Genomic DNA, 72089 nt, shown 5'->3' with positions numbered 1-72089 from the left:
TGACGAGTTTCAAAAGTAGCTGGACACTGTTCAATCATCAGTGCGCATCCGCACTTCTGTCCGAATGATGGAGGGAAGGTCATTGATGAAGTAGTTTACAAAAGTTGTGCCTAAAACACTAGATTGCGGGTAAATGGTGCAGACCGTCCAGCAACTAATGGTGATTCTTATTTACAACGTCACTCATATCTTACGCAAGTTTGTAATAATTTATGTTTCAAAGACCGCTTGCAGAACATCTGGTCCGAATGCATCACAGAGGCAGAGGCATGGGAATATGTAGGCTAGTTACATGTAATTCCAGGGGCCTGCATTGTTCACCTGCTCGGAGATTGTTCTGAGGTCGTCCTAATTAGCCCCCACAACATATGGGGAACAGCAAATTTTCATGTACCTGTAAATTGCTGAAGTATTTTGTGACATTACCTGAATTAAATAGCTGCTAAAGCACTGAAGTTGCATTAAAGCGCATGTTTTATTCTTTCATGGGATGTGGGCGTCGCTGGTTAGCACAGTATTCATTTCCCATCCGTAATTTCCCTTCATAAGGTGCTGCATTCTTCAACAACTGCAGCCCGTGTAGGGTGGGTACTCCGAGAGTGCAGTTCGGAAGGGACTTGCAGGATTTGATCCAGCCACAGTGAAGGAATGGCGATATAGTTCCAAGGCGGGATGATGTGTGGCTTGGAGGGAAATTTGCAGAGGATGGTGCTCCGATGCATCTGTTGTCCTTGTCCTTATAGATGGTAGAGGACACGTGTTTGGAAGGAGCTTTCTAAGGAGCCTAGGTGATTTGTTGCAGTTTATCTTGTAGATGACAAATACACCTGCCACTGTCCATCAGTGGTGGAGGGAGTGAATGTTGAAGGTGGTGAATGTGATGCCATTCAAGCGGGCTGCTTAGCTCTGGCTACTGCATGCCACATACGCTGTTTAGCTCGTACGTAGTCCTGGCCTGCAGATTCATCAGCTTGCCACCTCATTTTGAGGTATGCCTGCTGATGCTCCTGACATGCTCTCCTGCACTCTTCCTTGAACCACGGCTGATTCCCGGGCATGATGGTAATGGTAGAGTTAGGAACATGCCGGGCCATGAGGTTACAAATTGTACTTGAGTACAGTTATGTTGCTGCTTACGGCCCAAAGCGCCTCATGGATGCCCAGCTTTGTGTTGCTAGATGTGTTCAGAATTTATCAAATTTAACATGGTGGTGGTGCCACACAACACGATGGCTTGTATACACAATGTGAAGACGGGACATCGTCTTCACAATGAATGCGTAGTGGCCACCCCTACCAATACTATCATTGGCAGATACATCTTTGACAAGCAGATTGGTGAAGATGAAGTATGTTTATTTTCCATGCCTTTGCTTCCCTCACCACCTGCTGCAGACCCAGTATAGCAGCTATGTCCTTTACTACTTGGCCAGCAATGGTACTACCGAGCCACGCTTGGTGATGGACATTCTGTCCCGTGCCACCCTTTGTACGTCCTTCAAGTGTCATTCAACAAAGAGAAATGTGGGGCGGGGTGGGGGGGAGGGGGGAGTAGAGGCGTGAGGGCAGAAAGTGGGTAATCAGCAGGAGACTTAAATGCTCATGTTTGACTTGATACACTCATGGGGATAGAGTAGTTACTAAGGGATCCCCAGAAACTCCCACCCGACTGTTTGTCACAGTGCCACCACCTCTACTGCGTCTGTCCCGTGGTGAGACAGGACATTCCCCTGGATGGTGCTTGTGGCGTCTCGGGCATTTGCATAGGGTACGCAACAGTGACTATGAACAGTGACAGTCTGCTGCTTGGCAAGTCTGTGCACAACTCTCCCAGATTGGTTAACGGGGAGGATTTTGCAGGTCGACAGAGACTGGGTTTTCTTTGTCGTTTCTGGTGCCGAGGTTGATGCCATTGGATTCCTTATTGACTTTGATGCATTTAGATACAACTGATTAACTTGCTGGGCCATTTAACAGTCAAAGACATTGTTGTGGGTCGGAGCCAAATGTAGGCCAGCAGATTCTCTTCGCTAAAGGGCATAAGCAAACAAGACAATCGATTCATTGGCATCATTAGATTAGCTTTTAATTCCAACTTTGTTAATTGAATTCAAATTCCACTGCTGTGGTGGGAAATTGTACCAACGTTCCCAAAGAAATACCCTCAGTTTTTTGGTAACCAGCCCAGTGAGAATAGCACTACGCCACCGCCTCCCCACAGCTAATCTGCACTGATATTACAAGAGGCATGCTGGAATTTCTGGTACAAATTGTTACTGCTTTGCAGATTATCCAGAAGGACACAGATAAGAGGACTTCGGAGATGGTAAGGAAGCGTCAGCATAACATAATGTTGCTTGGTTGCAACAGTATGTATAACCATGGGAAGCAGAGTTGGGAAATTACGTAGCTTCAAGAAGGGCGGAAAGATTGACTGTGCAGCAGAAAATGACTGTTCATTATTTGAACCAAAAGAACGTGTTGGAAGTAGCAAGTTGGTTATTCACAATTTGGCACCGAGGCCTTTGGCCGATAATTAGACATTCCCTGTTCAGAAAGCTGTATAACTAAGCGTAATGAGTTTCTAATGTTACTACTGATTTTAAAGTCATTCATAATCATATCGATACATTTACACTGCTTTAAAGCTAATAAAACTGTCTGTAGATCATTTTAAAGCTGCGAGTTATCTTAAAACTCATTCCCCGAAAGTGCATAGAAAGTTAAAACCAAGCCTTATGCGGGGTTCCACTGATCCTCTGCAGCCGCCTAACACTAGGAAATTCACGGACAAAGCCCAGACATGGGTGGCTTCACATTATTCTGCAGCTGCCGAATAATGAGTGCCATGGAGTTTAAGAAATAATATGTAGTATAAACTTTCCTTCGGCGGTAGTGTCAGATAGTCAGCATCATATTCGCCACTGGTTATAACTCATGCCCAATATCCAATTCTCATCACAACAATACGAGAGAATTAGATGCAGGGGACATGTTGGGCAACCAAAGCGATAATAACCCAAGCCGAACCTCTAAAGCTTGGTCTTCTATCTCTTGATCAGGTTTCCATTCAACGTGAATTGCACAGTGTTGGATTCAATTGCTGCAATCGTGTACAGTGGAACCATGTTGCATCCACTGCCCATTCTACACCTCTTCTAACGTTGAATCAAGTTACTTCATTGAGAAAGCTAATAAGGCAAGGTGTTTGTAGCATCAATAAACGTGAAAATTACCCTCAAGGCGCATGGCAAAATCTAAATTTCAAAACAATCAAAAAGCACATAATCTTTCCTGGTAAAGATAATTTCTGTTTCCATCCACTTCACCAGTTTCTCCACGAATTACGCAACTCTTGGACCATCATCCTTACTGTATGCTACTTGTTCAAATGTCTTACGATCAACTTTTAAAGTGTGCCACATTTTCCAAAGTCCATATGAATAAACAACAACGGTTTTAAAAATGACTGCTGGTCGAAACCACTGTATGCTTTACTCAAGTCGACAAAGCAACTATTCAGCGCTATTCTCTACTTCGTGACTCTTCAGCAATTCTATTTTGATGGTGCAACTTCCCTATTAATTTCAGCTGCGTGATGTATCTGTGATTATCATTTGCAATTGACCTCTACATCAGGCAAACATACGGGCCACAGGATGAACACCATAGAAGAGAAAAAAATGTAGCGGGTTACCAGTAAAACATAGCAGGAGAGAAAGTGATGCTTGGATGCATCGTGAAATAGGCAATCCGTAGCCTATGTTGTTGCCCCATTAAAGGGTCACTCTTTTTGCTATGGAGGGCCGTTAGTTTGACGACACAGATAAATTGTGCCATTAGCTTAATTGGTTTGTTCTTATTCAATGTCTAACGAGAAACTTTCCAGTTTAACTTACCATTGTGAGAATCATCTGTGAGATTGAAACAAAACAGATACAGGTAATTAACCTCTGAACCCGGATGTGGGAAGCTGTACTAAATGGGGTGGCTTAATAAACAGATTGACACCGGAATTTTGTGAAAGTGTGAATTTGATGAAGAGAGGGAAGCAGGTCCATAGACCTTGCCATGTGGTCCATGCTATAACTAGGTATGTATAACTTTCAAATAATTTGTTCAATGAAAATTTTAAACAAGTTAAATGAATTAGTTCAAAACAGACTGATGCAAACCTGGTGAAAACTCTCACCAATTAATTAATGAAGCACGTTGAGTTAGAAATTGCAGTGTATGCGTGTGCAGAATCTGTGGCATGTGGATGATTTTTGGAAAGCAGCGTGATACACAGCAAACACTTCTGCCGTGTCTTCAACTCGACCAACGTCGGCTAACCGCTGTTGAACAGTAGTCTAAGGTACAGAAATAGTGATACATCAAGGAGGGGAGACCATTATGACCGAGCAGGCTGTCACAGAGAGGTTGTTAATTTAACATTGTTTCGTTGTAAAGGAGAGAAGGATGTGACTACCAGTCAGACTAGCAAAGGGGACACGGGTGTAGTGGAGGAGGAGCGACAGCATTTGGCCGTTTACAAGGGTTCTTACAAACGTTATACCTTTATGAATGAGAACAGAGACTGCAGATATGTTGGGGAAATTAACCAGAGCACTGTGGAAGGGGCGGCCATTTGAACTAGGGGTGGGGATTATGGAGGGTAAAAAGTGTCTGGTAGTGGTAGCTGATAGTAGATTCAGGCAAATAAATGCTCTTCCTCTCAGGAGCGACGAGGGACCTTTAAGGCTGCATGGCCAGCCTGTGACCAGGTAGCAGACATGCTTTTTTCATGCATGAGAAGGAACGTCGAACAGGAGGGATTTGATTATGTCGTCATGCTTCACCGAGTAGCAACTGGAATGGGTTTATGCTGATGGGGTTTGAGGAACTAGGTTGCAAATTGGAGTAAAGTACTGCAAGGTTGATCATTTCTGGATTACTACTCAAACCATGTGCATATTGGCATTGGTACAAACGTATGAGAAAGCTAACTGCATGGCTGAAAGAATAGCTTGGGAAACTGAGGTTTTGATTAATGCTGCACTGGCAACTGTACTGGAGACAATGGAAGTGCTTCATTGAGCAGATCTCCAATGGGCCCAGTATCTTGGTGAAGCTAACATATAATGCAGCATAAAGGGTTTAGAACAAACAAATGGGGTGGAAATTTCAGGTAAAGATACATTTAGAAGTGTAAAGTGAAAATCATGTTTTTATAAGCAGGGTAATGATTTTGGTAAAAAATAAAAACGAAGAGCATTGTTTCTGAAATGGATAAAAAATATAGCAAAGTTAAGATGAGACTAGTCACCCAAGCCACATTAAGGAAAATAGTAAATAAAGGTCCTACATGCACGAGACATTTATAACACGACAGATGAAATAATGGCATAAATAGAGACGTGGTTGCAGTGTAACCAAATTTGGAAGCTAAATATGCCTGGGTATTCGGGATAGAAATTCGTCAGCCGTGGTGCTGTGAAATAGGTGAGAAAGAATTGACAATAGTCATATTCCACGACAGATATTCAGCTCCATTTCGTTCAAGGGAACTGAATATTGGACAAAAATATTCCGATGTCTCATCCCATAGCTCTCGTTTAGTGCAAGCCACAAGAGAACAATTAATCTCACAGCATCTGTCTGATCGAACCACCTAAGAATGCTGCATTTTTTCACGAACTCAGCTCTTATTCTTTTAAGTTCCAGAGAATATAGACTCATTATATTCAATCCCTCCTCAGAGGGTAGCCCTCTCATCTCACGAATCAATGTAATGAACCTTCATAGCATCCCCTCGAAGGCAAGTTCAAGTTGATTAGTTAAGAGAACCAAAACTGTACACAGTTGTGCGGTCTCACTAAAGCCCTATATAATTGCAACACAACTTCTTTATTCCTATAGTCCCAACATGGTCGCAACAAATGCTAACATTCCGAAGCCTTTGCAACTGATTCCGGGAAAAAATTATTACTTTTCTGCGATTCTTGTACATTGACACTCAAATTCCTCTGCACACCAATACTTATTAATTTGTTCACCATTTAAACAAACATTTTATTTTTCAATTCTTCCTACCAAAATTGATTGTTTGTCGGTTCCTGAAATTGCACGCCATTCGCCACATTTTATTTTTCCTAATAAGCTAGCAACTCTCTATCCCTTCATAGGCCGTTATCTCCTCCTCAAAGCTCACTTTCTCAGCGAACGTTGTATTGTGAGCAAACTTCATCAAGTTCGAATCGGCTTCCTTATCTATTTTAGCATGTTGAGGAAATAAAGCCGAATCGGTGTTGAAATTGGGCTGCATTGCTTTGTCTCCCATATTCTGAAATATTCGTCAGAAGGTGCAATGGTGCAGATGTATGGCATTTTGTTCTCGGTATGTTTTGTACAAGTTATCTGTCTGCAGATTTTGAGAGCACAATCCCTCTGTTACGTTCTTAAGAACCATCTGCTTATTAAAGTGGAGAAGTAAAGCTAGCACTACCCGCTGGAGTATTCAGTTCCGAACATATACTCAATCTTATAAATACCCCTTTCCCGCCATGTGGAGTTTCTGGTACTTTACATTGACCTTATCAGCGCAATACAGTTGAAATGGGGCAATCAGCTCAAGATATCGTCGAAATCCAAATGAAAGGTAAGTTAAGCATATATGCAGTTTCTTAACATTTACGACTGGTGAAAAACGCCACCCTGGAAAGGGGTCCAGCCCCATAAGTCGGTATTACCCCAGCTCAAAATATAACCTGGCTAGTTACCGCCAATAGTGAACGTTTGTAGCGATTTAACGAAGGTCTTGAAATTTATCCCGTGTCTTTAGGCGCATAGGCAGTAATATTGCATTTCAAAAGTTATTATTTTACCCTTCAAAAATATTTAACGAGCAAAGAAGCTGTTAGGCACACATTACTGTAATTGGGAAAATAGGTCAGCTGAGTTTTCGACATTGCAATCCTATTCAGCGATTAAAATCAGCTTTCTCACAGGTGAGGGGTTTGGCATGCTAAGTACAAAAAATGTTGTTTTTCGTGATAAACCCAGTTTTCCACTGAATTTATGAAATAGATTCACGTCATCACTGATAAGTACTGAAATTATTAAATGTAGAGGGAAAACATCATCAAATGCATTCTGATACTCAGCCCGATTGCGGTGGCGCATTCAAAATTTTATGCTTGTGAATATGCAAATGAGTGTGCACAAAACTTGGACAATTACTTCCCTTGAGGAAAACAACCCATTTGTGGTTTGTGCCCAAATTGTAGCGTCCAGATTGAAAGCAGCGCATAAGATGGACTTAAAATACAAAGTGTTAAATCTGGTAGGGAAGATTCCATCGCTGTCAATGCATTGCATTGCACTCAGAAAAGAAAATATGCTAATGTTGTGCATTTTATTTTCGTGTGACTTTCTTCTCCACCACAGTTACCTCAATGCAATTCTATATAACCCCTTACTTTGCCTCTTGTACTGTTTGACTAAACTTGTTTGCAAGGCATCTGTGAGACATCGTATTCACATAACAAAATAAGATGGGCGTGATTTTTATACCTGTATGAGGCAGTTGGAGGGGACAGTCCCATTTTGCGAGCGATATGCCACAACTATTTTCAAATACGGGGCCCACGATCCTATTTTGGTGTATAAATCCGCCTTGGGCAGTAGGATACGATATTTGATGACGAATTGACCACCTGTATAGAAACCCACCTATTTTATATTCAGCTGAGGTAAACTGAAACTTAAAGATGGCAAAGGTCCAGTGGAAACAATTAGTGAAGCCTTTTTTTAATGACGAAAGTCACACAGCCCTCTGCAGGATTTCATACCTCTTCTGAGACTAACAATAGATTTGAGCCCTGTTTACAATTCGATATTAAATCAGTTATCATACAAAACCTTCACGATTATAAAGCTGCTATCAATAGCTGGCTGGACAAGTATTAAGCTATTGCATGCTTAAATTATTGTAGAGTCAGTATAATCAACTGTCCCGTGGAATTGCATTTAAATGAGCACTCGCCCATCAGCACGGTTTTATTCCACAGACAGGAGGCAGTCGCTCACTCTCTGCTGTGTAGTATTTACATATACAAGACACACACTCACACCATGGAGGCTGTAATAATGCACGCAGCTCAAACGCTCACGTCCTGTGTGCTACTTATACATGCAAATTGGGCAATAACGAATTCTTACTTTGGGATAAACTAATATTAAACCAAGAAATTACTCGAACCAACTGATATTTTAATAATGCATTTGAATGAATCAATTACTCACTCAATTCTTCGCAAAGCCTCAGTTCTGGAAAAAAAATTACATTTTGTTTCACTCATACGACAGCTCCTTTGCCAACAGTTAATAACAATTCCCTGTATCAATCTATTATTTTTTTGCCAATAATATTAAATTATAAATTGATTCTGTGTCTGATGTCATATCTCAATATTCATCTCTGTCTGTATGTAATGGTTTGATCTGATTTGTTTCTTAACATTTGTTTTACTGATTTACCAATTAGGCACGCTACAGCCTGCCAGCCTGAACTTTGAGTTCAGTAATTTCAGAGAATGAGGGCACACACCTTTTTTATTGTTTTTTAAAATTATTTTTCTTGGGCCAGGACTGTTCATTATACTGTCAATTAACACCCTCTCTGCACTAACCCTTTGACTTTCAGCACACAATTAACATACCACTGGCCTTTTCTCCATGTCCTTCTGGTCAGTTATTCTCTGTGACGCTGTCCTATCAACATCTTTTTGTTATCTCTTGCCCCACCCCCGCTTTATTTGCTTAAAGCCCGTTACATTTTTAACCTTTGCCAGTTCTGATGAAAGGTCACTGACCTGAAATGTTAACTCTGCTTCTCTCTCCCCAGAAGCTGTCGGACCTGCTGAGTATTTTCAGCATTTCCTGTTTTTGTTTCAAATTTCCAGCATCTGCAGTATTTTGCACTTATTATAATACATATAAATTAATTGGTAAGCAACCCCATTCGATGTGAATCTTATGGTATCCGGTGCAATACACACTTTACACCAGATATGATTCTAATCTCTGAATTACTAATATAGGCCTGGACTGAAAACTGACATTCCAAAAGCTATTGTTTGGTAATTCGACCTGGAAGTTAGGTTGAAATCACCCCCTTTCTCTCTCTCTCTCTCTCTCTCTTTAATTGAAACGTTCTCCAGCTTCCCTGCTTTCCAATCAAAGTCCTCCTAGTGTGCATATCACTTACTCCCTATATTGTATTCGATTACCTTTAAACTTGACAGGCAACTGTGCCTCTATTGAGAAGGATAAGCGAAGTTAGAGCAAAAAGTACTCTGGACAATCCGATCAGTTAAATCAAAAGTCAGATCAATAGGCATGTGCTTTCCCGTTTTACATACACTGAAGAACCTCAAACATTTGTGATAATGAAGGATCTGTTTCTTTGTGCTTGTTCTTTAACCAGAAAGTATGATCTTTTACGTCTCACATTGACGTGTAGTTTGAGATGACTTTTTTAACAACGTTTAGTTTGGATGTTAGCAATCCATCCTTTGCGTTTTACACTGAAATCCTTCACACAGCTTGTCATTGTATTAACTATCAACTATTGCATCCAATTTGATAAAGGTACACAGTGTGACAAAAATATGAAATTGGCTCTTCTTCCCAATCTGCCCGTTCTGGTGATCTCCATGCTGCCAAGTAGACCTAACTCTCAGTGAGCAATGTACGTCATTGTTGTTACAAAGTGAGTCCTGACAACACGGCGACCCGCCGAGGTCATCAGTGAGCTTCAAGTGGCGCAGATATGCAAACGGTCTCTTTCCCTCAGAGAAGCTGCGCATGCCACCGTCTTACCAGGATGTATTGACCCATACACGGAAAAAGCTCATCGCGTAACACAAACGTGAGCTGCAGAATGTGGCCTTTGAGGCTGGAGCTCCATCCGCGCCACTCGCTTACACCCACGGCCCCCGCCCACAGCAGCTCACTCCATACCTCGCTACTGTTCATTCCCCCACTCCCCGCTTCCCGCCCACACCTCCACAAACCCCCCCCACCAACCCCCCATCACCACGTTTTCAGTCGCTCGCTCCCCCTCGAGCCGCTAGCTCTGGGTCGGCCGCTTCCCTCCTCTCGGCCAGCTCGCTCAGACATCGCCCCGGCACCCCTCACAACCCGCCTTACTGCTTCTGTCTGTGCATGGAGAACGATGAAATGTGGGAGCTAGGAGACGAGAGCACAGACCTGGCGTGACTTGGAGCTCCTGTGCTGCGGAGGGGCTGGAAGCAAGGAGCGGGGAGCAATGTTCTGAGGGGAAGGGGGTCAGTGGCGATGTCTGCAGCCAGTGGCTTAAGGGGGTTAGTGGCGAGGTGTGGAGCGAATGGCTAAGGGAAGGTAGCAGGGAGCCAGTGGCGACGAGACGGGTGCAGGATGAACCAAAAGGGAGAAGTGCAATGGTAGGAGTGAGCGGAGGATTTTTAGGGGTGGGATGAAGTTGGCGATGCCAACCATTCAGTGGATTTTCGGATAGAATTTGTCTTTATGTGAAAAATTGAGCAGCACCACATTTAATCCTTACAGCTGCCTGACCGTCGCAAACAGTGACGTTTCAATGGAAGAGGCAGTACGTGCGCATGTGCTAGTACTGCGTCACCTAGCAGTTGTGCTGTCAGCAAAAGCAGCCTTGTTATCACGAGAATTTTATTTTTTCCTGTCAGTTTGTACACCGCCCATAAAATTGTGAGCGGTGGTTGGAGGTTGTGAGAGAGGTGACTCTGAAATGGGCGACAGAAGCAAGTGCTGTCAGTGAGTTCAAATTAGCCCTAATGTAAAAAAGCAGGAATGTTGTTTTAAACTCACTCACTGTGTGGAAAGGCCACAGATCACCAAGAACGCTGAGTGCACATTCTGTGAAACATTATGCACGTTATTGTCCTTTAAGTTCAATGCAGAGCGAAATCTAATGTTATTTCCTAATCAGCCAGTTAGATTAAAAATGTTCACACTGTTTGGTCCAAAATGGGCTTTCTGATTTATGCCATCATAAATGGCCGTTTTCATAGCCATAATATTCTGCAAGAATAACACAATCTCCCAGAAGGCCATTTAATGGAAGAGCTCCTAAATAAAAATTACAGTTGACCTAAACGTTGAAGACACTGTCCAGTTTGAATATGAACGATCCCTCTTACCTGCATCAGTTAAAGCCTTCATAGAATTGTTTATTTCTGGAAAGTGGATGATTTGAAATATTACATTTTGGAATCAACATTGAAGATATAATTAGCTAAATGATACAATTCTGAAGGTGTGAGTGGTGACGGCTGCAGAGACAAAGGAAAGGCAAATATAGTTAGGGGTACAGGCTCTGTGGATTTAATCGTAGAAACATCGGCTACAAAAGCAAATGCATTATGATCAACCTTTCAGAGACATTCGTTAGGCCCTAGCTGGAGTACTGCATCTCAACTTTGGCATCACACTTGAGGAAGGATACCAATGATATACGGAAGATACTGAGGACGCGACCAGTAGCAAAAGGTTTCCGGTACCCTGAGAGACTTACTAAAGCTCAAATTGTTTCTTTCAGGGCAAAAACGGTTATGGCGAGGATTAATTCAGATTTTCAACATCATGTCGCGTTTTGGTAAAGTAAATAAGCAGAAACTGTTTCCAGTGCAGGAGGGATGAGAAGCAAAGAACACAGATTTATGGTAATTGACGAAAGAGCCAGAGATTGGAAAAATGATAATTCTGTTGATGCAGCAAGTTTATAAGATCTACAATGTTCTGCCTGAAGTGGAAGCGGAAGTAGATTCAGTAAAAATAATGAAAGAAACACATAGAATTGTAAAGTTATGATGTCACTGAAGTGGCAATTCGACTCATCGAATCGATGATGTCTCTCTGTAGGTCGCACCAATCAGTTCCATTCCTTCGATGCGTAGCCCTGTAACGTTATTCACTTCAAATGACTATCCATTTCCTTTTGATATAATTCGCCATTTCCAGTGCCATGATCTACTTAGGCAGCATGTTCGAGGCCATTGGCACTCAGTCCTGATAATAAATCTTCCTCACATCCCCCCATATCCCTTGCCAAAAGCATTAAAACTGTGTCCTACTGCTCTTGTAACTTCTGCTAATGGGAGCAGCTATTCTTTGCCTACTTCCTCAAAACTGTCATCATCTTTCATGCCTCTGACAAATCTCCTCTTAAATTACTTTCTTTCAAGGCGAACAACCACAACTTCCCCAACATACCATTTTACCTAAGCTCCCTCATCCATGGAACTGTTCTGTTAAGTCTCCTCTGCATTCTGTCAACACGCTCACATTCTTCTTAACTTGTGTTTATCAGAACTGCATGAAATACTCTAGTGTGGTATTTGCAGAGCTTTATAAAAGATCCTAGTATCCTCACTTGTTTGTATTCAGTTAAACTTCAGTAAGCAAATCTTATGGATTCTCGGGCGTCAAACACAGATTTATGAAGCCTTAGATTCCATATGCTTTGCTAACTAATCCGTCAATAATTCCTGCCACCTTCAATGATCCATGGGCATGAATTCCGAGCTCCTTCTGTCCCTGTACACGACTTAGAAATATACCATTACATCTATATTGCCTCTCCCTATCGATTCTGCCTACAAACATCACCTTACAATTAGTAGTAAATTCCATCTGGCACATGTCTGCCCATTCTGCTGGCCAATCAATATCCTGTTGCAGTTAATTGTTATCATTCTCAATATCTACCTCGCTCACTGTCCATCAAAAAGCACTAACCCTCTCCCTAACTCTTAGGGAATATCATGCTTTCCATCCTCTAGTCTGAAGAGCATCAATTTATGACAGCTCACTGTTTGCTGTCCTTCAAGTTTGTTTTATATTATTCAAAGCTGACCCCGACCCCCATTCCATAATGCTCAATATTGCATACCATTCATTTATATGCTACTTTGTAATTTTTAGAATGAAAGAGATGACAACCACTGCTTTCTGTTCATTGCACATCTCTTTTAATTCATCAAAATATTCAATTATCTTCGTCCAGCACAATCTGCTTTAAAAAAATCCGTGATGGCCCTCATTAATTAAATAAACCTATTGAAGTGCTTGTCACTTTTAATCTGATTATTGTTTCCAAAAATCTTCCCCACCACTGATGTTAAAAAGTCCGTCCTGCATTTTTTGTTTGGTGGAGTTGAATATACATTCACACTTTCTTGAACAAGGGTGTCACCTTTTCCACTTTCCTATCCTCTGGTACCACCTCTGTATCTAGTGAAGCTTGGAAGATTATGACAAGCTCTTCTGCTATCTCCACTCCCAATTAATTTAGCAATCTGGGTTGCAAGTAACCCGGATGAGGCGACTCATCTAGTATAAACATAGCCTGTCTTTCCGGGATGTTCTGCCTCTCAATTTACACAGAATCCACTCTCACTAACCTCTTTAATTCCCGTCTATTTCTCCCTATCCCCTTCTTTAGTACCTCTGATGCAACGTAATCGGTATGCATTAAACCCTTGTCTTCCACCTTTAAGCGTATAAAATGAATTATCTTGACAAGGGGAAATGTTGGAGGGCTTTTTTTGGAATTTTGGAAAGAGCATGGTATGGGAATAATTGGACAGCTACTTCAAAGAGCCGACTCGATGGACAGAGTGGGTTCCTTCTGTGTTTGTACTGTTTATGGTTTTCACTTTAAATCAGGATGACTATCAACGTTTTAAAACATGTTAGGATATCGGAAGTTTGTCCTGGACCAACTGTTTTATCCCTTTTAACTTAGAGTTTTAAAAAAATCCTCAACATTAGCACTGTTCATGATAGTCTGCACCGTTTTCCAGCACCTAATTCTCAATACAAAAACTACCATTTTCAAACCAAACGTATAAGAATTTGGTTAGAATATACATAGCTCTATTTATGCCCATTAATTACAAAAAGATAGAAACCTGCTGCAATTGTTTGCTGAGCAGCGGGTTCATGTTGAGGAGGGGACACCAAAAGGAGTGTACATCCTGCGTTAGATGTAATGTACTGGAAGTTCACCTTGGCCAAATGGGTATAATTGGATCATTATATACACACGCAAAAGTTAATCCCATTGACTGCAAGAAAGCTGAATATTGGGCTCAAGAATAATTTCTGCACCAGTTTATGTGATTGGCCGAGAGTCCACGTGTGGAACAGATGGTTATTTTAAAAAAGTGGCCAGTAGAATTAGTCTTGGTTACTACCTCCATCTCTTCAATCAAGTTGGAAATGGATATAAATGCTAATCGCCTGAAAGCATCATTGGACAAGAGGTCATTTGCACTCTCTGTTCATTGCTTGACATTGACTTGTATCCTTATATATGATAGAAGAGTATCAGCCCTTATCTACCTGACAATGAACATAACTCATACTTCAAATTAATTTTATTGCAACGTCATTAGGTGTGCACACTTTGCAAGTTTTAAAAGGTAACCAACTTTTTTCTTACTTGCTATTCCAGTGCCAAGGTGAACCATAAATTTATTATTGGATCTTACCCTTCCTGGACTATTCAAAATCATCCTTATGAATATCCATCACTGATATAGCTTCTTTTAAGATTATTTTTAACATTTTACATTATTTGCATTTACTACATTAGAGAAAAAAAATCTGTGGTAAAATAAGACTAGTGCCTTAGAACTGTAGTAATTTAATTAAACCATTTCCATTCGGATCCATAACTTCCCGACGCCATATAGTTCAGAAATAAATGGTTAAGGGAACAATGAAAGATATATATATATATATTTCAGGCAACTGTGATTATCATAACAATATCAAATAATTGTGCTGTTCAAAAACAAGCAGTCGCTTGCATAAAACGAACATGCACACATTAAATAATTATAATGAAATATTGGGGATTTAAGTGACGCCCCAAAACAATATAATTTACCCTTCCATTTCTTCTTCCGTTCTTGGACTAAAAGAGAAAATAAAATTTGACTGAATAGTCACATTGGCGCAAGGCTGAATGCAGGTTTCAATCCTTATACAATTCAGATCGTTGCAAATTCATAAAGCAGCAGACAATTTAGGCTGCAGACATTGTTCTGCTATTCAGGTGCATCATGACTTCAATTACATCAAAAGCATCTATTACTATTTATTAGTTCACCAGTAAGATCCTTGATAACAAACAAGCACAATAAATCTCATTTATCAAGCTTTTTGTCGATCTAAACGCAAAAGTTGCATTTGGGAGAAGGTTTCAGCTATCGACTAAACTTTTTTCTCATTAAGTACTTCTGCTGTCTCGAATGCTTTATGCTATGCCCTCCATGCCACCATTATTTTTTTCCTGTACTCCTTCAAAAAAACAAATACCTTCTTCGTATCTACCACCTTAAACATACACTTCCTCCACAACCGGAGCAAAGTGGCTACACTGTATACAATCTACACGGTGCACTGCAGCAACTCGCCAAGGTTCATTCGACAACAAACTCCAAGTCCGTGGCTTTGACCACTCATAAGACAAAGGCAGCAGCCGCATGGGAACATGCAACACATGCACGTTCCTCTCGAAGCCACACAGCATTTTGTCTTGGAACTGTATAGCTCTTCATTCACTGACGCTGTGTTAAAAAAAAAACCTGCAACTGTGTTCCCAACAGCAATATTGGTGCACCTACATCAGATGACCTTCAACGGTTGCAGAAGACGTCTCATTACCAGATTCGCAATGGCAATTTGGGGTAGTCAATAAATGCTAGCCTTGCCAGAGAGGCTCATACCCCATGTAAGATTAAACAAAGCTTAAATTGTTTTAAACGCATCATTTAGCACAGTCGCAAGCCTCGGTTATCTCAGGTGGCTAGATGGCTGGAATGTGCTGTTGAAAGATACCAACAGCGCTTGTTTGTTTCCCCGACTTCCTTTGGTAGGTGGTCGGTGTCTGCCTGCTCGCCTTGCCCTCTTCTTGTGGGCCAGTGACCCTTAAGCTATACATCACAGCTCTATCTCTCTCTCTCTCTGTCATGTGGGGTCATGGCTATGGTCTCTTGGTGCTATGGGCAGAGCATGCAGTTTTCTAGATTCTACTGCACACCAAATATTTGGTCCAGTGCCTAACTACTCCTCTCTAAAATGAACGCCCTGTCCATAGATTCATAGAAACTTGCAATAATGCAGTGCAAAAGGAGGCCATTCAATCTCTTCAGCCGATGCCTGCAATTAGGAAAAACAATCTAAGTGAATTCACGGTATAATTTCAATTAATGTATAACCGTTACTATTCAACCGACTTACATCATCCATTCCAGATGTACAACCCAGAACATAACTGGTTGTATAATGCATTATGTAACATCTTGTCGGCACTGCCTGTTGTGTAAGCTAAATTAAATCTGTGCTCTCTTGCTACTGTCCATTACAACAGTGGAAACAGTAACTCTCTAATCTATTAAAACTCGTGTTTTTATTATTTTCAGCACCCCTGTCTAAACTTCCTATAAACTAAACTGTGGTTTGTAATATTACAACTGCTTTACTCTATGAAGTCCTACTTCCCTGTTCCCATTCCAGTAAATTTCCTGTGTAGCTTTTCCAAAGCCTTGAGATCATTCCTCAATTGCAGAGCACAGTTGTATCTAATCAGTGATACAAACATACGAACATATGCATTAGATGCATAAAGTATTTGTGCAACCGCTTACCGCTTGCACTCTATGCTGTCTATTTATGAAAATAAGGATTCCACATCCTAAGATAACTTATGGAAAATTGTTACATTTGCTTTATGTTGTATCTCTTCATTGTTCCTATCAAAATGCGCTAACTTGTATCTGTCTATGTAATCCGTGTAGCCTGTTTGTATTTTTCGGATTGTTTCGTTAATTTGTGAGATTACTGTGCTCCGTAAACTGCGAAATTATTCCATTTCATATAAAAACTTGAAATGTGAATATGGAAGTGTCTGAAGCAGCAGATTTGGTGGAACCTTGTAAAAGCTACCTGGTAGTATTGTGCATTTTATGGAGAATCGGCGCTTGCCTCAGTGAAAAATATTGCAGTAAACACAGTCGTATTTTGTTCTGAGGCTCAGTAAACATATTTTTAAAATTCCATGATGTGACCAGTCTTTATTAGTTGTCATTCAGATTATGCTGATATAAGTATCAGAAACAAATTAAAACTCTGTGCAATTAGCTTTAATTTTCGAACAAAGCGGAATCAGGTATGTTGATATGACGAAAATTACACTTAATTACTCACTCGTCATGTTGTTATATTGCTTTAATTCTTTAAGGAAAGGACAGATAAATATTAATTTGTACAATCGCCATTATTTTGAAAAGACAGCAATGTAATGCATCAGACCAGAAAAGTAACTTAATACAGCAGGGTTGGTGAAACATAATAATTACCTTTATTCCTTCGTATCAATCTACCTTCTGAAAATGATAATTAATATTGAAAATGTATCTGTGAACGAGGCATGCACTGTGGAATGCAGAACAATACAGCAACAAAGGGAACATTCGGCATATCGTCGCTGTGTTTGCTCTTTGAAAGGCTAGTTAATTGTTTCCACTCCTGGACTCCCCATGGCCGTGTCATTAGCTCTTTAAATAAAATTGCGAATCTGCTTCCATTTACCTTAATTTCCTAATTATAATACCACTTGCATAACACAAAGTGCCCTAATCTCGGCTCTGCTTGCGTTACCCCTTACCTGAAATCTGTGTGGTCTTGTTGTAGATAGATCGATCGATAAATAGATAGATAGACAGACAGACAAACAGGCAGGTAGATCGACAGGTAGAGAGAGAAAGACAAACAGACACTTCAAAATAGAATATGGAACCCATAGTATTGATAACGAGTGTGGAAGCAACCATTTTCGTGATATGCATGTAGCAGGATTGCCCTGCGCAAGGAATATGTCCAGGGGCCTGCTGTGTCATTTATCTACAGGCTGCAGTCCGACATCTGCCTGTTCATGTCCCAGAAGGTTCTAGGTCAAAATGAAAGAACGAAAAGCACGACAACTGAGCAATATTTCCCTGAGGTAACTCTTGAAGTGTATCTGCCTGTCAGCCAGCCTGAAAAATCCAATTGCCTCTGCAAGAGGAGCTGGATAGGGTGGGTGGTAGCCGCGTATAGTTTAGAGTTGAAAGGAGGTCTGAGCGGTTGCTCTCAGAGTGGTGAGGTGCAAATGTCTCATCAGGAAAAGAAGGACAAGTAAATCTCGTTTCTGCCATCTTTCACTCATTGTGGAAGTAGGTAACTGTTGTATATTCATTTTGATGAACTAAATGTAGAGGTCACAATGTGCAGTTTGCAAGTGACGAGCTCATCCACTTGCCTCCAAATGACTATAGATATACATATAGAACGGGAATCAGATGCTGTCTGGAAAATAGATACCATCCCCACCACTGCTGCCCACAACCCCTTCCCTCAATAATGCAGCCCATCCAATTAAAAACAAGAATTTTATATATATATATGTAAGAATACAAGAAAATATTTCCTCACCTATCATTTGAAGAGAATTCAATAAAAAAATCACATCTGTTGAGCGAAAACATCATAATGAGTAAGATAGCCATGCCTTGTTGAATACGAATGAAGTTACCTGGAATTGTCTGTACTAAATTGGACAGAATGGACAACACAGAAACAAACGGGTTCATGCTGAATTTTGTGCTCCACACAACTCGCCTCCGACACCACCTCAATTACAACTAGCAGCATGTATGAAGAGCCAAACATACGAATTAGGAGCAAGAGTAGGCCGCTCGGCCCTTCAAGCCTGCTCCACCATTCCGGGCGACCCCTTATTTCTAAACAGTTCCAGATTCTCCCATAAGACAAATCATCCTTTACACGTCAACCTTTCAAGACCCCTCAGGATATCATATGTTTCAATCAAGTCGCCTCTTACTTATCAAAATTCCAGCGAATGCAAGCCGAGTCTGTGCCATCTTTCCTCAAAAGACAGTCCGTACTTTCAAGGTAATAGTCTAGTAAACCTTCTATGTACTGCCTCCAACGCATACACATCGTTCCTTGAATAAGGAAATCAGTACTGTGCAGAGAACTCCAGATGTGGTCTCATCAATGCCATATCTTGCTGATGCATAACCTCCCTACTTTTGTATTCCATTCCCCTAGCGTTAAACGATAACATTCCATTAGCTTTCCTAATTACATGCTGTTCCTGCATGCTAACATTTGGCGATTCATGCACTAGGACACCCAGATCCCTCTGAATTATAGTGCTGTGCAATCTCTCACCATTTTGGTAATAGCTTCTTTTTATATATGTTTTTTCTGCCTCGCTAGAATACCGGCCCAAGCACGGTTCTGGTGCAGACCGTCCCAACATTACAGCCGCCGCCTTCCCCAGTACTTCTTTTTTTTTCCCTTCCCAGCTTTCCCATTAAATCATCGATTATATTACCCTCAATTACTCCCTGTGGTTGAGAGCTTTACACTCTGACCACTACCTGGGTAAACAATCTTGTGAGAAATTACCTAACTAATTTTTCAGACTGTACCTTACATTATTCCCCTTAGTTCAGGTCTCCCCATAAGTCTCCAATCTAAACTACCAAAAACCTTCATTATCTTAACTTCCTCTATCAGGTCACCACCAAACTTATCTTTTCCAGAGAAAATGTTCCCAGTTTGCTTGGAATTTCCTCATAGTTATAACCTTTCAAATATGGTATTTTTCTCATAAATCCTATTCGCACCTCTATGTCGTTTTACTAATTCGTTTGGAATTCTACATGAAACTCTACATAACCAAGCGCCAAATAGATGATATTGTAGTTTGACATTTAAAGAAACATATTGCAGAAAAATCCAGAAATAATAACATTTTGGATTCCGCCTATTGAACATTCAAAACAAACAAAATAATTCCTACATATCGATGTGAAAGAAGCAAAAGAAGTAACTACCTCAATACCATTCAACCCGGAATTATTCCTTCGATCTTGCATGTATTTCTGAAGACATTATGCAATGCACAGTTTCTGTCATGACGTTAGGCTATCCCTGAAAATTTGTTTTGATGTGTTTAATTCGTGGAAACATGGGAACCTAGTGATGGAGTAGGCCAGCCCGTCGAGCCTTCTTTGCCATGCAATTAAGTCATGGATGCATATCTACCTCAATGCCATGTTCCCGCGCTATCACCATATCCTTTGCTATCATTAGCATTAGAATATCCGTCGATTTATATCTTGAACATGTTCAATGGTTGAGCTTCTGCAGCCCTCTGGTGTAGAGCATTTCAAAGAGTCACCACCCTCTATGTGAATAAATTCCTCCTCATCTCCGCCCTGAATGACCTACTCCTTGTTCTGAGACTATGTCAACCAGGGTAAACATCCGATCTACGTTCACCATGCCACACCCTGTTGGGCTGTTATAACTTTCAAGGAGATCGCCTCCCATTCTTCTAAACTCTCGAGAATACTGTTCGAGTATCATCAACCTCGCCTCATAGCAATCATTCCATCCGAGGGATTAGTCTTATGAACCTCCTATGCACTCTTTCTATGGCAAGTTCATCCTTCCTTCGAAGGATACTTTGGGTCCCAGTCCCGTGCAAGACTAGTTTAAAACCTCCCAAATCATATTATCAAACCTCCACGCAAGGATATTGGTCCCCCTCCAGTTTAGATGCAACCCGTCCTTCTTGTACAGGTCACCTCTGCACCAGAAGAGATCCCAATGATCCAAGTAGCTGAAGCCCTCCCGCCTACACCAGCTCTTCAGCAACGCATTCATTTGTCTAATCCTCCTATTCCTACCCTCACTAGCACAGTGTTTCGAGGAAGCATACTATTGGCATTCCCAATTGCTTGCAAAAACTGCCTGCTAGCTTTTAATTTATCAAGGATGAACTTGTTTCTTAAACTATGTCCATTAATCGCTTCAACCACTGAACAGAAGATGGCAAAAGCTACGCAAAAGAGGCATATATGCGTTTGCTGTCACATATCTAAATGTCCAGTTTTCAACAACAGCAGTAACATAACATGCATTGAAATCATAAAATGCCCAGATGTATTTCAATAGAACAGTATCAAAGAACATTTGGCACTGAGGCAGTAGGTGATCAAATGCTTAATTAATGGCACACGTTTTAATGATCGTCGACATAACTGAGAGTCAGAATGTTTGATGGATCGATTTTCAGATGGTAGGACGTAAGCAGCTGGAGACACAGCCGTCAATAGTTGAAAATCGAAAATTTGGGATTCCCAAAATGCTAGAATTGGAAAAAGTCAGAAATCTGGGAGGATGCAGTGCTGTGGGAGGTTGCATAAATACACAGTGGTGAGACCAGGAAGCGTTTGAAACAGTGCAGATATGGGAATTTGGAGATGGGTAATAGCCTGCACCCAAAACTATTATTTTTTATTCTGTTTATCTTGCGGGAGTGTAAACGTTTGTGATAAGTTGTACAAATCCCTACCCATCTGATATTCAGTTCTGTTGCAGAAATTTAAGGTTCCTGGATGATTTCACCTCGTTCAGTCGAATTTATTTATACATGTAAAATGGAAAAAAATACTTGTGTGCGTGTATTAACAGAGGCTAGAATAAATATCCAAAGTATATTATTCACATCTTCCACGTGCACGTCCCAGGAGATCTACTAGATTGCAGCAACAGATGGAAAGCTAAAATTTCAGCTCCTGAACAGAAAAAAAAGTTAACCAAAAGTCCGTGCAATAAATCTTGAAATAAAATAGTAATGATATATTGCCTACCGACTTCATACTGTTGTAAAGTTTTTGCTGTTCAAAACAATAACAGAACTAGTTATTATATTGGTAAGCCACTTTCCTATGAGAGCATCCCATCACTGGCTTTAATAATCACTCTCCCCAGCATCAATATGCACGAGAAGAAGTGCTCACTATATGCATAGTGCACTGAGCAGCACGCCGAGGCTTCTTTCGCAGATGCTAGCACACTGTACAACATAGAAGCACAGGTGAACGGGATCATCATTATCTCCAAGATGCACTATCTGACACACACCATACCAAACTGAACTTTTACTACCATTCCTTCACACCACAGCCTCCGAATCTTGGAAGTCCCTGGCAAACAGCGGCAGCAACTTCAAAGTATGAAAGCAACAACCGAAGCAGAACGCCCTCCATTTCCGCCTGATGGACAACCATAATGAGGAAACTAAAATCTGCCTTGCCACCAGCGCACTAATTCTGAGAACTAAGTAGACAATAAAAACAAAAACAAAAACCAAAAATGGCTCTGAACTTAATGGCCCTGCCTGAGACAACTGCTGCTTCTGACTGAATCTCAAGCAACCCGCCATCAACACCCTCCATGGATAACAATTACTCAAAGGGAAGAAGTAGGTCTTGGGCAGGAAAGCAAAACCAGGGGATTGAATCAGCCAGCTATTACACTCGGCACACAATGTGCAATTGCAATTGGGGAAATTTTAACGGTTAGTATAGGTGTCATAGAAAATCAAAAAAAATCTACTTATCAAGGAACGCTGAAGAGGCTGGAACATATTCACTGCAAATGCGAAGGCTGAATTCTGTCCAAGCTAACAACGAATACTTAGGCTCTTAACATACCTTTGTACACACACATGAGGAAGTAAGTTAAAAAAAATATTCAGATCAGGTGAGATTTAGGGGGAAGAAGGTTCTCCTGGCACACAAGCACCGACATAGAGTACTTGAAACAAATGGTCTGTTTCAGTGCAATAGAGTTCATTCAACATTGCGAAATAACGAGTAATATCAATTTGGCTAACGATTAAACACAGTCACACTTCTTGTGCTATTAACTGCATCAAATCCGGCCTTTAACAGGAGCTCGATGCATTTCCATCAATGTATCATCACAAACAAAAACAAGAAATGCTGGATTCACTCAGCAGGTCTGGCAGCATCTGTGGAAAGAGAAGCAGAGTTCACGTTTCGGGTCAGTGACCCTTCTTCGGAACTACATCACGTTCCTCTTTCATTACAATTTAAAAAAATAAACTGTTCTTGTAGGTGTCCAAGTTGGGCCGAGAACTTGGAGGCACCTGGCCACATCTTGGGACAGGCATGCACTGTTAGTTTTAAAAAGAAATCTCACCGGGTGTACTGGAATACAGCGCCATAACCGCCACCATTGATATCGATGGGTGGCCAATTTAATTGCAATGAATTCGTCAGTCTCTCTGTCCACCTTGCTTGCTGCTCTGGGCAGGAATTTCTCGGCGCTGAATGGAAAAACTATTTCCTCCATCTTCAGTGTCTTTTTCAGGCTTTTCAACAGCATTTCCTTTCTTTTTAAAATTTCAGGACCCAGGTCTCCCGCCCTGCTGTAACGTCGGCAGTGTAGGCGCCAATGAACCTCAGATGTGGTCCAAATAGTGCCTTGATGGGCAAGGACTCATTAGCCTTCCTTTAGCGCAAGAAATTATCTTAATGGCGAAGATTTACCAGACGCTTTAAATGGTCACGACGATGTTGATTAAGCTTCTTCTGAGCAATTAATTTAACCACTAATTCGGTTATACTCGTGAATAGCAAGGGATTCAATACCCTCAACACGGATATTTTAACGATCAAAGGGAATACATCATGCAGTCCAATGGGTGTTAGCCATGGATCTGCCACAATGTGTTTATAATGTGACAGGTATCCTAGATCTCTGAGTTCCATATGCATGGTTAACTACTATGAGACCAGGTAAAACGGTGTCTTCATTGGTCAGCAGTTGCAATTCAGTGTTCGGCCAACCTGCTCTCCCAACTCATGCTGAATTGCCGCATGCTCCAAAATGAGGTGATCAGGATTGTCGTGCTGTGAACACCAGCAATTATGCCAGAGATTCAAGCTGAAGAGCCACAAATTTAGCTTACGAGGATGTGGATCAGAGGGAGCACAAGAGGGTATAGGTAGATGACTTATATATGGCAAGGCACAAGCTCGATATTGGTCATACAATTATCGATTTGTCACCAGTCCCAGTTCTATATCTCCATAGCACAACATTATTCCTCCTTCAAATAATTATCTAATTACGGTGTGAAAGCTTCTATTGATTAGATTCCACCACTTGGTTAGACAGTCCCTTTCATAGCTTAACAACTCGTTGTCTAAAATAGTAATCCTTATCTACCCTCTGGTTGTTTTGTCAGATACTTTAAAGCTGTTTTCTTTGGTTTGCTACCTTTGGCAAAAGAAATCAGTTGCTTCTTATTTAGTCTATTAAACGCTTTCTTCTTCTTGCAGGGTTATTGTCATAGTTGAATCTGCCATCATCCTGTAAGTCGTTTCTTATGGAATTCTGGAATGGTTACAGCACAAACGGGGGGCACTCTTCCCATCGTGTCTCTGCCGGCTCTCTACAAGAGCAGTTCACCTAGCCCCACTCCATTACCGTTTCCCTATACCCAGCAAAATGGTTATATGTAAATTTTCTTTATACGCATAATATGCTTAATATCCTGAGCTACTGATGTCAATGGAACTGAATACTGGCGAGAAGTAATTCATGGTAGAAGCAACATGATACTATCAATTTTATGCTGCCGTCCAACTTAAATTTCTTCTGTCACATTTGCGTCTAGGAAGACAGGCTGGCATGCATTATGCGAGGAAAGTGAAATCTGCTTGCTGACCTGACTGAGTGTGTTGAAATTCTTCAGCGTTTTGATAGGGAAGACCACTTATGTGTTTCCACTTTTGATAAAGACCAAATCTAGGGAGCGTGGATGTGACATTGTCATCGTTTAATCCACTAATTAGACAATTCAGGAGAATTCTCTTTTTTCAGAGAATAAGTCACACGTCGAACTTACTACAGAAGGCGTAGCTGATCTGAATAGCATAAATTCAGTTATGTGGAACCTGAACAAATAGTTGAGAGAGAAAGTAACAGAAGGTTATACTGATCAAATTAAATGAAGAATGTGGTAAGGGATCGAATGGAAAGACAACCGCTGCATAGACTTATTGGGACAAATGCATTTTCTCTCTGAAACAAATCTCGTTTTAACATTCTTCACTTTTAAGGAAATGGATTATGATATAATTTGGTGCATTCATGTGAAATTTTCCATTTCGGCTGCACTTCTTGAGGCAATGCAATTGATAAAAAGTAACTGTACTCACACTGATTTATTTCGAATTGATACTTTTTAAACCAATGTCTTGCATCATGAAGATTTCAAAAAAATGACTTCAAATATTCAAATTGAAGGAACAGAAAAAGAAATAAAACAAATCGTCTACTGAGAAGGATATTAATGTGGAGTACAAAATAGAGTTACTTGCTTGACATTCCATTCTGCAACTCTTTCGTTGCATTCAAATACAGAGCAATGTCATTGGACTTTGTCAGCGTTTTCCAGCACACATCTAACGTTCAACCCCAAGGCAGGATAAGATCGCTGCATGAAAATTAACATAAATATTAAATATTTTTCCTTCTATCACCATTGTATTGGCATAGCACAAACACAATTGAATTGTTCACTAATTATAACAATCGATATCTGCGAATTAACTTACAACACACCTAGAAAGGAAGCTCGAGAAAGCGCAGTGGTGGGAAACCGTGTGGAACCATAGTTTCAATGCCATTCCACTTCACTGCATGCTGCAGAACTAAGAGGCTGAATTTATTACGTTTCAGAATTATAAGGTCTAGTTCTAAATTGGTTTAGCTGCTTTTCAACTATGCGGTTCGTTTTTCTTGCCAGTGTCCGATATTGGAGAACTAACGAGAGAGGGATGTTAAACAAGGTAATCAGAAGGAAACACGTTACTGGTTTTTGAAGTTTCCTCAGGAAATTGCACCAGATATGTCGTTACCCTCTGCACAAAGCAGGATAAAAGGCAACCACACATTTTTTGGTTGATTTTGCATGTCGAATTCTACCTTCCACGAAACTAAAGGCAAGATCAAATCATTTGAAAGCCGCATAAGTGATTATGCTTGGATGTACTTCATTCTTTTTAATCTTGTGCTCAGCTTTTCACTCGATAATTCTGAAACTCGCTAACTTTTCTCTTTGCTTTGCGTTCGGTTTGTTGTAAAAGCTGGTTTGTTATTATTTGCTCACTGGTTGAGTAAAATGCAGTTGTTGTGGTGTGATGACAGGTAGCGCAATTGTGTACCCATCAAGTGCAAGCAGAACACGCGTCAACCACATATCACATTTGGATATCAGTGTGGCAGGCGACGTGGGGTCATACTTCTCTTCCCCATGGACAGCAGACCTCAGAGCTATTACGGATACATGGTTGCTAATTTTGGGAGGTACATCCTCCAGAATACTTAAATGTTAGAAGAAATACGCAGAGGGCAAAACGAGCACAATCCCAGATAACGAGGGATCTGATAAAGACAGTGGACTGAAATGATCTTAGATCAGAAGATCAAGTAGTAAAATCAGTTTTGGGTAAGGTGGAAACATCAAGGCGCAGAACGCATTTTAAGAGCTGTTCCTGGATCCATGAATCAATGTGCGAATCAGGAATTTGCAGATTTATGTAACTAGGATGATACAGGAATCGGGGGGTGGGGGTAGGGGTGGGGGGGGGGACGGGGACGGGAGATTCAAGTTTGCCGTAATAGCAGCATAAATTCGTGGAATATATGCACGTTAGTTTTCCAGATCATTAAACTGAAGAATAAACTGGGAAGCCGGATATTTTGGATCTAGTATTGTGCAATGAGAAAAGATTAATTCACAACTTCGTCTTGGCGGGGCCTCTAGGTAAGAGTTACCAAAATATAATAAAACTTTGCAACGAGATTGAAAGTGATTTAGATAAATCTGGAGCGGTGGCCATAAATCTAAGTAAAACACATCATGTAGCTATTGGGGACGAGTTGATGAACGTATGTTGAGAAACTACATGTGGTGACCAGAAAGATGTGGCGAGTTACACTCCTCCTGACTCGCCAATGCCTGTCCTCCAACTATTAATCACAAGCCAGGAGTGCGATGGAATACTCTTCAATTGCCTTCTTGGCTGCAGATTTAGCAACAGCCAAGACCGTAGAGCTTCCACCGCAAAGCAGCACGCTTGCTCAGCACCCCTTCCACCGCCTTTAACATTCACTCCCTCCACAACGAGCGCACAGTTGCAACAGTCGGTATCATTTACAGGATGCAGTGCAGCAACTCACCAAGACTGTTTCGACAGCACCCTCCAAACTGGTGAATTCTATCACATGAAATGACAAGGGCAGTAGATGCATGGGAACATCTCCATCGGGAAGTTCTCCTCCAAGCCACACCGTTGTCTTGGAATGCTAATGTGGTTCATTCATTGTAACTGTGTAAAATAGCTGAAACTCTCTTCCTAACAGCACCTGGACATCATGGGCTGCAGCTCACCACAATCGTTCGAGGATAATTATGGATAGGCAACAAATGCACGCCTTGTCAAATGTTCTCAAAACCCATGTAAGAATAACAGATCTGGCTGCATGCATATGGGGAACAAGTATGTCCTGTGTTTTTGGATTTTCATAAAACATTTGATAAGGTGCTGCTCAAGAAGCTATTATATAAAATTAGGAGCCATGGTATTGAGGATAACATATTAGCATGGATTGGGGATTTCATTATAGAAAGAAACATGGAGTCAGAATAAAAGGGATATTTTTGCATTGGCAGAGTCTAACTAGCAGGGTACCAGGAGGATCATAACTTTGCCCTCGGCTATTTACAATTTCTATTCATGACAAAATGAGGGACTGAGTACAACGTATCAAAAAACTGTTGATGATACAAAGTTAGATGGCAAAATTAGCAGTGCAGAAGACCAAAACAGATTGAAGTGGTTTACAGGCAGGCTGGCTGAGTGTGAAAGAGTAATATCATGTGGCAAAATATGAACATAATCTTTTTTTCTTAAGGGAAACGTTTATTTTTCGAATGGTAAGACTCGGTGATGCTTCTTTTCGGAGAATATTGGGTGTCCTTTAGCATGATTCACAGAATGTGAACTGCAAGCAAAAGGAAAGAAAATGGTATGTTAAATTTTCCTTGGAAGGGATTGGAATATCAGGGTAAAGGAGTCTTACTGCAATTTTTCAGGGCATTGCGAGGTCACACCAGTAGTATTTTGTGCAGTTTTCGTTCATTTACCTAAGAAAGGGCCGACTTCCCCGAGAAGGAGTACAACAAATGTTCACTAGACTTGATACTGGGATGAAAAGATGGCCCCTGGGGAAGGATTGGATTTAATCAACCTATATCCTCTTGAGTTCAGAAGAATGAGATGTCATCGAACTGAAATACAGCTTAACATTTTCTCAATGACCTACACAGAGAAGGCTGGGAAAATGGTTCCACTGGTGGGCCATTTTAGAACAAGGTGCCATCACCTCATAACAAGGACTGAGATGAGGAGAAATGTCTTCATTGCAGAGGTTGTGAATCTTTTGATCTCTCTAAAATAGAAAGCTGCAGATGTTCAATTGTTCAATATATTCAAGACAGATATCAGTACATCTTTGGATACTAAGTGAATATAAGGATATGGGTAGAGCACGGGATTCTCGAAGTGAGGTAGAACATGCATGATCTTATTGAATGGGGAAGCAGCGTCGGATAACAAATGGCCTATGACTGTTCCTATCTATTATGGTTTTATGTGCTTAATGGTGTGCTAAAACGCTGCCAATATTTTCATGCAGGAAGGCACTTCCCAAGTATTAGATTAGAGATACAGCACTGAAACAGGCCCTTCGGCCCACCGAGTCTGTGCCGAACATCAACCACCCATCTATACTAATCCCATATTCCTACCAAACATCCCCACCTGTCCCGATATTTCCCCACCACCTACCTCGACTAGTGACAATTTATAATGGCCAATTTACCTATCAACCTGCAAGTCTTTTGGCTTGTGGGAGGAAACCGGAGCACCCGGAGAAAACCCACGCAGACACAGGGAGATCTTGCAAACTCCACACAGGCAGTACCCGGAATCGCACCCGGGTCCCTGGAGCTGTGAGGCTGCAGTGCTAACCACTGCGCCACTATGCCGCCCTATTCTAGCAACAGATTGGAATCTTTTGCATCAAATTGGGATCACATTATACCACACACCCTGGTAATGTTGTTTGGCAATAGCTATCAAGATGCCATCAGTCTCATCCATGGGCTTTGGGAACGCTGCAACTGATGAGAGTAGCAACCTACTTTTTTTTCATGATGTGGTTCATATTTGACGCAGATCATTTGTGTGCCAGATGCTGCAGGTCATGATGTGGCTGCTGGAGAAAGGCTGGTCTGGCATATTTGCATTAAATAATTTCATAATCTAATATTTGAAAATGTATGTATAGCCTTTCATATGAATTAAGTATACAGTGAGAATTATTATTGCGAATAATTGCTCAGATGCCATGATGACTATTATTTGTATCAATTGCACCTTTACTCAGCATCAAACTTTAGGTGAATTGCACCAGATTATTTGTCAAATCACATCATTTGTAGTTGAGTGGATCAGCTGGAGGCGCCTTGCAAATTGTGAAGTATTTATTCCAGCACTCCTGTTTTATATTTTTCTCCAGTGTCGATTGTTAAGTCGCGAACAATATGTCACCCCCGTTATTTTCTTTATGAAGTTCAGTTGCAACAAGAATGCTTCCCATTGCATTTATTAAGGCTTGATCTTGACTGAGTTGTGGAGCAATCTGTGCGACTGGAGACAATTACCGTGCCTAATACTTTAGTAGTCTCTCAACCAAAGTCTCAACAATTTCTGGGAGGAGTTGCCCAACCTGCCTTACAGAAAGATAGCACCTTTAATTTGTCAAACAATTGCTCGACTTCCAAATGTTGCCTCTGCTCAATGCTTATCGGCTAAAAAAACTGACCCTTTGTTCTATGTTCCTCCAATAACTTGCTTCCCCTTTAAATTCTCTGAGTGGGATTCTGATTATTTCCTTTTTTTCAAAAGTTGAAATAATTGCTATTTATTAAGCATGTTCTTGCAGTGACATAATTGCACAGGTGAAATTTCTGCACTGCAAGGTAATTGTAGTCGGCTGTTGTCAGAACCTTGTCTGCTACTGACTGGAACAATGCAGCAGTGCTGGCCTATGGGATGCATTTTGGAGTAGAGGAAAAACATCCATGCAACTCCACATCTTTTATGCAGCTAATAAAGTCTGCTTCTATTCAGACACTTTTTCACATCTTAAAGTTAATTTGCCTTCACCATGTTCTGAACCGCTTTAATGCTCTACCATTCAATATTACAAAGATTCGCAATGAGTTCAGAAACATTTTGTTGATTACCGAAATGTAGCCTTAAATTGAAGCAATTGATCATTTGCAATTGTCAGGCCATCTCATAAAATATTCTGAGGAAACAACGAAGAAATAATAAATATTATTTTGCTTCTCACACCTGCTTCGTTATAGTCTCTCAGAAAAGGCTCGAAACCTGAAATGAAACAAAAGGCATTTATTTCCAAAATGGACCAAACGCAGCTGTCGCCAGAATAATTTATTTGCTCATCTGCAGTCCATAACGTCTCTTAATTTAAATAATGCTTCTCACCTATATTTCTTAGGCTCCACAGAGATGACCAGAAAAATTCTCATATTGAATTGCACCTGCTACAGTGTAATCTCTTTTCTTCACAGTGTTTCAGTCCTTCAACTGCTGTGGCTTTTCTCTAAAGTAGTTGAATTATCTAAAGCGTACCTCACTCCCACCCCTTTTTGAAAGATTTACATTCTCGTAAAATATATGTTGGCTTTCAGCCAATAATTCGCAATACTGTTGTAATGAAACAGGTTGTCTGGCGATTCCCATCGACTGACCGTTCATGCACCATATGGCAAAGATCCAGCAGTAGATGAAAAATCTCAGCATCATCCAAACAAAACACACATTGAGCCCACCTTTCATAAATTCAGGTGCAGTCCAGATCACTAATGCGAGTGACTGAAAATGCCTAGCAGAATAAAACTAAACCATAACGGGTACAATTTTAAATTGCAGGAACAAAAGGAAGCGATTTGTATACAGAATATTTGGTAGTATCAGGAAAATAAACAATCTGATAAAATACAATTGGCTCCATGGCTTTATAAATGGAGGTGTAGCGAACAAAGGAAAGGGAGTTATGCTCCACTTTTATAAATCACAGCGAGCATCAACTGGAATATTGTGCATATTTCGAGTTACCACATTATAGCAAGGTGGTCAAGCAAACATGTAGCACGTGTCAAGGAGAGGGGTGAGAGATTTTGGTTTGATGGAGAGAATATACAAGCTGACGATGTTCTCCTTGGAGCATAAAGGTATTAGAAGAGATTTAATGTAGGCATTAAACATCATTAAGAGCTATTTACCGACATAAAAATGATAGGCAACAGAATCAGAGGGTAGGAAAATGAAACTTTGTATACAAAGCAATAATTATGAACCCGAATGCTTTGCCTGAATGTCAGTTGGAAGCACATTCAACAGCAACTTTCAGAAGGGAATTAAATAGATATTGGTAATGGTAAACAAAATATCTACTCACCTCCCGCTCCCTAGGGCCTATTTCAACTATCCAACTGACTGCCCAGCTTCCCCTGTTGGATCGCATCTCAGACAATATTGTTAACGGTTCTCTCTCCTGCACAGTAAGTGAGAGAGAGGCAGAGATAAAGAAACAGAAACGTGAGAGACACCAGGGTGCAGAGCAGATTTAGTGGAATGGAGCGGATATGAGGGACTTAATTATTTGAGAGGATTAGCAGGGATTGCTCTCCATGGAGCAAATATTGGCGAGGGGCAATTTGATGGAGGTATTCAAAATTATTAATGGCAATAGATAAATGTTGTTACCTCTCACCGACTGACTGGTAATCAAAGGGATCAGATTTAAGGCCAATTGTCAAAGGTCCCAGTGATGAGATGAGGGAAACGTTTATTATGTGGAGATTGATTGTGATATGGAATGTACTTCCTGAAATTCTGGTGGCTGCAGAATCAATAGAAACTCACAAAATAAAATTAGGTGAATGCTTCAAGGGGAGACAAATGATAGAAAAGGGACAAGGGGCAAATAACCTGAATTTATGGTTTAAAATACTATGATTCTTATTTTGATGAAAGGGTGACACAGATACTATTTTGGTGTAGTGCTAATAAGATACGACCTTTTAAATTCAATTTGTGTCGAATTCCGGATTACATTATTGTGAACTCATCTGGAGATATTCAGCAGATACACGTATGGGCTTATCACTAAATAACTGATCAGACTCAATTTCGATGATAGTTTATTTGGGCTCAACTCACCCACTCTCACTGTATGTGAAGATTGGCCTAATTAGATACACAGGGACCTTTCAACTTATCTCAGGGATTTAGCGAGAGGTGCACATATTCTGAGCTACGATATCCGAGGTCATGATGCAGGAAGCCCAGAGAACGGGTATGGTGTTTAAACAAAGTGGGAAGAGCTCTACTTCGATATCCAATGTCTAGAGTTCTTCCGCTTGTTGTACCAATCATTTTGAAGTTCGACAGGGGAGGGCCGAGAGGGCGTGCAACATGCCAATGTCCCAGATCTCCCTTTCTGCTGATGCCACAGGTGTTCAATAACGTAGAGTAAGTAGCACAGCACTCACTTTTTTTAGGCGATGCACTCAGAGATTTCAGGAAACAAAGATCGGTAAAGCATTGGTGAACTCATGACACAGTGAGAGAGAAAATCTCCAATATGCTTCCAAAGTGCGCCTGCAACATTCACCAGCAAGGGAACAATAAAGGTTGATACACATTTACATAGTGCTCGAAATCCTCTGCAAGGATTCGTCGCCTCCCAGTCAACAGGCCGATGTTCAATGATGGGATAATATCAAGCAATTGCCACCAACATACCATGCTGTCTCCTTAGTGAGCGTTAGCAGTCAAGTAACTTGGCAATCAACCCCAAGACTTATTGCCAATTTATGCTTCATCTACTTCACCAACGTAGCGTCTTGTGTGAAAGGCAGGCTAAAACGTTTTTGTCATAACTACGATCCATTGTTCCCACATTGGAGGTCCTTTACTGATACCGTATTTGGGGGAAATGCCACCTATGATTTTATGGAAGCTTCATTCTTCCTATATGCTCAATACCTGTGTTTTTCTTTCTTGCACACCACTATCGATGTCTGCACCCTCTTCCAGTCACACTTGCCTCAGCCAAATCTGGATTGCTCCAAGTTTGGCCAATTTTAATTGGTCACAACTGGCGGCTGTGCATACGACTGCCGAGGTCCTGAGCTCTGCAATTCCCTTTCTAAAACTATCCACTTCACCAGCTCTCTTTTCCCTCTTTGCCCACTCTGTAAAACCTACCTCTTTGATCAAGCCTTTGGTTATCGGCCCGAAAATCTGCTTATGTGACTTGGTGTCATATGTTGTTTAACAGCACTCGTTTATTGTGCCTTGGGACATTTTACTGCGTTTGATGGGCTGTAGAAACATACTTTCTTGCCGTTAATTTCAACTAGGGTGGAGAGAGTTTCCTGTGTAAAAATAATGAACTCACTTGTATCCTTATCCAGTTTCTTTATTTCTGGAAATAAAATGGAAGAAGACGGTGGAAAACTGCAATAGCCCAAATTACGATTTATTGAAACATTTGCAGATAATGGCATGTTTGAATTAATAAGAAAATGAATACATCAGATTCTGGATACCTGAACTACGAACAATAAATGCTACTAAATTTCCACAGGTCGAGGAGCAGCTGTGGCGGGCAGATCTGACAAAACATCTTAATAATGCGAAACGACAATCCATCTTTCCTTTCTCCACAGATGTTTCCTTGAGCCGATTGTTATTAGGCGTTGTTTAGCGAGTGTCCACGCGACTCATAACTTACTGTCCCATGCGACATTCAGGTCATTTTCTGGGAAAAAAATGAATGAAAATTCTGAATTAAGAACTTATGTGTTAAGATCCCACCGAATCTTCCAATAGATCAATAATTAACAACGGTTTACAAAGCCCAATTCAGTTATGGAAAGGTTAATACTGAGATAGAATAATATTAAGGAATCATTAATCATGTTCTTGGTGATGGAAGAGCTATTTTGTCCAGCCATTAACCTCTTTCAACTCATTATAATACTCAGAATGAGGGGCTAACCGAGAATCTATGCCTAACCAGTAAATGTGTAGAATATCGTAAAAATGTGCTGTCTCTTTCAGGGAAACAGAACGAGCTAAGGGTTAATCTCGCAGATAAAAACAAGAAATGCTGGAACCACTCAGCAGGTCTGGCAGTATCTGTGGAAAGAGAAGCAGAGTTAACATTTCGGGTCAGTGACCCTTCTTCGGAACTGACAAATATTAGAAAAGTCACAGGTTATAAGCAAGTGAGGTGGAGGTGGGGCAAGAGATAACAAACGAGGTCTAGATTGGACCAGGCCACATAGCTGACCAAAAGGTCACGGAGCAAAGACAAACAATATGTTAATGGTGTGTTGAAAGACGAAGCATTAGTACAGATTAGGTGCAAATATACTCTCGCAGAGTTTTGTTTTAATCTTGAAAGATTTTGATAGCGATTGACATAGAGACAATGTTTCCACCTGTGTCGGAATCCAAAACAAGGTGCCATGAATAACAGATATTCATTGATAAATTTATCAAACAAATCAGGTGAAACATTTTTACCTAGATAATTGCTGCAATGTGGAACTTGACAACATGAGTATTTATATGTAATAGCACTGGTGCTTTTTAAGGGAAACGAGTTAAGTAAAAGAAGGATAATGAAATCGCAGATTATGCAGATATGAATAGTTTCTATAGGGCGAGAGGCGTCGCGCATGTAGCATAAATACTAGCATAACTCAGTTGGTTACAGTGGCCTGTATTTTTGCTGCGACGTCCATGTAATTCTAAGTAAAAACCACAACATTTTCTGTTCAAGTTTTGGGGAAGATTTACATTCTCCTCCTCACTAGATAAAGGACACAAAGAGAAAGGTTAATCATTCAATATCAGATTGCTGGCATCAAGTTGAAGGAGCGTTATAATGCAGAATTGAATCTTTCCACAGTGTGCTTCCAAAATTGAAAGTGAGATAGAAGGGCAGCCAACGGAAGAAGTGACATCTGGTGTCCGATTTGCCACTGCCCCTTCCATAAAAATAAATCCCTTTGAGCCGCACTATGTTTCAGTTCCCAGTCAGTCTGCTGACAAATCCTGTCTGTTTTGAAACAATATTATTCCTCTGTGTTGTTCTTAGAAATTATTGTCTGCGATGATCATGACCAGTGCTTGACAGATTCAGGTGAACTGAACTCTACCTAGAAGAGGAACAGGCCAGCTCTCCAACATTGTTCCTACTTCCCTCTGGATCGTCATACTAAAATGGAACATCACTCCATTGATTGCAGGACAGTCACTGACCCCATACCCTCTGGAGACTTTCCCACCACAGCTTCCAACCCACATATATCCAACAAGCTATATCTGTCTCCTTTTCCAGGACCCACTAACAGTATTGCCCTAGTGGGCCTATCATTTCAGCCTGCCCCACTGAACTGATTTCTTCCTATATTGACTTTATGTTTCCCCATGTCCAGTCTCCCCAACATTTTAACAGCCTTAAAGTTCTTGGCACTAATGTTCTCCTCTTCACCATGGACGCCCAGTCTCTCTGTAAATCCACCCACAGCAGGACGGTCTGAGGACTATCCGTTTTATTTTCGTTGAAGGAAGGTCCAACTTGCTTCAATCCACTATTACCCTCCTCTACCTGGCTGAAATTGTTCTTTCATGAAATATTCTCCCCCTAATTCATCGTACTTCTTCCATATCGCATGTTTCTATGGATACCCACATGTGTCTTCGCGATGCTTACCTTCTTGTGAGATAAGTGGAACATTTCTTGTCTCAGCCTACTTGGATTCCATCCCTCAATTATTTGTTTTTCTGATAGATTGTTGACTGTAATGGTGCCATTCCCTGCTGCCGCCTGCTCTCGCCCTGAACTGGAGAGCTTCATCAACTTTGCTTCCAATTTCCACCCTTCATTCACCTTCACATGATTTTATCTCTGACTCGTCCTCCCTCTTCCTCCACTTCTCTTTCTCCATTTCTGGCAATAGGGTATGAACAAATGCTCATTATTGGCTCACTGAGTCCCACAACTACCACAACTACACCTTCTCACAGCCTGTTTCCTCTTAGTAGTTTATTTCATTCTGCCAATTCTCCACCTCTATTGCATCTGTTATGATGAAGCCACCATCCACCTTACCGCTTTTGATAAGCCTTCCAATTGTTTCAAAAGAGGGTTCCCACACGCCATGTTTCACTGGCTCCCTGACCCTGTCCGACCTATTTCTCGTAGTTCTGCTTCACCTCTTCCTCTCCGTCCCAGAACAACCATCAAGTTCCCCATGTCCAAACCTTGCATCCTTTGTATGCACTGGATCATCTTTGGTATTTGGATGCAAAGTGTCATGGGAGATGAATAGTATGATGGGAGTTATTGAAGAGTGAATTAGATTGTCAGGGAGGGAACGGTCCCCTGGGAATGATTAAAGGGGAGGGTAAGACGTTCTTATGTTTCTCGTAGTAGCCTTAGGGTAAGGGGCAGGAGGTGTAGGGGGATTTGAGGAAACGTTTTTTCACCCAGAGGGTGGTTGGAATCTGGAACGCACTGTCTGAAGAGGTGGTGGAGACAGTAACCCTCACAACATTTAAGAAGTATTTAGATGAGCACTTGTAACGCCATCGCATTCAGGGCTACGGGCCAAGTGCAGGAATATGGGATTTGAATAGTTGGGTGTTTTATGGCCTGCACAGACACGATGGGCTGAAGGGCCTATTTCTGTGCTGTAGAACTCTATGATTCATGCTGGCGGTTGAAGAAATGGCCGAGGATGATCCGGTCCTTGGCTCCTTCTCATCCCCTCCTCTCCACAGATGTTGCCATATGTGTTGAGTATTTTCAGCATTTTCTGTTTTTATTTCAGACGTCCAGCACCGGCCGCATTTTGCTTTTGCATTAACTGACTGTTTATTTCGCTGAGGATGCATTTAAATGGTTTGCAACTGGAGCGACGGTTAAATGCAGATATTATGCAATGATTTAATTAATCTTCCGAACGGTCTTGAGGGGATTGAATGGCATACTCCTGTTCCTAATTTCTAATGTTACATTTGAAATTCGGATGAAAATGGATAAATGGAGGTATATGAATCATTTCAGGTCAGTGCCTTCCAGGATGTTCCTTTATCATTTCAAAATACATGTTTTTTTGGTAATGCCGTTCATCACATATTGTTTCGGATTCTGAGCTCACGTGACATGACATTTTTGCAGACAATTTGGGCATGACAATGTCAGTAGCATAACCTTATAGTGTGATACAGTCACACTGGAATGGACGATTGTGATCCAGGCTCTCGACACGATTTAATCATTCAATTAGTTCGTGGCGGATCTAAATCTGTAATGCATCTCTCGCCTTGGATCAGTAAGCCTTGAAAACCTTACACAATATTTTGAAAGATTACATCGGCCCCCACCTCAACAGCTTTTTAAGCAAGGACATTTCAGATTTTCACGGCACATTGTATGAAGAGATGCATCCTGACGTCCTCAGGTAAACCTATTCTTAAGAGTGTTCCTTAAATAATGGTTCAACACCCATAGTTGTCTGGCTGGTAGAGCATGATCAGTAAGCTTCAATGCAGTAATTACTTTCAAAATATTGCAGCTGATACCTAATTTGCTACTTGTGCTGCTGATATTAATAATTTTCAATTATGTAATTCGGGGTATTTTCTTAGCAGCTGCCCCAAATACACTGCACACATGTTACTTCATATCGCTGCATGGAATCTGCAAGCATATTAGGTTCGATGAAGGATGGTCAATTTCAAATCACGGTTTAACTCAATCGTATTAAGTACCACCATTGTTTTAACAGTGCAAAAAAAAAACGATGAGTAAAATTAGAACGTGGGCAAATGCAACATTCTTTTGTGAATGGCAAAGATGTTTGTTTGAATAAGTGAGATTCATTTAGGTGATGTGTGGCTTTAAAAGAGGTGAACTTAGTGCCTCATGTTGGCCGCTTGAGTTCAACATTATGTCAAATCCTAGCAAAACCTAATTCATGTGATTTTTACAGCTGTAATGGTAGAAAAGGGAAACGTGAGAGGAAATTTGATGACTTTAGAAAATTACACAAACATGGAACGTAAGGCCGGGCTGACACCTGACTACCAGATGAGGACATTTACTGTAAAATGTTTGCACCAGAGCCAGTGAAGTTAAACAGTGTCTTTAAGGTAGGAACACATCTGAAGTGGCTGCATTGGAGCGTTACTGAGCAAAATTTGACACAATACCACAAAAGGAGATATGATGATAGTTCCCTAAATTTTTGGTCAAAGAGTGGGTGTTTTAACAAGTTTCTTAAAATGGGGGAGAGAGGTTTATAGAGCCGCAGCTGCATTGGGAAGGAATTACAGAGTTTCGGGCTGAGACAGCTGAAGGCTGAAATTAGGGAATATACGAGAGACTAGAATGGGGAAAGCATAGAGCTCTCAGAGGCTTGTAGGTCTGGATTAGGTCACCGTGTCAGGAATGTACGAAATCATGGAGGAATTTGAAAACAAGGAAGATAATATTGATGTCAAAACATTGCTTTGAAACATTGTACATGAAACGATGTTGGTCAGCAAGCACAGGGGTAATGGGTGAGTGAAGCTGTTTTTTCTGATTATGTGTTAAATATATGGCGTGCATGCACCTGACAAAGTCAATACTATGCGTCATGAATAGCAGTGCTTTCAAGCCTGCTGCTTTCAGACACTACTGAAGATTACAACAAGTTTGAAGAGTGACCATTCACCTCTACTCTCTGTTTTCTTTCCCTAAACCAAACGTGCATCCAGGCATTCATTTCCCTCATTATCCCACGAATGTTCTCTTTTGTGAACAAATCTGTTCATTGGTACTTTATCAAATGACTTTTGAATATCTGCATGCACGACAAAAACTGCACTATGGAAAGCCAATTTGTCCTGGATTCATGTATCTGAAAATTCACATGCCACTGACGTTAGATTGATTGCGGGTGTCTTCGTCTGCCTTTTTTTGAACAGGTGCCATACTTTAGGGTAAGACATCATATGATTTTAAATAGAGGCAGCTACTGTGCTGGAAGTAGGTCGACTATGTGATTGAGTGCACATTGGATCAGAAATGCAAAGCGAGGTCAAATTAGACACCACTTTTACCAATACCCCGGAACAGTCTGTGACAGTAATCAGGGCGGCGCGAGGAGAAAGAGCAAAAGACTTGCATATAGTGCCTTCACGAACATAGAATGCCTCAAATAGCTTCAACATAATGATTTTTCTTAAATTAGCCACTGTGGTAATGCAAGCAATGTAGCAGTCAATTTGCACATAGCTAGCTCCCACTAAAACACCACGAGATAACAGGTTTTTGAAAATTATATTTCAAGTGTAACTCATGGCCAGGAGACTCGTCAACATTTCTTTCCTCTTTTTTGCATGTTACACTTTATTCCACGTCAGAGGCTGGTCACCAACTATAACAATGAATTACTCCATCAATATGATACTGGGTTGTCAGATTAAATTTTGTTGATCATGTCCGTGATTTGTATCATCAACAGACAGACTTCTGACTCAGAGATGAGAGTGGAATGAGTGAGCCACGATGGATACCAACGGATGGAGATTCATAAAGATGAGACTTAGTACTGAGACAGAGAGACACGAGCAGAGGGAAACTGATAAAAGTGAGAATCAGTACAGCATGTGATGCAGGGAAACAAAAGGACAGTGATGAATGTGAGATGGTGTACACTGAAAGAGAGTCGGCAACAGATGGAGAATGATAAATGCTTGACTGTGTACAGTGATCCAGCGACACATGACCTGTGCAAGATTAATACAAAAGTGAATCTGACTGCATTGCAAAGCCACAACAACAGTCGGAGATTGATCAAGGTGATTAAAGAGCCTCACAAGAATGGTAAATTTCTGTAAATGCATCTTCAAATAATTCTCCTCCTTTTCCAAAACTGAAATGTGTCTTGAATGGTGGTGCAAAGTGGCTATAAACAAATTCAGTCTGGGTTATATTTTCCCCGTTTTTCCTTCTATTGGTACGCACAGCGCACCAAGATTAATTTCACCTGCCATCCACCTTATGAATATCGATGTTGGTTTAATAATTAAGAACAGAGTTTAATGTGATTGTAGAACTTTTTTCACCAATATTAATCTTCGACTTTTCCAAATGTGTTATCTCTGCAGATACAAAACAAAGGAAATACTTTAGTATTGGACATGATGGCTGTAATTAGAGTGCAAACAGTGATTATCCACATTTGCCTTTTAATCGGTTGGTTACACTGAGATCAAGGTTACGGAAGCTATTCACAATAAGCCGGTTGGCCTTGTCATGTCAACACATCTCCAGTTCACAGCCCACGAAATATCCTAGCTACATATCTGCCTGTCTTTTCCATATCTGGAGGAACGAGGATGCTGCAGTTGTTTACATTTTGCTAAATGATGATATGGTGCGATTCAATCCAGATATTCAAAATGACGAATGTCTTTATAGGGGACCTGGGGAGAATACAAATGACTAAAGAAATTAAGTAAATTCTTCCATAAGTTTGTAATGCTATTGGGGAAAGAACACATTTCTTTGATATAGGCAGCAAAAGAATGATAGGTCGAAGGGCTGCCTTTTGTGCTGTGCCATTCTCTGACATCTAACTAATCAAAACGAGTTGCTACTGCCCCAGCCTTTTTCCTTCTTGCGGGTGAAATGATAACAGTTGCAAATTATCAGAATAAAGCTCCAAAGCTCCAGGTGATTACTGGATCCAATCGTCAGCAACAACGACAAACTTTACCTGGAATAATCACATTTCTTCGGTGTATTTCTGCCTTAAAGGGTATAGGCACTGTATGACTATAGACACATAGACGCATGGAAAAAATACAGCACAGATGCAGGCCATTCAGCCCATCGTGCCGTGCAGGCCGAACAAAGTAGCCACTTTGTAATCCCTCCTTGCAGCACCTGGCCCATAGCCTTGCAGGTTACAGCACTTCAGGTGCATGTCTAGTTACATAGAACATAGAAAATAAAACATAGAACAGTACAGCACAGTACTGGCCCTTCGGCCCACAATGTTGTACCGAACCTTTAACCGACTCTAGGATCAAACTACCTACCTAACCTTTTAAAAAAACTGAGCATTTCTGCCTCCATCACCATTCATCGCAGTGACTGCCTCGGAGAGACACCCACTGCGCTCTGGGTTAAAAAAAAGTATTTCCTCAAGTCACCTCTAAACCTTCGACTAATCACCTTACATCTGTGTCCCTTGTCAATTGACCTCTCCGCTATGGAAAACTGCTACTTCCTATCTACTCTATCCAGGCCCCTCATAACTTTGTACACATCAATTAAATAACCCCTCAGCCTCCTCTATTCCAGAAAAAACAACCCTAGCCTATGCAGTCTTTCACCATAGCTACAACTTTCAAGCCCTGGCAACATTCTTGTAAATCTCCTCTGTACTGTCTTGAGAGCAGTTATGTCCTGCTTGTAATGTGGTGACCAGAACTGTAAATAATATTCCAGCTGTGGCCGAACGAGTGTTTTATAAATTTCCAGCATCCACAAAATTACATCCATACTTTTGTATTCTATGCCTCGGCCATTAAAGGAAAGTATTCCATGTGCTTTCTTAACCACTCTATCTACCTGACCTGTCATCTTCAGGGACCTGTGAACATGCACTCCAGGGACTCTCACTTCTTCTACCCCTCTCAATATCTTCCCATTTGTTGTGTATTCTCTTGCTTTATTTGCCCTCCCCAAATGCATTGCTTCACACTAGTGTGGACTGAATTTCATTTGCCAATTTTCCACTCACTCAACCAAACCATTGATGTCGTTCTGGGGTCGATGGCTATCCTCTTCACTATCAACTACACGACCAATTATTGTGTCATCAGCAAATTTCCCAATCATGCCTCCCGCATTTAAGTCCAAATCATTAATATGTACCATGAACAGTAAGGGACCAAACACTGAGCCCTGTGGGACGCCACTGGAAGCAGCATTCCATTCGCAAAAAAAATAAAAATTTGTCGACTACTGCACTTTGTTTCCTTTCCCTGAGCCAATTGTGGATCCAACCTGCCTAGTTCCCCTGCATCCCATGACATTTCATTTTACTGACCAGTCTGCCATGCGGGACCTTGTTCAATGCCTGCTAAAATCCATGTACACTACATCCACTGCATTAAACCTCATCAGTCCTCCATGTTATTCCTCAAAAACTCAATTATGTTAGTAAGACATGACCTTCCACCAACAAATTCATGACAACAATTTTCAGCTGATTTTTGCAAAATCCAAAGGAGTTACAAGGGGATCTGACAGAGTTGCTCTTGATTATGAAAATTGCATAGAACTTTCAGCAAAGCAATTACCATTCTGCCGAACTCGTCAGGAACGTTGTCCCGAAGACAACACTCCGAAATTATCTAATCTGTCCACTTTAACGCTACCATTCTGTCAGATTTATTCTGCATTTAATTTTAATTTTAATATCATTAGGAAAAAAAACACCCTCATCAACCATACCAGTCGTCAAACCTCAATAAAGCAAGACACTTGTTCCTGTAGAACCCTGTTGTTTCACTATTTATTCAAACGATTTACCTTTGTTCTGCGTGCTGATTCGAAGTTCTGTAAGAGACAAATTTAACTGAATTAAATGCTGACAGCAATACGTTCAGGCAATAACAATACTCAATCACCTTAATTGTTCTAACAACATGTTTGTGATCGGTGAAAAACATTATTGGTAATGTCATGAACAATGGCAAATTAGCGACCACAGGACAACGATGGATTAGTAAAGGAGAGTGAACCCAAATCCTCTTCAGCGAAAGTATTATTGGACTTATATGATTCAGCTTTTTGATATGTTTAGTGCATTTATCCCTTGGTATGTGGACTGTCTAAAGACATTTGATGAAGAGCCACATATTGGTGTGTTATCAAACAAGACACACATGGGATAAAAATGGCCAGAAACTGCATAGAGCATAAATTGTCCAAGGAATATAAAATTGAGAGTCGTGGGGATGAGTGATTTTTGTGTTGAACTGTTTTTGTTTTGCCTGAAGTGCAGCATACTTTTTTATCCATTCATTGTATGTGGACATCGCTAGCTCAGTGAACAACTACTGCCCATCACTAATTGCCATTGGAAGGTGGTCGTGAACTGCATTCTGGAACCGTTGCAGTCCATGTGGGGTATGTACACCCACAGTGCTGTAGAGAAGGGAGTTCCAGTACTTTGACCCAGCGACAGTGAAAGAACATCGATATGGTTCCAAGTCAGGATGGTATGTGATTTGGAGGGGAACCTGCATGTGGCGGTGTTGTCATGGAACTGTGTTTTTTCTCGTCTATTTAAAACAGTATCCCTTTAAGACACTGCTTAAAGTCAGTGTGCCTTTAAGGCTGAGAACAGTGTGCCAGCAGCTGCACCTGCTCCGTCGGCCACAGCAGGAGAGCGAGAAGGTCACATGCTGCACTGTAACTTTTATCTGTGTGTTAAAAAAATAGCAAAAGCAGTGTGATGCTTTGAAGGAAGAAGCTGTCTATTTCTCTTAGCAAAAAACTACATTGAATTGGAGGCTGTATTTTACTAAATAGAGAGGGAAAAAAACCTGGAAAAATATAATTTGCGTTATTGAAGGTAGTAAATAGCTTTTCACTTCGAAACTCGAAGAATTCTCTGCCTCAGGAGTGACTCCCTGTCGTCTGTTTGTGTTTGCTGGAATTTTCAGTAAAGCTTCTGCTGAGACACGGCTGATTTTAAAATCCCAGTTGCTACATTCCTTGTTAAGGCAGCCATGTGACGCCTAATGCAACCAAAGTGCTTTGACTGCCTTTCAAGTAAAGACTGGTCATGAAAACCGCCTGGAGACTTCGAGTGGCATCTGATTAAACCACACTCGGATACCTCACTCATGGGGAACGTAACCCACAGAGACTTGCAACCCATTTATTTATTTATTGTTAGGAAACAGCTAATCTTTGGAACGATCATTTTTAACAAAGGTTAACCATCAGTTTTTGAATGTACGTGTGTGAATGGGGGAGTCAGACTGAATAAGAAGTTATAAGGTCTCCAGAGATAAATGCATCTTAATAGTGTTTAATGTTTAGTTCATGCATAAATAGTTAATTTGTTGTTTACATATACCTGGTTTGGTCTGTTTTACCCTGAGAGCTACTAGTGTGCTTAATTTGGCTAATTTACGGTAGGAGGACAAACTTTAATAATATGCTGCGAGCTGTGGAGTATTGGGACTGAATGACCGTGCTTTACTCCCGCCTCGCTCGTAACATGCATCTGTTGCACATGTCCTTCTAGTTGTTAGAGGTCGAAGGTTTGGAAAGCGCTGTCTAAGAAGCCTTGGTGCATTGCTGCAGTGCTTAGAATCATAGAAAGTGTCAGGCTCAGAAATGGGCCACTTTTCCCATTATGTCTGTGCCTGCTGAGGAACAATCCACCTGTTCTATTCCCATCTTCCAACATTTGGCCCGTAGCCCTGTATTTATGTCACTTGAGGTGAATATCCAGTCTCTTTTTGAAAGAGTTGAGGGTTTCTGCCTCAGCTAGCCTTTCAAGCAGTGAGTTACAGACCCCCACTACTCTTTGGGTGAAAACATTTTTCCTCATCTCCCGTCCCATTTTTCGAGGATTCACTTTATATATATGCCCCCTAGTCACTGACTTCTGTGCTAAGTTGAATAGGCCCTTCACCTCGACTCTAGCTATGCCCCTCAACATTTTGCACATTTCAATCAGATACCCCCAGCAGCCTACTCTGTTCCAAGTTGAACAACCCCAGCCTATCCAATCATTCTTCATAGCTTCATTCCATTCTCCCAGTTTCTCGGTCTCTGACGCATCTGCTGTGATGATGCAACCTTCCACAGCACCACTTCTGATATGTCTTCCATTTCCCTTAACCGAGGATTTGCCACGACCACCACCAGCCAACCCCTCCCCCCCACAACCCTTCCCCGCCACACCCCACTGTGATTGACAGGCCTCACAACCGTGACCGGCCTATTTCCCGCACCTCTGCTCTCTCCCCTTCCCCTCCCTCCCGGAACTGCTGCAGGGTTACCCTTGTCCTCACGTTCCATCCCACCAGCCTCCAATATAGAGGATCATCCTCTGCCATTCTGCTATATCCAGCGTGATGCCACTACCAAATGCATCTTCCCCTCCCCTGTCAGCATTCCAAAGGAATTGTTTCCTCCGCGACACCCTGGTCCTCTTGTCAATTAGCCCTGATACGTCGTCCCCTTCCCACAGCACCTGCCCTTGCAATCACAGGAGGAGTAATACATTCCCTTTCACCTCCGCTCTCCTCACTATCCAAGACTCCAAACAGTCCTTTCAGGTGATGCAGCGATATACTTCAACTTCTTTCAATATAGTATACTGTATTCACTGCTCATAATACGGTCTCCAGACACTGGGGAGACCAAACACAGATTGGGTGATGGCTTTGCAGGACACCTGCACTCAGTCTGAAAACATGTTCCGAAAATCGTGTCGCTTGTCCTTTCAACACACACCCCTGCTTTCATGCCCACATATCTCTCTTGGGATTTCTGCAGTGCCCCAGTGAACATCACTGCAAGTTCGAAGAACAGAATTTATTTAACCAATTGGGCATGGTACAGCCTGCCGGACTGCTCATTGAGTTCAACAATTTCAGAGAATGACTCGCATCCCCCCTTTTTTTAGATTTACATTGTATTTTGCGTTTGTATTTCTTTTTAGTTTAATTTGTTTCATCATTGCACTTTTTTTGTTTACCATGTGCCTGCCCACTATTCTTTTTCTTTCATTATTTTCCTGTTGTTGCTTGTTGTCAGGGATTTCATTATTCTGTCATTTAAAACCCTCTCTGCACAAATTATTTATATTTCACCATATCATTAACAAATTATTTGTCTTTGCATGTGTCCCTTGACCTCCTTGTCAGCTATACCCTGTCACCCTCTGCCCTATCAACATCTTCCCAATTCTTCCATTTTGCCCCACCCCACTTCATTTACGTAAAACCTGCCACATTACTCACCTTTGTCAGTTCTGATGAAAGGTCACTGACCTGAAACGTTAACTCTGCTTCTCTCCCCACAAATTCTGCCAGACCTGCTGAGTATTTCCAGCACTTTTTATTTTTTGCTTTTATTTCCTCATAGCTGCATTGTTCCACTCCTGGGAACATCCTTGTAAATCTCCTTCGTACCCTCTCTAGTGCAATTACATCCTTTCTTTAATGAGATGAACCGAACTGCACACAGTCCTCAAGTTGTGGCCTCACCAATCAGTTATACAGTTCCAGCATAACCTCCCTGCTCTTATATTCTATTCCTCGGCTAATAAGGGAAATTATTCAATATGCCTTCTTAACCACCTGATCGACCTGTCCTGTTATCTTCAGGCAACTGCGGACATTCACTCCAAGGTACCTCACTTTCTCTACACTACTCAATATTTTCCCATTATCCATGTATTCCTTTCGGGTCAGTTCTGAAGAAGGGTCACTGACCCGAAACGTTAACTCTGCTTCTCTTTCCACAGATGCTGCCAGACCTGCTGAGTGAATCCAGCATTTCTTGTTTTTGTATTCCTTTGCCTTGTTTGACCTCCCCAAATGCATCACCTCAGATTTCTCCAGGGTGAATTCTATTTGTCACTTTTCTGCATATCCAAACAGACCAGCAATATCTTCCTGCTTCCTACAGCTATCCTCCTCCCCTTTCTACCAAACGGCTAATCTTTGTGTCGTCTGAAAACTTCTTGATCATGCTCCCTACATTTATGTCCAAATCGTTAATATATACCAGAAAAAGCATGGGACCCAGTACTGAGCCCTGTGGAACGCCACTGGAAACAGCCTTCCATTCACAAAAAACATCCTTCAACAATTACCCTTTGTTTCCTGCCACTGAGCCAATTTTGTATCCACCTTGCTGCACTTCTCTGGATCCCATGTTTATTTTATTAACCAGTCTCCCATGTGGGACTTTGGTAAAAGCCTTGCTAAACACCATGCAGATCACATCAACTGCACTACCCTCATCCATTTTCCTCGTGACTTCTTCCAAAGATTCGATCAAGTTGGAGGAAGGTTTCGGGGAGATGTCGGAGGTAGGTTCTTTACACAGAGTGTGGTGGGTGCGTGGAATGCGTTGCCAGCGGTGGTAGTAGAAGCAGATACATTAGGGGCATTTAAGCGACTCTTTGATAGGTACATGGATAATAGTAGAATGAAGGGTAGGTAGTTAGTTTGATCTTAGGGTAGGTTAAAGTTTCGGCACAACATCGTGGGCCGAAGGGCCTGTACTGTGCTGTACTGTTCTATGTTCTATGTTCTAAGTTGGTCTAACAAGATCTCCCCTTAACAAGTCCATACTGACTATCGTTGATTAACCTGTGTCTTTCTAAGTGACAGTTTATTCTGTCTCTCAGAACCGATTTCAGTAATTTGCTGACTACTGAGGTTAGACTCACTGGCCTGTCATTATTTGTCCTATCACTTGCTCCCTTATTAAATAGAGGTACAACTTTATCAGTTCCTCAGAACACTGGCACCACACCTGTATCCAGTATGGACCGAAAATGATGGTTAGATTTCTGCTCTATCCGCTCCTGCTTCTTTTAACAGCCTAGGGTACATTTCATCCGGCCCTTGTGATTTATCAACCTTTAAGGAAGCTAGTCCCGTTAATATTTCCTCTCTTCCTTCGTTTATCACATCCAGTAAAACACACTCGTCTTGCTTAATTACAAAATCTGCAGCCACCACCCACCCTGCCCCCAATAATGAAGACAGACGCAAAATATTAATTAAGAGCTATAGCAACATCTTTTGTCCCTACACATAGGGTACTTTTTTTGGGTTTTTTTTTAATGGGCCGTACTCCCTCCTTAGTTATCCTCTTACTCTCAATGTATTGATAAAACATCTTTGTGTTCAACTTGATTTTGCTGGCCAATATTAATTAATGCCCTCTCTCTGCGTGCCTAATTTCCTTTTTGATTTCACCCTCCACGTTCGATACTCCTGTCGGCTTTCTGTCGTACTTAATAGTTGGAGTCGGATATAAGCTTTCCTTTTCTGCTTTATCTTACCGTGTAACCTACTTGACATCCATGGGGCTCTACATTTGGCCGATTCACCCTTTTTCTTTGTGCTGGTAACTTTGCTCTGAACCCCTCGAATCTCCATTTTGAATGCCTTCCACTGCTCCGATGCAGATTTACATTCAAGTAGCTGTTTCCAGTCCACTTTCGCTAAGTTAATCCTCCGTTTAGTAAAATTGGTCTTGCCCACAATTGAGAACTCGAACTCCTGTTCTGTCTCTGACCTTTTCCGTAATTATGTTAAAACTGACTGAGTTATGATCACTACCGGCAAAATGCTCTCCCGCTGCCAATCCTTTCTCCCACCCAGCTTCATTTGCTAAAACCAAGTTTAAAACTGCGCCCTCTCTTGTGTACCTGCTACATAATGGGCAAAAAAAGATCTGTTGAATGCATCTCAAATAATTCTGCTCCCTCAAATCCTTTCACACTAAAACTATACCAGTTGGCATTGAGCTAGTTAAAATCTCCTACTATTACTGCCCTATTGTTTTTTTCACTTCTCAGAGAATTGTCTACATATCTGCTCTTCTCTCTCCCTCAGATTGTTTGGGGGTCTATGGTAAACTCCCAGCATGTGATTGCCCCCTTTTTTGTTCCTCAGATCAATCCACATGACCTGATTTGATAAACCTTCCAATATATCATCCCTACTCACAGCTGTAATAATTTCCTAGACAAAAATTTACACTTGCCTTCCTTTCTTATCCCCCCCTATCGCATCTGAAAACGCTGTAAACAGCAACAGTGAGCTGCCATTCCTATCCCTCGTTAAGCCATGCTCCAAGAATAGCTATAATATCATACTGCCGCGTGTCTATCTGTCCCCACTGCTCATCTGCTTTATTGATGTACTTGCAGTGAAATACATACCATTGAGCACTGCCAAACTTTTTTTTAAGTGATTATTTTTTAAACATTTGTTTCCTCTGTCCTCCAGACTCATCCATTCGTTTTCTGCCTTCCAAGTTCATTTCTGATTTTGCTGCAACTGAGCCTATCTTCAACGTGCCATCTCCCTGCCAAACTGGTTTTTAACCCTCTCCAGCAGCACTGGCAAAACGCCCTTCAGGGAACTCAGTCCCAGTTCTTCTCAAGTGCAAGCCGCCTGGCCAGTACAGGTCCCAATACCCCCAGAGCCGTTTCCAATGTCCCAGGAGTCGACAGCCCACCGTCCTGCACCATCTTTACAGCCACACATTCATCTGTATTCTATTTCAATGCTCATTTGTGCTTGGCATTTGGCATAATCTTGAGCTGACTGCTTTTGATTTCCTGCTTGTTAAATTCTTACCTTGCTCCATAATTTCTGACTGCAGAACCACATCCCTCTTTCTACCGATGCCGTTGGTTCCAATATGGACCATGGCTGCTGGCTGTTCACCCTCAACCTTCAGGATGTTCTGCAGCCACTCAGTGACATCCTTGATCGTGGCAGCAGGGCGGCAACCAACCATCCTCGATTCACGTCTGTGGCCACAGAAACGCTTTCTGTTAACCTGACTATTGAATCACCTATCATTATGGCCTGTTAACGTAACTATTGCATCACCTATCATTATGGGTTTTTAGTTTTCCCTGTACCCCCCGCCCACCGTCCCACCCCCAACACACACACCCCTGTGCAGTGGAGCCACACGTGGTGCCATGGACTTGGCTTTTGCTGCACTCCCCAAGTGAAGCATCACCTTCTTCAGTATTTAGAACTGAATACCTGTTGGAGAGTGAGATGTACTCAGTGGTTTCCTGCACGACCTGCCTATTCTTTTTGACTGCTTGGTGACCACTCATTCCCTCTCTCCCTGCATACTCTTAGGCTGCGGGTTACCACATCTATAAAGGTGCTATCTGTGTCGCACTCATCCTCACGAATGCACCGCAGTGTCGCCAGATGCCGCTCAAGTAGCAAAACCCGGATCTCAAGCTGCTGCAATTGACAGTACCTCCTGCACAACTGGTTCTCAAGGATACAGAAAGCATCCTGGAGCTCCCATATAGCACAGAATCTACACTCTCAAGGGCGAAGCAACACTGCCATTCCTTTATTTATTAGTTTATCCTTGGCTGCTGCTACTAAATGCTAACCAATACTGCAACACCTAAGATTTATTCATAAAACTTTTCTAGTACTGATGAATCTTATTAATAATCAATGCAGTTCACTGGTTAAAATAAACCTTACTCACCTTATCACCAGGACTCACTTGTTCCTGATTCTTACTTCTTAATTTTTACTCTTCTTTAGTCTGACAGTTTTTGAGACACTATAACCCAGCGATTTCCACACGCACCCGAACAGTAGTGCACCCACCCAGCTATGTACTGAGACTCCCTAACAGCTGTTACGCTCCAACCAATCAGCTTGAAACTTTCCCGTGTTGTCACTGTTCATTTTGTTTTCAACCTCCAGTGTGCCTGAACTCCTCGCAACTTCTCTCCCGAAAGGTAAATGATGTAGGCCGTGAACCTCGGGACGTATTTATCGGCTCCTCGCTCTGTGTTTTTCATACAGGTCCGCTCCTGTCCGCTGCTCTACCAGAAGGTAAGTGCATCTTGTAGATGGTACACACTGCTGCCACTTTGCATCGGTGGTGGAGGGAGTGAATTTATGTGGATGGGATGACAGTCAAAGTACCACTGTTGTTATGATATACATTAATGACCTGGGATCGTGTTGTCAATACACAAGTTTTAAGTTTGCCGAGGATAGGAATCTTCTAAGGACTATAAGGAGTAAGGACATATAGTAATGAACTTCAAGCGAGTATAGAGATGATTGTGCAAGGGGAGAGCACATGGTGGCTTAAATCCACAGCAAAAATGTGAGAGGTGAAGCATTTCAGTCGAAAGAATGAGGAGGCACTATACATAAGAAATGACACTATTTTGAAATGGTGTGCAAGTACAGAGAGGCATGAAAGTTTTGGGGCATGTCACGTGGAACGTGAAAGGGCTGTTAAAATGTTGATTCAGGATATGGAAATCTGGGCGTTGTAAGCTGAGGCATATAGTTCAAAATGAAGGAAATTGAATTAAGCATGTATAGAATACTAGTTCAGCATCAGCTGAAACACTATTTCACTTACGGCATTACACATTAAAAAGGAACATTAAGGCTTGAGAAATGGGACACACACACAAAACAACAGATTTACCAGAATGGTTTCAGTGATTAGTGTTTACAGTTCTGTGAATAGACCAGCAACCTGAGATATTTCACCTGCCCGCAGACAGTAACAGCAGGAGACTTCACAGAATTATTTCAAATCTTGAAGACCTTTGATAGAAAAATGGCTTTCAACCGCTGAAGGGTCGATTGCCAACTGGTGCAGTTTTAAGGTAACTGGCGAAAGAATCAGACGGGACAAGAGTTTTATTTTTCAGTTCAACAGATGTTGAGGATTCGGAATGTTCTGCCTGACTGGGTTCTCGATAGACAGTCAATAGTAGCCGTCAAAGGAGAATTGCATATCTGTTTGAAAGAAACAGAAATGCAGAGATTTGAGGAAATAGCAGGGTGGTGGGAAGTTATGGAATGTGTGTAGAATGAACTGGTCCTGACTCGATGGAACGAATGGGCTGCTTCGTGATGAAAGTCAATACGAGTCAATACTGTGCCATGAACGAAATGTGTGCGCTCTACCCGACAGCTACACTGCCTGGACGTGTGGTGAAATAAGAATTAATAGCAACATTCAACAGGAAATTGAATAAATACACAAATGTGCTAACACACGAACATACGAACAAGAAACAGGAGTAGGCCACTCGGCCCCGAGAGGCTGCTCCGTCGCTCCAAAAGTTTATCGTTCAGCTGATTGTAACCTGAACTCCATATTTACGATAACCCCAATAACCTTTCACCTCCACTGCCTTAAAAAAATACAAAGACTCTGCTTTCACCGCCTTTTGAAGAAGAAAGTTCTAAAGATTCACGACACTCTGACAGGTAAAAGAAACTCCACATCTCTCTCTTAAACGAGTGACCCCTTAATATTTGACAGGGACCCGAGTTCTAGATTCTCCTACAAGAGAAGACATACTTTCCCCATCCTTCTCAAGATCCCTCAGAATCTTATAGCTTTCAATAAAGTCGCTTCTTGCTCATCTAAGCTTCAGTGGATACAAGCCGAGCCTATCCAATCTTTCCTCAGAAAACAACTCGTTCATTTTAGGTATCTGTCTAGTAATCCTTCTCTGAACCGCATCAAACGCGTTTACATCCTTCCTTAAATAAGGAGAACAATAATGTTCACAGTACCCCAAATGTGGTCTCACCAGTGCCTTGTATATCTGAAGCATGACCTCCCTCCCTTTGTATTCAATTCCACTCAAAAGACATGATACCTTTCCTAATTACTTGCTGTACCTGCAGATTAACCTTTTGCGATCAGATCTCTCGCATCTCAGAGCTCTGCAATCTCTCACTCTTTAGATAATATGCTTCTTTTTTATTATTCCTGCCAAAATGAACAATATCTCATTTTCCCATATCATACTCAATGTGGCAGATCTTTGCCCACAGACTTAACCTATCTACAGCCGTTTGAAGCTTATTTACAATCTACTTTGCTACCTATCTTTGTGACATAAACAATTTAGCAACCATACCTTTCGTCCCTTAGCGCAAGTGATTCGTATAATTCGTAAAAATAATGTAAATATGTGTGGGGCTGTGAAAACAAACACGGGAATGGAACCAGTTCGACATCACTTTGCAAGGCGTCTTGGGCCGAATAATGTCCTTTGTTAATGAAGCACGGTCTAATGGGATGTCACAATTCACCAAGGCTTTCCTTGTATGCAACTCACAAACCCACGATCTACCCCAACGAAAGAGACAGTAGGACGCTTTTAGCACCATCATTTCGCAGACCCATTTTATGACGACTTATCCATAAATTGTAGGAAGAGCATTTTGTCAGAGTAAAACATCGCTGTACTCCTCACTTAACTTTGACGAGAAACACCTTTGCAATGGCAATGCAAAATGAACATTATATGCTTGCTCTACTGGATCCTATTAATAGATAATAAAATGAACACACAAAAGTTCAGTTCAACAAGATTACTTAACATCCTGTATTTTCATTGGCTGTTGAAATTTCTAATTGCTACAGTTTGGAAACACAAACGTAACCGCCTGGGTCGTTCAGCCAGCAGAGAATGAACGGCTCACCGTTCATTTCGGTTACAACTGACAAGAGAAATTTCACAGGCTTTTCCGCGGCAACATAACTAAATAGAGATCTGGTTTCGTGCTATACATTCCACAGTGGATTATGGACTTCGATAGCAGGAGATGCAACAGCGTGTCTCTTTAGCCAGCAAGACTGCAAAATTCTGATAGAGGCAAGTAGTGTATGAAATAGCATTGTAAATTGGAATGGAGCATTCATGACCAAATAAGTACAGGACACGAAAAGAAGGGAAGGAAATTAAGATTAAGACAGACAGGAAGATAGAGAGGGAGCAAAATAGGAGGAAAGAGCGAGGATGAAAGAGAAAGAAATAAAAAGTAAGTAAAATTATATAAACTTAACTTGAAAAGATATCTCAAATAAATCTGAAGGAATGAATCTCCACACCTGTTAAGGCTACTGTTTGGTGTCACAGTGGTTATTGGGCATTAGCTAATACCAGAAATAGCTTTAGAACCTCATATACCTATCACCGGATCAGGCCGAACATTTTCTGCAGGGTTCAGCGGGGTTGTATCACATAAGAACCGCAAATACACGTCCCCCCCCCACCCCCCTCAATGGGGTTCAATACCGAGTCACCCAATGAGAACATTTAAGAGTAATGCGTTGTCAGGACCGTGGTGAATAACAAATAATTCATGGTGGATATGCTCCATGACTGCAATGTGCTGTCTGATTTATAGTTTAGCATTGGTGACTGCTGATAACCTGACTGTTACTTTTTTGAGCTAAATGTTTGGTGCCATGTTATCTGTAAAACAATGCCGTGAATTTGTGTGAAGTGTTTCAATTATTCAATCACTGACACTTGAAAATCACAATAATTGGCTCGAACTGGTAGCTGTTCTTATTTGCACAGTAGCCGAATCTACCACTTACTTGCACTATTTTCAAACTCCTTCAGTTCTAAAATATAAATTAAAGGATCAGTGAGCTGCATTGTCATCGCTGCCAGAATGTTAACGTTATTTTGCAACTGTAAATTACTGTTTTGATTTAAAACACCCATGTGTTCTCATGAGGTTTTGGTGGCTTCTTTTTTCCATCATGCTTACCGCTCTCTTGTATCAACAATTTCGCTCCTAAGTAGATTGGTAAAGGGAATGAGACGAATATTTTAAATTGAATTAATGCAACATATCGAAGTGCAATAATCGTTGGAATCGGTTAATCTGTATGCCAATTGATCTAAATATTATTTTTCTGTGTCACAATACAGAAAGTAATATACTATAAATATTCCTCACCATGTTCCTGGATGACTTCATGCAGCAGTTTTATTTCTGGAATTGAAGGAAAATGAAAATAATGAGCATTTTACTGTTGAGCAGCAATAGGAAATGCCTGTGGCTTCCACGGATAGCACGCATTAGGCTCATTTAAATGCGAATGAGAACTTTCACTTAAAAACAAGGAAAACACGTCATGGCGATGCAAAGCACTCTTCAGCCAATAAATTAGATTGCATTTCTGTCACCTTTGTGAAGAAACTGGCAGCTAATTTTCCCAGTCCGTAAACCAGCAAAGAGCAATGCATAATGCACAGATAATCTGCGATAGTGGTTTTGCTTGAGATATGAATACCGGAGGATGAAGACACTACGGTAAACCTTTCAACTCTTCTTTAAAATCGTGACGTGGATTTTTCTTTTTACATCCACTTGGGTGGGGCTTCAGATTAGCATGTCATCCAAATGCTGGCATCTACGACATTGCAGTATTCCAGCAGTACTGCACTGGATTCGCGGCCAAGATTTGTTGTCAATACATTGGAACTTGCAAAGAACTCCTTATTAGACATAGTGCAGTGTGCTACCCACTAAACTAAGGCTGACACCACAAAAAAGTGGTCCAACATGGAATTCAAACTCTTAAAACGTGGTTGGTTTAGTTTACAAGGAGAAATTGATTCAATTATTTTCTCTCTTGTGTAATCAGCGATTATGATAGAAAGCAGATAGTTTTAGGAAGCGTTACTGACACTCTGATGTCCCCCCTCAAACATACTACAACGTCATTTCTGCATTGCGTTAAATTAATTTTCAAATTAACTATTCACATAATTATGAACGGCGTTTTGTTTTCAGCTTCCTTTACTCTTGATTCTAGGGTTTGCCTTGTTGTACCAGTTGCCTCCACCAAACATATCTTAAAGACGCAGTTAGCTATATTCAAAATGAAAGTCAACAGAAAAAGAAGTGCTTCCAGGGCACTCCTACTAAAGAAAACTAATACTATGAGACTTTACCTGTTGTCACTCTGTATCTTAGTGTTTAAAGGGTGCAGTGCTGTGCACTTGAACTGTGTTATGCAGGGAATGCTTTTTTACACAAATGTTTTATTGCAAGTTAGGAGCTCATATGTTCACACCTAATTTCTTCCGTAAGACTCTTAAACTGACGTCCCATTGCTACTGACACGCCAGCCAGAAGAGGCATTTTCTTGATATGTATTCTGCCAAGGTTTGATGCAGCCAAGGAAAATGCTGGGCAATAACGAAACTTAAGAGCTACTCACCTGATTCCAGAGAATGACACGAAGGCTTGCCTGAAAAACAAATCATTTTGCAATATTCAAAGAATCCTAACTTTCAATCGAATCAATTAAGTTATTGAGTGATGAGGAGTGACATGCATGTTTGAAGTAGCTCCCGTTTCAAGAGAAAATACCTAGAGAGCATTATGGAAAAATCATGTCTTTATTCAAATTAACTTAAGTGAATGTGTTTACCGTTCCGCTGATAACATTCTAGATACTGGGCAGATTAGTAATCCCTGTTGCAATTTGAGTCTGAAACACACACGTCTCAGATAATTTTAACTCCTGGCCATGGTGTATAACAGGCAGCCTGATGGCCCTTTCCATTACCATCTATGGAAGGGAAAATGACGTGAGGCATAAAATGGGTGATCAATTCATGAATGTCCATCCAACGTTAAAATGACCCATTGTCGTTAGATAACCTTCTTGCTTCCCATTTCTTTTCGTCACTGTATCAGTTTAAATTTGGCACCAAAATCATTATTTTCCTGAGGGTGCTTTTCACATCCTCTGCTCTAGTAAAACTTCTCTCCTGCAAATCTCGCTGCAATAGGACTCCTTGATCTAATGCTGAGAAATATCATTACTCTGTCATAGATTTAAATTTGTAATCGTACTGGAAGTGGAAATAGAAACAGGTAAAGTTGTAAAGAGGCACAATTGAACAATCTGTCAGATGCTACGCATACTATTCAGTAAGGTGAATTTAATAGTCCTGGCTATTCCACGTGGCAAGGCAGAAAATACAACACTCTGATTTCCATGTCCATCCACCTCCAATTTCCCTCTAATATTTTTGCACGAACTTGAAAGTGCAAGCCAGATTGTTCCAGACGTTTCTGAGGCAAAGCAGTGGTCTACCAAAGTTATGGATCTCATCAGAGTATCAACCAACATTGTTATTATTGATAATCTGACAGTCGGTAGATTTACATTATTATGAAAATTTGATTATTGCCCGAACTGCGTGCAAATTGGCAGAAGGTCAGACAGATCTGGAGAATTAACATGTGACTAATGGGCAAGTGTAGGGGAGAGGGTTTCTTTTTCACGGGACACCGCTAGCATTTCTGGAACAGGAAGGAGCAGTGCCCATGAGATGTGCTTTCAACTGAACCAGGATGGTACTCTGTCCTCACGGAAAAACAGTACACAGAGAAGTGGCAAATGCTTTAAAGTAGCACGATCCAAAACAAATTGAAGCCGACTAAATTAAAGAAAACATGGAATGGGAGCATAGGAAAGAAATTAGATAAGGGAGGGCATTGTTGGCAATGGAATAAACAGAGTTAAAGGCCAGGCATCCAACAACGATGGCTAAACATAAAGTGAAAGAACATCCTGTTAAAATGTGATACAATGTTTATGCAGCAAAGCACAAATTATCTTTAATAAACCAGAGAGGCAGGATGCAATAATGCCTTTGGAGGAACCAGATTTAGTAAAGATTACTGACACATTGTTTGCAGAACGGTCAGGACTGGGAATGGAACTTTGCAGAGTTTAACATTTTTTTAGAAGAGAGAGAAGTGAAAGGGAAGATAGAGTAGCTGTCCTTATTAGAGATGGAATAATAATGGAAATCGACACAGCTATATAGAATGTAAAAATATAAACCAACGTATAATCACACTCGCAATATTAATCTGTAGAGCACCTAATAGTGGAAGGGAGGTGGAGAAATAAATACGCAGACAAACCAGGCCATTGAGTAAAACAATGACTAACTATTATTGGGTATTTCAACTAACTCGATATTAATTAAGAATAAGTGCGAGATAACATGGTTAAGGGAATTGTGTTCCTACAACGTGTACAAGACTCATTGCTAATTCAATATCTAAAAAACCCCAAAAGGGAAGATTCGCCATTGGATCTAATAATGGGGACTGAAGCAGACCTGATAAGGAAATTGAAATTCGGGTGGCATGTGCGCAATAGTGGCCATAATATAATACACTTCAAGATAATCACATAGATTGAGATAAGTATGACAAAAAAAAGCGTTTAATTGACTGCAGCAAGATGATTTTGCGGGACTTGGAATAAGACTTGGGAAATAATATGGCCCAACCTATTTGCAAATGACATCGAACAACAATGGGAAAAATTTACAGTGCTATTCAGCAGAGTGTAGGAAAAGATATATTACATTAAAAGGGGAAAAAAGCATTAGTGGGACTCCGTGGATGAATAAATATATGTGAACAATTGAGGATTCGATAAAAAGGCATATATTAAGTACACGGACGGCAGAAAATTCCGCACTTAGTAAAACTGCGAAGAGATTGGCAGAGAAGACATTCAATCAATTAGGAAGACAAGCAAGTACTATAAAATGACATTAGCAAGGAGCATAAAACAAAATTGTTAAGTATTTTACAGGTTTGTCGAAAAACAATGAAATGTTCAGATGAGAATAGGACCATTAAGGAATGAACAGGGTAATAATATAGATAACAATATAGACATGGCATAAATTATTGATTATTATTTTGAAGTGTTATTTGCCAGCCATACTGAACAAGTAGACATGACATTAAACAATGAGATGAGTACTGGTATAATTGCATTTAAAATGAGAAACAGATTGAATAAAGTAATCAAATTCAAAGAGGATAATGCCGCTCATCTGCATATATTGCATCCGCACAACTTTCGAAGAATCTGGGTAAGGGATAGCTGAGGCATTACTACACATATTTCATAATGCATCAGAAAAGGATGCAATCTCAGAGGACTTCTGGATAGCTGGTCTAATATTTAAAAAGGGGGCAGAAAATGCCCAGTCATTTATATTTCAGTCTGTGAAACATTAGTGGCTGGAAAATAATGGAATTCCTAAAGGAGGCAATAGAAGAACCCCTAGAAAATAAAAGCTGATCCATAGTGAGAAAGGATTTAGAAAGGGAACATATTGCTTGACCAAACTTTTTAATTTTTGAGAACGTTTCAGAATCAGTTGACATTGGCAATGCGGTTCACCTGGATTTTCAAAAGACATTCGATATGGAGAGGACAGAAAGGAGATTTGAGTTGGGGCCATATTCAGATCAGTCATGATCTTATCGAATGGCGCAGCAGCTTCGAGGGACCAAATGGCCTACGCTTGTTTCCAATTTGTCTGCTCGTATGAATGTAAAAAAAAATCTTCATACTTTCCCTCGTGTGCTTTTTGCCAATTATTGTAAATGTATGACATCTGGTTCATGGCCCAGTTGCCAGTTTCTACCGAGTTACTGCATTAAACATCCCACAATTCTGAGTAACATTATTCGGGCTCCCTGACCCTTCGCTCCTTTGAGGAAAACAATCCCTGCTTATACAATCGCTACAGAACACTAACAGGTAACATCCCGAAATTAAAATTTTATATGCTCCGCCCGATATTACAGACACTGAATTCGACCAGACTGAGTATTTTGTCTGTTCTATAATTGATCGTCAATACAATTCTCCCAGTTTAGCACTCCCATCATTTCATCCCATTATGTTCGCACTACTCCTCAGGTTATGAGGTTGGCCGCTAAATGAAACATTTACTGGTTGCAAAAATGAATAGTGTGTGTCCCGTTCACTTACCAATAATAGGTAATTTGGGTTCTAAAAGGAAAGAATATCAACGTGAGGATGCCAATCAGATAAATCCAACATTCTTTGAGATATTACCAAAGCTCCCGTGAGCAAATGCAAAAAGATCGTTTGCAACTTGTTCAATTGCCAATTTCTTTTTTATTCCCTTTACAATGATTATTAGAAACCAACTGTTCAGGGAACACAAACAACAATCCTCTGTAAAGATAGCGCTAATGGGTAGTATTGCATCGACTGACTGTTAAGTGCCGACGTGAACATCAGATGTATTGCAATCAATGGAAGGCAATGGAGTGCATAAAGGATGACCGATGCAATGCTGCTTGTCTTGCTTCGCAATTTATTTCAATGTTACAGTGATAACTATTTTGCGGTTATATAAAATGTGTGATGAATGTTCTTCAGGTCACTTTGAGGACTCCCTTGGTCTTTCCCAGATAGTGCCGAGGAATATTTTGCATTTGTCCTGGAGATCAATATTGGCGGCGGGTCGAAGACAGCAAAATTTAACTTATCGGCAGAGAAATGGGTAAAAATGTGGTGTGATTTGAGTCAGGGTTGATTTGTATTCTGTTTGGCATCAAAGTCTGTTGACCTCAAGTTATCGTGATGTCGAGCCACTGCAGCCTAAACACTGGAAATCTATACAACTACAGATAGAATGTAACACAGTAACATGGTAAACCTAACCTGTACTCGTTTGGTTCACTGTTCTTTCTATAAAACAAACATAAAATAAAAATAAACTTGACAGTCTTTCTGTAAAACAAACAAAAATAAAATAACATTGATAGCTAAATTAAGAGCAAAGTACTGCGGATGCTGGAAATCTGAAATGAGAACAGAAAGTGTCAAAAATCCTTAGCAGGTCTGGTAGCATCTTTGGAGAGAGAAACAGAGTTAATGTTTCAGGTTTGAGACCTGCTGGCTATTTCCGGTACTTTCTATTCTCATTTTAATATTGACAGACTCTATGTCATCCCACTCTATCAGAAGGTTATCTTGGTGATTGTCCGCATCAGACTACACTTTACATCCTATTTTCTTGCAATTTCCATTGAACAAGATGTCCTTGACGCTGCTCTGTCGAAAATTAAAGGGTTGTATAGCGCCTCAAACGAAATATCATTCCAGTTTCACAGGTTCCACTCGCTTAAAAAATATGTATAAGATATGTAAGAGTCAAACAGGATAGAATTTAGGCAGTCATTCTTTTCCTAGAAAGTCGTGAGCGTCTAGTTGTCTGCCATCAAAGGTTTTTATTTTCTGTATGTTTTGAAGAAGGAACTGTGACGATGCTTGAATAGAATTGCATCATATTGAAGTTGCATTTTTCAATCAAGGAAGCATAGACCACATATTCTTCAGTAATGCTTAGAATCACCTGAGTGGGTCAAAAAGTAATTTTCCAGCATTTAGTCCCCTTACTGGTCCTGTGCTTCTTCTTTGTTTGCTACCTCAACTAAGGACCTGTTGTGCAGTGGCAATAGTCTTGCACTAGTAACTTAAATACCCAATCTCATGCACTGGGGACATGAGTTCGAATCCAATCACGACAGGTGCAGAAATAACAGCACTGTAAGTTTAAATACAGGACATGCAGAGCAGCGGTTGAAGACGTTGGCTCAGCTCTACATTTTCCAGCACTAATATTGATGCGCTGGAGCAAAACGAAAATGGAGATAAAATTGTTGGGAGGGAGGTGGGGAAGGACGAATACATTACTCATGGTGATCCCTTACATGGCAAGGGGCAGGCTTGACAGCCATGCTGGTCAATTGTTGCCACGCAATCTCTTACCTTCATACTGGTAAAACCGGATATACTGTGAAATGACTATTAAGCCCAAACACTCTCGGCTCGTTCAGTGGTCTCTACCTGAGGCGTGCCGTCATGTTTAATCATTGCACATTGAAGAGAGGAAATGTGGTTTTCATCCCTCATCATCTAAAGATAAATAATGCGCGATTCTTATCTGAGAATCACTTGCCTGCATTGATTTTAATGTCCATAAGCTCTGAAAAAGAAAATAATGGAAGTTATGTACCACTAGTCACCATTCCGCAAAAGTAAATTGTGTTGCTTAAGCACCCAGTCGGCTCTTACCATTTAAGAGGGCAGGTAAGAGTCATCTACAAATGCTAACACCATGTAGATTCTAGTTGAAATATTTACTGACTATTCCAAAGTTAAACTGGTTGTAAAAGTTATCATCTTTCCTTTTTCCCATCGCTCCAACAGTCGCGTTCTCTGCAATTTCTTCCACATCTACAGTACTGTTAGATTTCTGCTCATTTCCAACTCTGGCCTCCTGCAAATCACCGATTATAATCATTTCACCATGGGCGTCTGCATCATTAGAACATAAGAAATGGGTTCGGGGGAGAATCACACACTGCCTCGAACTGTCGCTATTATTGTATAAGTTCGTGGTTAGACGGACAAAATAACATCATTTGCCCGCCCTATTCACATATCTCCAGATGCTCCGATTGGCCAACAGTACATCGACTTCTGCCTTGAATATACTGAACAACTAAACGTGGGGTAAAGTCGCCCGAAGGCACACAACTATCTGAATAAAGAAAAGTCTCCTTAAGTCACTCCCAAATGGTCGGGTTTTATCCTGAGGACAAAAGTCCAGTTCTAGTCCTCCTATTCAGTGGAAACAACAGCTCAACATCTACCCTGACAAACCTGTAAAATGAGTCCTTTCAGAGCGATCACCTCATCTTCTTTTAAACTCTGGAGAACATAGCTATTCTACTTAACTTCTTCTCATGAGAAAGCACTTTAATCCCAGTAATTGGTCTAGCGACCTTCAGCTACAAACAGCTGTACGGCAAATATGTAATTTGCTGCATAAGGAGACCAGAATGGTAGAAGTGATCCTTGCGTAGTCTCAACAAAGCCCTACATATTTGCAGCAAGACGTCCTTACTTTGATAATTCACCCTCATTGCATCAAATGTTTACAAAATTAATTGCCCAAATGCTTCGTGTTACCTGGCTGTGATTTTTGAATAAGGACCCCAAAATCCGTTTGAATCCCAAATGGAATAGTTTATCATTTTTAAAAATACTGTCTTTTTTATATTCCTCCTGACAATATGGATACTTACAATATTCCCCACCTTTTCAGCTTCCGGGCATGAAAGCCTGGAATGTCTTCCCTAAACCCTTCCTCTTCATTACCTTGTCCTCCTTTAAGACACACGTAAAAGTTGCATCTTTGACCAAGCTTTTTTATCACCGCTCTTAAAATGTCCTTATGCCTTATATTGGATTTGATAATGCTCATGTGCGGCTCCTTGGAAATTTGACTATGTTAATATCGCTAAAACTTGCAAGCTGCTGCTGAGTTATTTTAGTACAGTGCTTCTCTATCTTAAAGCACCACACCTGTGTAGTCGGTATGAATCCCCAATACTCATATAAATGTTGGACCTTGAGCTAATTGAAAAGTTAAGGAGAGAACTCACAGGCAAAAAGGACATCTGTTTTCCACGCATCTTTCAAAGCATAACATTTATGCACATCACGCTCACACTAAACTCAATATGATGCTAACCAGGTGATATGTTTTCAAGTGTGGGCTGAGAAACAACTATTAGCTAAGACAACAGACAATATTCACCTACTCTTTTTTTCGAAATTGTACAATGGGATCTCCTTATTTCATAAGTGAGAGCAGACGTCCGTGTTAAAGCCTCATCAAAAAATAGGCACATCCAACACTGCTGCACTCAAGGAGTGATGCACTGTGGATGCTGTCCTCATTCAGATAATAATTTAAGTCAGAATGGGAATCACATCAGAATGGGATAGCAGCATATATGTTTCTTTTCGGTTCTCGTCCCAGGAGGAGAACTGGAAACGACAAATATCGGGTAGGCTTCCAAGCACTCAGCAACGTTGACTCAATAGCGACATCTAAGTGTATATTTCGGATATGCAGTCTGAAAGAAACAACACAGACGTGGAAATAACATCAGGTCAGCAATGGTGGAACTGGTTGGCGTGCAGTTATCATTAAGGGCTAATTGCATTTGGCTAATTTATTTACACATAAATGCGGTTTAATTGCAACAATAAACCCGTATGGGCAGAAATGAAGAAGCAGAATGATAAAGGTGTCATGTAGTAACTGTGAAATCACATCGGTCTTTAGAAGCTTGGAATGATCTTATAATAAATGCCTGTCCCATGGTATCTTTCCCTACAATCGCAGGAGGTGTTATACCTGCCCATTTACCTCCTCTCTCCTCACTATCCCAGGCCCCAAACTCCTTTCAGGTGAAGCAGCGATTTAATTGTACTTTTTTAAATGTAGTATACTGCATTAGCTGCTCACAATGTGGTCTCCTCTACATTGGGGAGACCAAGCGCAGACGGGGTGACCACTTTGCGGAACATCTCTGCTCAGTCCACAAGCAGGACCCTGAGCTTCTGGTTGCTTGCCATTTCAACACTCCACCCTGCTCTTATGCTCACATCTCTGTCCTGGGATTGCTGCAATGTTCCAGTGAACATCAACGCAAGCTCGAGGAACAGCATCTCAGCTACCGATTAGGAACACTACAGCCTGCCGGACTGAACATTGAGTTCAATAATTTCAGAGCATGACAGCCCCCCATTTTACTTTCACTTTTAGTTATTTATTTATTTTTTTACATCCTTTTTTTTGCATTTATTTCATTTCATCTTAGTTTGTTCAGTTTGCTTACCCACCGTCTTTTTCAGGTTTGCACTTGCTGCTCTTCAATGTACTAATGCTGTGTCTTGCAACACACCATTAACATATTGTTTGCCTTTGCTCCATGACCTCTTGGTCAGCTATGTGGCCTTGTCCAATCTACACCTTCTCCTTTGTTATCTCTTGCCCCACCCCACCTCATTTGCTTATGACCTGTGACTTTTCTAATATTTGGCAGTTCCGAAGAAGGGTCACTGACCCAAAACCTTAACTCAGCTTCTCTTTTCACAGATGCTGCCAGACCTGCTGAAAGATCTTATAATGTTAACATTGCTATAGCATGCAAGCTGCTGCTGAATTACTATAGTACAGCATTTCACTGTTTTAAATCATCGCACCTGAAAAGTAGGTATGAATCTCCAGTACTCATAAAAGTGACTTTGAGCTAAGCACAACATCAGCTGAATGCAAAAACACTATACTTAAGGCGAGAATTAACAGGCAAATCACGTTTAATCACCCAAAACTGAAGTTAAAAAAGTGGTCCACTCATTTTGTCGCATAAAATTGCTCTAGATGGTCTTAAGACTACAGCTATTTATACCTATTTCTTTCCAGAGAGAGAGCTCGCTCTTATGATCAATCAGGTGTACTTTACCATCTAAAACATGTTTTAACTACTCACCTAATATTTTGAGGCAATTATTCAATTCTGTAAGAAACCAAAAGCAAACCGCTGAATTATTCTACGTGCAAGTCGTGAATGATACGTCTCCTGAAAGTAAAATTTCCGCTTTGGTCACAATTGGAAATTTGGCCCTAAAGTGAGCCTGATATGTGCTAGGTAAATTCAGATTCATCCTTCTGGAAAATGGATGTGCACATTACAAAGATAATATCTGCCAGGCAACTGCAAACAGCTCTTTTTCACTTACCTGCTGATTTAATATCCTGCTCCACCTCTGCTCAAAGACAAAAAAAGGTTCCTGCTTAATGAAGGGGACAGCAAACTGAATATGTTATATTCAAGGTGGGACATTGATTATACTAAATGCTAAATTGCGCCCCAGTATCCATCGATTGTCTCAGCCATTGCACAACGGGCGATCCATATTGAATAAAACAGTGCATTATATCGGCTCAGATTTAGCCTTATGAAAAATTATATGGAGAACAGCCGTCACTGTAATTATGTAACGAATTGAACATCACATTATGCAGCCCACACATGCACTGTTAAAATTGGGAAGCCGAGAAGTTGCTGTTGGATTTCCCCTGGTCCACGAAAATCTCCCTGCACCTTTGCTACATCAAATAGGCATGAGGGCACTGAAGTTAATGTGTGGTCGGCCGAACATCTCTTTGAGCGATGGCAGCTTTGTGTTAGTAGACGAAAGAATCAATGTCTGAATGATGCAAGTTATATATGTTGTTTGTCCCAATGATTGCTAGAAAGTATCAAACAGACTTCACTTGGACCGTTCATAGTAGGCTGAGTACTGATGTTTATCAACCATCCCGTACTTTCAAATCTCGGAAAATAATGTCTAAATTTGATCTGATTCTGCAATAGGGAATCGCTTCATAAATGACCCCGAGGGTGCTAAAATTACTAACAACCAATGTCAGATTATCATTCCGTATCGCACCTTGGTTCACTTATGCTTGCTAGTAGATAACTGTATTCATATGCAGGGATCTGTCCTCTGCAGGCAAAAGGGACAAGCCCAGGCTTTCTGTCTTTTTTTAAATTAAACCAAAGCAAGGGAGCGGGTATCAATAGCTACTTAGTATATTCGCCATGACAACGCCATGACCAGTCAGAGTCCACTCGACAACCGATCAGCACCAAGTTTCTAAAGCAGTATAAATTGTTGCCCTCTTTGAAATTCGGCTTTCTTGTGTCTGTCATGCTCAGTGAAAGGGGAAAAGTTTCGACGGCATTACACTTTTACAGCAACACCTTGATTATTGTTGGAAATTGAAATATGTCTATACAAACTTTACCTTTTGTCTCTACTATTTTTTACGCTAATCCCATGAGTTGGTCGCTGTCGTTTTTTTTTACCCTGCATAATTCTGCATTGAAATACATATTTTAATGAGCACTTCCTTGTTTAAACGCCACATGCATTGGTGAGGATTCTTCAGTCTGATGTCTTCAGGGAACATATCATCCTTTGCTCCGATTGCATAGGTCTCAGGTCCCCTCCGGAGGGTATTGCGATGGAAATTATCTGCAGGAATTATACTTTTCTGCTCAAAAACGCGTGAATTCTTGGAAAAGCTGTCAACCTTCACCACCGACGAAACGGGGCAGCAGTGTGTACCATCTACAAAATGCACTGCAGCAAACCCAAAGGCTCCTTCGACAGCACTTTACAAACCCACAGCCTTTATGGTCTTTACAATCTGGAAGGACAAGGGCAGCAAATGCATGGGAACACCACCACCTGCATATTCCCCTCAAAGCCACACACCACCCTGACTTGAAACCATACCGTCATTCCTTCACTGTTGCTAGGACAAAATCCTGAAAGTCCCTTCCTAACAGCACTGTGAGTGTACCTACCCCACAGGGACTGCAGCGTTTCAGGAAGACAGCTCACCACCACCTTCTCAAGGGCAATTAGGGATGAGCAATAAATTCTGGCCCTGTCAGTGACGCCCATGTGTCACTCACGAATAAAACATAAATGATGAGCGTCATGTCTTTGTTGACCTCCAAAGAAAAACAAACACACTTCTGTTTGCAGCAAAATAGTTAAAAGACACACACAACAATTTTTAGCTGCTTAATAGAAGTGATGGAACCTTGTCTGGAGCTGCGAAATGACTTTGGTTTAGGTCTGCAAAATGTATTAATATCGTCAAATTATGGGTTATTATTATTTCTATTGGTATTATTCACGTTTAATTCCAGTTAACTAGGTGAGGCACTAATTCGAAACATACAAATTCTCACCCATGCAGCATGAAAACCATCTTCAAAAAAATTGTCAAGCATAGATAATTGAAAATTAACAAATACAAGGCCAGCTGTCTCCCTTGGGCTCAAACCCCAGTCACTGTGTACCGTAAATGTGACCCATTGCAATGTGTACTTATTAGAAGCAATTGTTCTAATGAAAAGCGAGTTATTGTTGGCTCTCCAGCATGCCATTGCATGCAGTATCTCTGCGAATTGTACAAAATGACTTTGAAAAAAGTATTTTCTGCAATGCCATAGTGTTTTAAGTAGGGACGTCCATTGCAAAACAATACCATAGATTGATTGCATAAGAGCAATAAGGACAATTTTAACTTTTTCTGTCTGTACGGGCAAGAAAGGCATTGGATTTTCCACTGATTATAAACTTTGTCACATTTCACTTTTCAGGAAAGATGATAAATGGACATATCAGGCGGTGCAAATAATGGGTGTCCAATAAAATTTTGCTGGTTTTATATTGTTGGTTAATGTAAGAATTGCAATCAAAACCGTTATACAGAAATTGAGATTAGATTTCGTGGACAAAATCTTGGCCGATATCTTTTAACAGATGATAGAAATCGAGCTAAAGAATAGATGTTAGGAATGGATAGTGTTAACATGAATTTGCGCACGGATGTCACGAGCCAACTGAAGTTACCATTGTTCGAAGTTGAATCCTAGAAAGTGTGTACTTTTAACAGAGCCTGAAATCAATGATCTTTATTGCACTCCTTCTCATGAAAACTTCTGCGCATTGCTGGACTGGTGTATGGGGATAGAAACATTTTAAGGACGAGCTGCCTAGACTAGTTTTGCATTTTATCAGTGGAGGAGATTAACAACAACAACAAAAACGTAATTACAATATTTATGATGTCCAGGAAAAAAATGATACTACAGGAACACATCAAGTAAGCCCTCTAGTGATGGGTTCTGGAACAAAGGAACTGATCTTTAAAGTTATGTATAAGCCACATAGAGTTAGTGTCAGGGTTCATTTATTTACAAAAAATGGATTAGAAGTCGGGGATTCTCTTTCCCAAATAGCTGTTGAGTACAGGTCAATTGAAATGTTAATACTCACATTGATAATGTGATATCAGGCAAAGTATTTAGGCCTGTTAGGCCATGATGAGTATAAGAGTTAAGCTACAGGTCAGCGATGAACCAGCTGAATGGATAAACTGGTTCCAGGGGATGAATGAAATCTCTCTGTTCCTATGTTCTTAACAAAGGAAACAGGATTATTTTAATTTGTTGTAGCACAACCGTATAGAAAGAGATTATTTTTCGCAAAACAGCCTTAAACTGTTCCTGAAATGATCCTTTGACATCATATCCAATCACTGTATGTGGAAAAGATCTCTTGGCTGGATTCCATCGTGTGAACCTATTTTAAACAAAGTTCCTAAATTGCACACTCAGCTATTTGAAACTGGGTCCACTTGGTTACCAGGAGTATTACGTTCAATTCTTGGCACCACACTTTAAGGATGGCAAGGCTGCAGAATTATTAGGAACTATGATTACTTCCATAGGTCTTCCAGAACTTCAGCACAGGATGGACGGGCAAAATGGCCTCCCATTATACTTTGAATTCTAGTTTGAAGCTCAAAACTAAGCTTTCCAGTTGGAAGTGACAATAAAAAGTGGGCAACACCAATATTAAGTTTGTGTACATGGGAACTCGATTAATGAATTACCTTTGTATGCCAAGAGCAAAGAATAGACTAGCAAAGAATAGACGCACATTTTGAATTCATAAGCGATATATCTGCATGTAGATCATCCTTAAAACCCACTTGGTGCTGCTGTCATTTGGTGTTATGTGCATTATGAAGTTATTTGTTTATATGTTTTTTGCTCACTTGAAACATTCAGATTCACTTTTACTGCGCCCAACTCTGAAAGAAAAAAAAACAAATTGATCAATCATTTGCACAGTGAAGAATTAACAGAAATCAAAAAAATGTCAGAAGCCAGTGGTGTAGAATTTCATTATGGGCGATAGTGCCGGACAAGCTAAATGACGTGTCAGTCGCTTTTCACTCGCCATGATCCATATTTAAGACAATTGACTTCACATTACCTGGTATGATTTGGCATGTGTAACAAGTGGCCCATGCGGCTTGGCCCACGTGTTATGACCAAAGCGGATTCTAATCCCACTAGTCCACTAACTGTGAAGCGACTGCAATTAGATTTATAATCCAGGCTGAAGCATTCATTCATTACTTACGAAATTGAAACGGCTTTCCGTTTATAATCATAGATTTCTTAATTCTTCTGCTTGAATAGCACTCATTGCACTTGATAAGACGCAGTGCTTCAGTGGAGCTATATCTAAATGCAGCCTCTTTTCACATACATGGGGCTAAATTAAGTCATGCTGGCAAGGCTCCCGACATCAGTTTGGAAGGGCGAGGGGAACCTAGTCTCGGCCTTTCAGAGCACGCTGCCCCAGCCCCAGGCACGGTTCAATGGGATCTGGGTAATCAGAGGGCTCACACAGCAGCCATATTATTGCATCACTGGGAGAGGTTGGAACTGACAGTACAACAGGAACTCTGAGAACAGAGCCAGTACTGGAGCACTGTACAGAGTTGAATTTGGCAGGGTCACCAGGGCCAGTCTGACAGGCATCGGTGATTAGGGAAGGAGGGTGGAGGAGGAGGGCGAGTGGGCGTTCCTGGACTGTCGCCGGGGGCCCTCTGTGGGCCACAAATTACGCAGAGATGTAGTGCCCACATGTCTGCAGGGAGGCCGCTTTGTTTCACTGGGCGACATGCCTGTCGTGTGAAGGCTCCTCACAGCTGCTGATTTAATTCCAGCAGTGGCGGGAAAAGGTACTTAAGACTACTGATTGGCCACTTAGCACCTCAATTGGCGTCTGGACATGGAGGCTGTCTTCCGCCATTCTGGTCCCTTACTTTATCTTGGTGTCATGGGACCGTGTCGGGCCATCCAATTGGATCGCGATTCCTTGGGCCCTCCGCCCCTTGACGGTCCACAGATGCCTCATAATGAATCTTCAGTTTCACAGTAGAATAAACTGGTTGCACAAAACCGACAACCCGTTTTGTATCTCTCCCAATTTTTATTTGCAGTGTCGAATTGTGAGCGAAGAACTACAAGCCACCTACTATCTTGCATCTTACACTCTCGAGATAATTACCGGATTACCGGATGCTGTTTGATATATGAATGTATAAGAATTCCATTATATTATCACGGGTTTCACCTGCACAGTGAATCAACTATAACAAAACGAGTGCCAAACAGATATCAAAGTAATTGAAACTGAATATTTGGCGTGGTCCAATTGGTAACGACGCATTACTGCTGGTTTTCTACTACTGTCCCTGCCAAATATCTGCTGCAAAATAGCATCAGTATTAATACCTGTTATCGGGTCACTATCATCGAGCTGAGGTTTTGTTGCCAAGCGGCACATATTTTATGTAATTCCTGAAAGTACTAATTGTGAAGTGAAACAGCACGTCGTTGTGACCTGAAAAAAACATTGCTGCAAGTTGGTGGAAGCAGATACGTTAGAAAATTGGAAAAATAGAGTTGGATATGTATTTCAATGTGGGGGGGGCGGTGGGTGGGAGGGTGTGGATAGTGCAGGCAAAGGGAAGTTGGTAGGGGCTAAGTAAAAAGCTCTTTCAAGCAGTCGACATGGGAACTATGTATTGGGAGGCGGTGGCGTAATGGTCACTGGACTAGTAACCCAGAGACACAGGTGTTGTTCAGGGGACATGGGAACAAATCCCACCACAGCAGAAGGTGGAATTAGAATTCAATTAATAGATCTGAAATTTAAAGCTAATCTAGTGAGATGTTAGCTCTCATGAAACCATTGTGAGCTAGCCATGAAACCATTGTTGTAAAAATCCATTTGGTTCACTAATGCCCTTTAGGGAAGGAAATCTGCTGTCCTTACCTGGTCTGGCCTACATGTGACTCCAGATCCACAGCAATGTGGTTGACTCTTACATGCCCTCGAAATGGCCTAGCAAGCCACTCAGTTCAAGGGCAATTAGGGATGGGCAATAAATGCTGGCCTGGCCTGCGATGCCCACATCCCACGAAATAATAAAAAAAAAATGCCTCCATATGTGATGTGGTTTAATCTTTGTTTTGCATGTTTTATATGCAGGTACGAAGGTTAATAGGGTAAACGAATCACAATTACATTTTGGTGCCATTATGCAGTAGACAGGCGAAGAAATCATTGTTACACGATAGTTGACAATGTAATTTAACCTAATTCGCCTGGAGGAAAACTTGCAGAATCTAGTCAGCCCGTCCTTTTATAATCTATAAGATTTTATTATCAACAACCCCAAAAAGCATCATACCTGTCGTTGTGTTGTTACGCCAAACTGCTGTAAGATAGAAGTTAATTTCAATTTATGTGAGGCAGCAATAAAATTAGGTGGCAGTTGGGTTGAGGTGGGATTTTTAACAGTGAGGCGAACTATTAATAATGGAAGAATACATTACAGAACGCAAAAATTGCATGAAGAGGTACATTGATTGATCGATAATTAAGGTTGCAAAAACACATTTTGGTGCCTGGAAAACGGATGACAAATCGGCCACCGAAAATTATAGTCTATGTAGGGTAGTGGAGCAAAGAGATCAGGGGATAAAGATGCCCACGTCTGTGGAAGAAGCAATGCAGGCGAACAAGGCCATACAGCTGAAAATAAAGCATCAGGTTTACTTTGGAGAAAGGAA

Source organism: Heterodontus francisci, chromosome 39, assembly GCF_036365525.1.
Source record: "Heterodontus francisci isolate sHetFra1 chromosome 39, sHetFra1.hap1, whole genome shotgun sequence".
NCBI lineage: Eukaryota > Metazoa > Chordata > Chondrichthyes > Heterodontiformes > Heterodontidae > Heterodontus > Heterodontus francisci.
Note: the sequence above shows the minus strand (reverse complement) of the source record.